This window comes from Drosophila gunungcola (assembly GCF_025200985.1).
Source record: "Drosophila gunungcola strain Sukarami chromosome 2L unlocalized genomic scaffold, Dgunungcola_SK_2 000008F, whole genome shotgun sequence".
NCBI lineage: Eukaryota > Metazoa > Arthropoda > Insecta > Diptera > Drosophilidae > Drosophila > Drosophila gunungcola.
Genome location: NW_026453163.1, coordinates 1,364,985 through 1,425,932, shown reverse-complemented (window position 1 = coordinate 1,425,932; position 60,948 = coordinate 1,364,985). Strand labels below are relative to the sequence as shown.

Below are 60,948 nucleotides of genomic sequence, written 5' to 3'. Positions count from 1 at the left end.
GGTAATATTGTATTAAATTCACGGTCACACTGCCTTTTTAACGTAAAATTTAAATTTATTTGTTTTGTTTATTATACTGTGTTTGTTCCGCTAATTTTAACTTTTGTAAGCGTTTCAGTTGTTACCTTTAAATGGTAAAAATTATTTCGTATACACTTAAGCCTCGTTCAATCAATAAATCTGCAAAATTGTACTTCTTAGATACAATTTTGCTCATTGATGTATCGGCCCCGGTGGTATTTCATCGAATGGTATTTTTAAACCAAAATCCGGTTCATATTTTGTACTATCGGGTTGTCATGCTCGCACTTACGTAAAATCGTATAGTTAAACAAAAAATGAGCAATGAATGAGGCCAACAAAGTAGTGTCATAACCCCATTACTGTTACGGTTCCAACCAATATACACATTATTTATTTCGGTTTTATGCAAAGTTTCTAGAAACTTTGAATTTTTTACATGTACTTATTCACCTACGAGCGCTTAGCAACTTCACATAACAGATTTAATATTATTAACTCATCGACACTTTTTTCACACTAAGTATACACTGGCTAAAAAAATCACATAGTGAAATCAAATATTTTTATAATTGATTTCAAATAATATTTTCGTATTCAAATCAATTATAAAAATTATTGAATCTAAAAGAAAGCATGTTTACTTTTGGGTCGCTGCAGCTTTATCAACGGAGGACTTCCATGATGCTATTCCGAGTATCGGCACAAGGACGGAGTCTAGGTCAAAAATGATTTAGGTAAGTGATTTTAATCAAGTTTCTATTGATTTTTTATCGACAATTCATATATTTGTGTAATAAAATTTTTTTGAAGACCCTCAGAATGAGCTGTTATTGCAAAATAAAAGAAACAGCTATCTAGTTCTTAATAAAACTATGTAACAAAAAATGAATTAAATATATTAATATGGTATTCTTTTGTTGTATTTTTATATTTTTTAATTATTTTCCAAATAAAAACTATAAATTAACAATGTGTCATATTTATATGAAATACGATCTATATTTAAATTAAACATATAGTACTATTTAAAGTGAACAGAAATATGTTAAAGCTAATTATTGGCTTTTGTTTATTTTGAATATGAACTAAATTTGAATTAAATATTTATTCTGATAAATTGAAAGTTTGATATGTTTAAATCAATTATGAAAATAGTTACTATTATTTACTATGAGGCATATTTAAATTTCATATTTTAAACTATTTAAGCATATTTAAATACAATTTTTTTTTTTGGTCGTGGCATTTTCTTTTCCATGATTTGTACTGTGAAAAAAAAAACTATTAAAAGAAAACCATTTTGCAGGATCTGACATTTTAAATGGTTAAGACGACTTAAACATTTTTAAAGAATGTTTCGGTATTGATTCTTCTGGTTGCCTAGGTAAACAATATAAAGCTACTTTTTCCCTTACCTAGGTTAAGATTTTCGTTTAACTTAAGAATATGTTCTAAATCTATCTAGGCCCTGTAGTATTTATACACACCCTTGCAGAGGGTAATTTTATTTCAGTCGGAAGCTTGCAACGCAGTGAAGGAGACGCTTCCGACCCTATAAAGTATATATGTTTTTGATCAGCATCACTAGGAGAGTAAATATACTTCGACACAAAGTAATGGTTAATTATTTCAGAATTAAAGTTTCAGTTTTAATAAACCGGACACTGATATCATATCTTCAGTGCTAAGCTTTAAAGTCTTCTCAAAAGTAGTTTGTTAAAATAAAATTTGTGCTACAGAATAGCTTAAAGTTATTTTTGTTTAAATCAAGGTAATAATATTGGGGTACTTTGACTATATTTCAAACCAAAATTTCTGACATCAAACAAAAACCCCACTTAACGGGATAAAAAAGTCGTGACGATTGATCCTTAAACATAGAAATTTAATGAAATCAAATTTGTGACGAAAAATAAATAAACACTTGACTAAATAAATAAATAAACAAAATGGAACATAAAATGTTATATTAGTTTTTTATTTATTATTGATTTATTTTTAAGCACAAATTGTAATATCAGAAATTTTGCACGTTGAATGCGATCTTCACGACACTTTTACCGCGTTAATTACACTAACAAGTTTTAAACTCAAAAGCGAAAGCATTTTTGAAAAAGCTTTTTTTTACATTACCTAAAGTGTTTTAAAAAAATCATGCAATCGATCATTGAAACTAATTGTCTAGTCGAAGACTCTGTTTGGGATTCAATTTATTGCTGGCATACCCAAACTGTCAGGAACATAAATCCTAGGCAAAAACTTGCAAAGCCCTCTGTTTTACTCTCTAAAAGCCTTAAGCTTGACGCACTAGCAGCAGAATTCGATTCCTGGCAATCATTCATTGCGTCAATAAAGGTGGTAGCCGGCAGCTTCAACCGTTTCGCTTCAACTGCATTCGCATTTCAATTCAAATTAAAACTTTGCTCGAACTTTAAACAGGGCTTACACAGATCTCCATCCTCGATTTTTCGTCCCGGGCCAGCACTTAAACGAGCTCCTGAGCTCAGTTAAAAATCTAACGCTTCGTTGGCCACCGAAGAAGGCGTAAGTAAGTGTGCATTGAACGGGGCAAGTAAGTTGTAGCTCTCTAAAACTCTTCTTCCTTCCCACACGTATTTGGTGCGGATTGAAAACTACAGCTAATGCCCAATAAACTTTATGCATTTCCATATAAAATTTAAATTTACTATGGTCCCCCAACTATCATCCTTTCACTTGCTCGCTTTGATTTCATTAACAAAAAGGCACACATAAACAATTAAGTAGTAGAATTCCAAACACGTTCTATGTGTATCCAAAAAGAAAAAAAGAAAATGCCCTAGTAAACTAGTGGACTGGTTGATTCAACCGGTAATTCCTTTAACTTTGTGTAAGTTCCTGTTTGCGAAATTTGCTAGTCATTGTTAGTCTTCTCGGCAGGCAAGGTTTTTGATAACAAAATCTAAGTCGTAATTTAAATGTAAGCAAACTTCCGTATCTGTTTTCAACCCAAAATTTTGTTATCTTACTTTGGTCGTCATATGCTGCGTATTTGCAATTCTCGTGTATCGTGGCAATTTTAAAGTTTTAAAGAAATTCAAAAAGGTAAATGCTGATTGAGCTAAAATTTAATTCACAGCAATTCAAAACGGAAAAGCGGTAACCAACAAACTATGGACATTTTTGCAGGCAAAACTGAGCAAGAGCAAAGTCATTGCAAATATATTGTATTCGTTTAAAATTATATGTGCCGCAAATGGCTAGATTGACACGGCCATTGATACTGATCAAGAATAAATTTACTTTATAAGAAAGCGTTTCCCTTCAACCTGAAAGAGCTGTTCGCTCTTTGCTTTACAAAACACTATACATAAAAGGAAGCTATCTGTGGCAAGCCGTAGTTTTATTACTCTTGTAGTTATATGGAATATGTATTAGTCAAATTCGCCAGTCTGTGTGTACAGTAATATTGTACAGTAAATTACCATATCTCTAAACAGTTTGGCGATTTGTGGTCCTTATAACCCTGTAGGCATAACATAGATCGGAAAGTTAAATTACTAATTTCTAGCTGATCCTGATCAACAATATATAAAATAACTTTTAAGGTCGAAAATGCCTCTTTCTACCTTTTACATACTTTTCAGCGGCTGCAACATACACTTTTGCTCTACTAGTAACGGGTATACAAATGGACTTAAGCTGCCATAGGGGCTAGTCTAATAATTTTTTTTTTTTTTTACCATTTTTACCTTCAAGTTGCCAAAGCTTACATTCTTAGTCACTTTAATTTTAGTGTCAAATTATTAAACTATTTATTGTTTAAAAAATGAACTTTCAAACTCTTCAGGGTGTTTCTTTTGTTAATGTATATGTGTGCCTTTCTCTGATATGGTCTCATGGCATTAGTATCTTTATTGTCGTCTGTCCTCAGATTTTCTGGTGATTGTCAAGGTCCAAGGTCCAATGCTTTGACCTTTGTAAGACACGGAGGGCCACCAAATCGCGATTGATTTCTAGGAAAATATTTATTTTGAAATTTATTAGCTGAGTAACGGGTATATAATAGTCGGGGAACTCCACTATAGCGTTTGCTCTTTTTTACTTTTATTTTATGCATGCACAGCAAATCCTCAGGCAATATGATTGATTAATAATTAGGCGTATTTTCCTGTCCGCGCTCCGTGCTCCAGTTTAAAAGAATACTGGGCTACGACACTGGGAAGGAGAACTAAAACTCAAATAGAGAACTCAAAGAAGCTTTGTTTGCTTTTGACAGTCATTATGGCAAATCAATCAATTTCGACTGCACGTTGTGCCTTGCATTCCACAAGCACACCATTCACTGTTTCTATTGGTGTTTCTGTTGTAGTTTAAACAATCAATCTTCACTTAGCGACACAACCAATACACATTTCTTTCACCAAAATAAAATAAATACATATAAATACATATTGTGGACAAGTCGACAACCGGCAGTTGGTGCAGGTAAAGATTTTGCATCTTAAAGTAAATCGTGTTAAAAATCTGATTTAAACTAAAACTGTAAAGAACTTTAATCCGTTTTGGTTTTCAGGTATTTCTTGGAAAAATTATGTATGCACTTACACATATGAACTACTACTGGATCTTTCCCAAATTATGTTGATTTTGAAGAAAACATATATTTCTCTACATTCAGTGGGCAGAACAAGTTTAAGTACACTTTGCACCGAAATTTCATAAAGAATGTTCGTAAACTTATTTTGCCCACTTACCACTAATTTTTATTTACCTAATTTTTCATTAACTTTGGTAAAGACAAAAGCCTCTAATTAAAAAGATTTTAAATTGCTAATATATTCATATTTAAAACAAATTGTAAACTGCCTGTAATTAAAAGTATGTGTTGTTTCGTAAAATCTTATTTGCACATTTTCGCACTTAATTATTGGCAAAACGAAAGGAAGTCTTAACCGTAGATGGAGCCCTACTAACGTGCTGGGGAGCTCGATCAATTGACAAGGCGCTGTCACATGTGGTGTACGCGTTTTGTTCGTACAAAACCACTGAAAATGGCGGCTAATATCATTTCATTTATTGAGCCGTCTCCTGTGTGTCCCTGTCCCTTGTGTGAGTGTAAATAGATACAAGCACGTTAATTTCCTCTCTGCTTTTTAGTGCGTTCTTTCCGACGTTTCGACATCTAAATTTACTTAACTATAGACTTGTATGCCAGATAGCTGAAATTTGAGTTGCCAATATCTTTGGACATAAAGGAAACAAAACATAATTGAAAAAAATTATTCAGCGAAGTGTTGTTGCCGTAATTTCTCAAACTGTGCGATGTATTTAGGTTTACTAATAGACAATTTTATGAGCCGCAACATTTTTTTTTATAAAAAACATAAGCACGTCCAGGCCAACATCACAACGAGAACCAGACCTTATAAAAAGATTAAGCGGGTTGGAATTTTTGATGTTGAGATATGAAAAATTGTGTGGAAATATTACAAATTAATCAAAAATAAAACATTTAATTTTGGTAGTATGCTTTATAATTAAATTCTTCTCAATATGTCTGCATAAAATCAAAGCATTCAGTTGTACACCGGTTGGGGCTGTAGAAAAGGTCAAAAATCCATTTCGATTAAAATTTGTTTTTGTTTGGCAAAAACGCAGGTGCAAATTGCAAAGGTTTTAGTTACTTTAAATTGATATTTTTTAGGATTTGACCAGTTTAAAATGTGCGGTTATCCCTGCAATCCTTGCGCCGCTTTGTGTCCTTGCGGCGACTGTGGCCCAAGTGGATTCTATGACCCCTGCTTTGGACCCTTAAACGGGGGACGTTGCTGCTAAAATTGGGTTCGCTGGTGTACAAGAATCTCAACGAAGCCACGCCCACAAATCGTGAAAGTCTATCACGACATTTTCATACATGGTTAGAGCTTAGCTATTGAAAACTGTAGCAGCTAGAGGGAAGCGCTTCCGACCCTATAATATAGAATCAAAAGCCGAGTCGATCTAGCGTACGTCCGTATGAGCGTCTGGACCTCGGAAACTGTAAACGCTAGATCAAAGCGTGAAAGTTTGTCCCATCACTCAAAGACATGTTGGAACACAGCTACACAGTTGTAGAGATTTATTATGTTGATCGAAAGCCAATTCTTTGTTGTATATAAAGAGTAATCTTCGTCCTTGACAGTTTTTATTTTGCCGTTTTAAGCCATTGCAAGAGTCTCGACTGGAAATTCATATTAAGAGTAGGGTTTGTAAAAAATATGACGAGCTTACGTTTGACGGTTCCGATTTTGTGCAAGCAACTAAAGCTGCTAAAACTTCTTTTTGGTCTTCCAACCCACGACAAAAATTAGCAGCAACCACCCCGCCAGAAACCAGGACCGCTTGCCCCACACCAAGAGTTAAATGGACCGTTGTAGGGACCAAAACAAGGATCGTAGAATCCACTTGGTCCACTACCTCCGCAGGGACACAAAGCGGCGCAAGGATAGCAAGGAAAGCTGCACATGGTGATTTGCTTTGTCCTACAAAAATAAATATAAGGACAAAATAGAAACACAAAAAAAGATCAACTCACGGTAATTGCTTAGCACGAAAAAATAAAAATAAAATTTGAATTTTTGTCGTCTCGTAACTGTCCAAAGAGTTTGAATTCCAATGTTCTACTAAGCTAGATATGTTTAGGAAACAGCGTTAAAAAGTACTTTAGCTTGATTCAGATTTCAAGGCATCCCTTTCTGTTGTAAATAAAGGATTATTTTTTAGCAACTTTATTTTTGGCAGCCCTAGTTTTTACAGTTCACGCTAGTTTTTTGTCTTGTACCCCTTGTTAATATTTTAACCATGAATCGTTTAACAAACGAACAAAGGTTGCAAATTATTGAATGAGTGTTCGGCTAAGAAAGTTCATTGGGCCGTATTTCTTCAAAGATGATGCGAGTCGCAATGTTACGGTGAATGGAAAGCGCGTTCGTGCAATGATAGCTCTTTTTTTTGCCCAAAATGGAAAAGCTTGGCCTGCATGACATGTGGTTCCAACAAGGCGGTGCCACATGCCACACAGCACATGAAACAATGGACCAACTGAGAGGTGCGTTTATTTCACGTTTGGGTCTGCTCAATTGGCTGCCTAAATCGTGTGATCTAACGCCTTAGATATTTTTTTTTGCGGGGCCATGTCAAGGCTCATGTCTATAGGGACAAGCCCGCAACAATTGGAGCATTGGAATCATTGTTCCTATCGGAGCTACACCCTAAAGTCGTCCGATCCGGCTCGTTCCGACTTATTTACTACTTGCGGTAGAAAGACAACTTTTGGAAAAGTTTCATGCAGATAGCTTTAAAACGGAGAGACTAGTTTGCGTAGAAACGGACGGACAGACGGATGGACAGACGGACAGAAGGACAGACGGACATGGCTAGATCGACTCTCCTAGTGATGCTGATCAAGAATCTATATACTATATAGGGTCGGAGATGTCTCCTTCACTGCGTTGCAAACTTCTGACTGAAATTATAATACCCTCTGAAAGGGGATAAAAATTGCCATCTTTTGGTTTATTTATTTAATATTTATTAATTTTATAATGATTTATGATGAAGTGTGTGTATTTTAGTTCACATATGAGAAGATATGAGTGCTAGTTCTATTTTATGGGTAATAGTAATTGTTAGGCGTGTCAACATTGCATACTCGCTTGGGATCGGGTCCATAGAGGCAAACATGAACACATGAATAATTCATATGCATATGTACATATATAAACATTGAAGTTTTCGATGGGCACAGATGCTTGTAAATTCAACCATAAAATTCGTCGATGTCGCAGAAATACTATAGATTTCATTCATTAGTGTTGGGTAAACACGCTCACTTTGGTTTACAAGTTCTGTTGCTCACTTTTTATTGAGTGAACCAACTCACTCACTTTCTTCACTCACTTGTTCAGTTGCCACTTGATTAATTGTTAAGTTACTCACTTGCTCAGTTGTTAAGTCGCTCATTTGCTCATTTGTTCAGTTTTTTTATTTTCTCATTTATTTGGTTGTTCAGATGATTAAGTTTGCTTACAAGTTTCACTTGCTAACAATTTTTTTGGTTTAATAGGATTGATAAAAATAATATAGGACAAATAACACGGTCGTACGGTCTTATTAAAGATTATAAAATCAGTACAATGTCAAATGGCGTGCTATTTAATATTATGTACATATTAATTTAAGTAATATTAGGAAACAACTAGTCAGCGCAAATAAAACAATTGACCGAATAAAGATCTTTAAGCAACCTCTTAACCCTCTACCGCATTCATAGCCATATACGTCTTTATTACTTTAATAATTTATTTTTGTGATAAATCGGTTAATACGCTAATTGGAATGTTATCAGTAATTCTCTTTGCACTATTTTTAGTTTGAATTATATTTTTAAAACTTTTTTGTGTTGCCTTATCTCAAATTTCAAACAGTTTGGTTTAACCGTCTCAAGCAGTTGAACAAAAAGTAAATTTAGCTGAATTTGAAATTTAATTGGCTTTGTTAATAAACGCATTTATCGCTAAAAATAATTTTTAATATTATTTTAATCATACGGAATATAAAGTTTTCTTTAAAATAAAATAATTTCTCCATAGGTAAGCATCTCATGCGCATGAGCACCAGATGGTCGAAAGACACATTCCAGACAAAAAGACGAGAAACCGAGAAGACGAGATAACGAGAGTATGAGAAGACGAGGAGCAGCCACAGAGTCGAGAGGACGACACAGTACTTGACGATATCCAATTGAGTAAGGACGTGCTCAATTTAATGATTTCAATATTAGAACCCTTGATTTAAATATTATAATTTAACTCTATACTTTTTTAAATAACTAAATAAAAATAAAAAAAACTACAAAACAAGAAAAACATTCATGCAAGAAACTGCTGAAGCCAAATAAACTATGCCAAACACTCCCTTAAAAAATGTTTAAAGGATTTCGATATATAGCATACAAATATGTATGTATTCTTGCTTAGCATCAAAAGTATATATATAGAGTTGAAAACATCTGACCAAAATTAATGTAGTCTCGGCAGGGGTTAACAATTTCAAAATTAAAATTTTTTCAGAAAATCTAAAATTACACGCCTCAAAAAATTTAAAAACGGCCTAAGTTGTAAAAAAATTAAAATCTTTAAAAATCCCAGCGAGAGCTAAATTGGAATGCATTATGGTCGGCTGACACGCGCGTTTCAGTAAAAGCATACCATGGGTTGTGTATTCCAGACCTTTACCATTTTTTTTACCAAATACTTTGCGAAACAATTAATCTCAATTATTTTATCAGAATTTTGTATGCAGCTCGGGTAAAAAGCTCCCCATTGATGGGTTCTGTTTAAAACGTCCAAGGACTGTCAGCAAATCAGGTACAAAACGTGATGTGCTTTCAGTAAAGTGCACATAAAAAAGATACACAAAGCATGAAGTAAGGTAAGATAGAAAAACTTTTCATGCGCTTAGGTGACGAGCGATACACGAAAGCTGAATGGCAAATGTTTTACGGTAAACAAAATCGAAGCCAAACCACAAGAACGGTGTAGCACTTAAAGTCTACCAACCTTTAAACACCACTAAAAGGACTAGCCAAAAAGCGTGAGAAAATTTTCTAAGCGAAAAAAAGGAGGGCACGTATGGGACTGAGCCTTTTTGATGGTGACCATGGTTTATAAGGAATGGTTGCGGAATTGGGTATTTAGTAAAATCTAGACCAACCCAAAATGCTTGATTTTGAGAAACGTTGTTAGAAAGGTCCTCACTAATTGACCCTATTAATGAAGCGTTTCGGAAAATAAAAAAGGGATCTGAGCTGCCATTAAGTTTTTAACAAGTCACCTTTGATATTGTAGCTATATATTTAAAAAGAAGTCAGCATTTTGTTATTACTTTAATTTGGAACAAGAGAACAACAGCTTTGAAACATAAAAATTGTTTTCTTATTAAATTTTAAGTTACATTATGGCTCTAAATAAAATTGATGGTGCTACAAACATTTCGAAACAACTGAATCGCTGGCGCAACGGTAAGTGAATGTTTCCTGTTAAACTAGAGGAAGGGTTGGGCGAATCGACCGTTGGGGTAAAACCAACCTTCCCCTGTATCCGCTTATGCAGCTGCCGACAGGAAAAGATAAAAGGCGTGCTACCAGCCCCTTTTTTGTGGCGAAAGTCAATGCAGAAGTTCGCTTCTGACCACGGCCTAATGCATGCCCGTATAAACGGGGTCTAGTCCACATCACCGGTGGATAGGGATATCGCTAGTTCGGAACTTGTCAATGTATGTGTTCGTTCCGCGTCCTCTGCCACCGCTCTGAACAATTTGAAGAATTTTTTTATTCTAAGAAATTATATTTCTAGTTTAAGAAACATTGTTTTTTGTTTTAGGAAATAAAGATTTTTGTTTAAAGAAATATAGTTTCTTGATACAATGACTGCTTTTCTTATTTAAAGAAACCACCATTAATTTAAGAATAAATTTTCTTCAAATAAAGGTGATAATAATATATAACCAAACCATGCGTATTCTTTTACTTTCAGTAGTAATTTTTTTGTGCCAGCAATCAAAGAATGCCCACGTTGTACATCGGCCGGTGGCATTGGAGCAAGTGGTCGCAAGCGAAGCAGCCACTAAAATGACGGATAATTTGATCTGGTCGAAAAACTCACCTGTCAGCCAGCTTCTGGAGACCGCTCTAAAGCCGCAGCATAATAGGACACTCGAGTTAAAGAAAGCAGCTGCACAACTAAGCAGGAGCAATGAGTCCCTTAAGGCGCACTACATACAAAAACGGAACGACCGCTCTGCGGAGGATCTGCTGGCAAAGGAGCTCCTGACCAAGGAGCCGCAGACGGTCCAAAAGCTGGCAAATTTGATGTCCCTTAACATTGCAATGGTCGAGACGAAACGGCCGCAGTCTTCCAGCGCGCCAATTAGGGGCATGGAATCGGATCACCTAATCGGCATTATCGATTTCAAGCCTCAAACAAATCATAGTGCTCGTTGGCAATATAAGATGCCTTCCAAGGAGGCGGATTTTAAAAATGCAAAGAAACGTCAAAAGAGCGCTTTGAAAAACGCTCCAACGCTGACTGAGCAGCCAGAGATAGTTGAACATTCACAACAAAAAAATTCTGATGTAAAAATTAAGCAAGGCAAACCCGGTAAAATCGCCAAGACCGTGCACAAAATTAAAAAAGGTAATATTTTGGGCTGTAATTAAACCATGTCTTATGGATAATATTAACAGGTTCCTGTACGAATATTGGCTCGGAAGATATTCAGGATAGGCAAAAGAATCAGCAAAAGCCGTGTGAGATACTTCCAGATCCGATCACAAAAAATGTAAAATACCAGGCTAAATGGAAGTTAGGTAAACATAACGTTTAGTTAATCTACTGATACTATACAGCTACAGTTCACAGGTTCCAGGTCCATCCCTTGTCTAGACATTTAACGTTCTGGATTTTCGATACTCCACAAGTGACATTTGGAAAAGACACTTGGGAGTCCCGTTTATTAGATTTCCAACATAACATGTGTTTTTGAGTATGCTAAAATTCCAAACTTCTAAAATCAATTGTCATTATAATATTAACTAAAACATTTGGCCAAAAGAATTTCAACAAACCAAATCAAAGTCAAGAAAATAAGTGTATATCCAAAATTAAAATACAAAATCGGAGCCTAATATTATTTATATTCACATATGGCAGTGATAATACTACTAATAACTACTAATAACACCCAGAGGGTGTTATATTTTCAGCCCGAAGTGTGCAACGCTGTGAAGGAGACATTTCCGACTCTATAAAGTTTATACATTCTTAAACTAGTCTCTCAGTTTTAAAGCTATCTGCATGAAACTTTCCCAAAATTATTTTTATTGCAGGTAGTATATAAGTCGGAACGAGCCGGATCGGACGATTATAGCATATAGCTCCCAAAGGAACAATCGGAAAAATAAATAAAAAAAAATTATAACTTTGGAGTTTTTAAATTTTTTTTTTAGTTCTTCGAGATATAGTAATGGTTAAATATTTCAGAATTACGGTTTAAATTTTATAAAAATCGGACGACTATAGCATATAGCTCCCATAGGAACAATCGGAAAAATAAATAAAAAAAATTATAACTTTGGTGTTTTTTTAAATTTTTTTTTTAGTTCTTCGAGATATAGTAATGGTTAAGTATTTCAGAATTACGGTTTAAATTTAAACAAAATCGGACGACTATATCATATAGCTCCCATAGGAACAATCGTATAGCTGCCATAGGAACTATCAAAATTAAGCTGCAAATCATAATAGCTTCAATGTTTTTAACGTTTTCAAGAGTATTTAGTTTTTGAAATAGCTGCAAGGGTATATGAACTTCGGCTTGCCGAAGTTTGCTTCCTTTCTTGTTATCTAATGATTTAACCTTATAATTGAAGTCATTTTACTTACAAAATACTTTTATGAAAAAGCACGTGCCTCGACGGAGAATTGTACCCTGACCTTACGCTTTCATTAAGCATGGAGAACAAATGCATTAAAACTTACCCTGATAAACTGGCAACAAGTCAAGAGCAAAAGGGGAGCAGGGAATTTAAGTACCAGATGCCTAGGATTGGGAGACGTCGCTGAAGAAAGGAGAGCTGCTATGGCTCCACTGAGTTGGCCGTTTATTGGCCAAAAGCAAACAAAGACCAACTGTGGAGAGCAAATGCCTAACGAAAACCAGCAAATGAACGTAGTCGAGCAAAAACAAAGAGCTAACTCCAAGCGAATAAATAATATAACACGAGCCAGGGCAAGGCACCAGGTCGGATGACAAGGATGCGGCTTGTTTGTCTTAGACTTGAGCGGCCGAGGAAAGAACGCCATCAAAACAATTAACAATCTCCGTTTGTCGTAATTGACTCAAACGAGCGCAAACAATAAATAAAACAACAACTTTGGCTCAGCAGGAGCAGCAAACAAATATCAATTCGTACAGCTCAAAAAAAAATTTGAACACCTTTTTTTATACTCTTGCAGGTATTATAATTTAAGTCGAATATTTGCCCCGCGGTGAAGGGAACATCTTCGACCTAACATTTATAGAAATTTTTACCCTAAAATCCAGAAAAATCTTCATTGAATTTTCGCCAAGCGAGTCACCTTAATTTAAAGAAAATTCCTGATTCTTTTCTTCAAACAAGAAATACAACTCTTAAACCAAGAAACAAAAATATAATTTTTGGAAAAATGAAAAAAAAATTGTTCTTTAAACAAGAAAATTATTTCTTAAAACAGAAAATACATATATATTTCTTAAAAACAAAATAATTTCTTAGAGCACCAACAGCGTCGTAATTGTATGAAATCGCATTTGGCGACATACACACATTGACGTTGACAAGTTTCGCCGTGCAAATTACTCACACAAACCACTGTGTGTGGTAGACCGCTGGTGTACAACATTCTACACTCCTAAAAAAAATAAACCTAAAATTTATAAATTCAACATAAAACTTTATTTTTTCTAAATACAGTCCTTTGAGCGCTATGCTTATTAAGATGTTGTTCAAAATCTGTGCTTAACAGCCGAAAAAAACTAAAACGTCTAACTTTAAAAATCCATAAGAAATCGAATTTCCAATGAATTTCTGGCATGATTAGCTTGTCCGATTAAGTCGGATACCATCAGTAAGATCGAATTTATATCGATTTTTCAATGGATTTTTTTTGAATTACTCAGTATGACAATATTAAAGATTGATCTATTGGGAGTAAAATTTTGTAAAATGTACCAAGATCGGTTGGCCACAACTTAAAATATAAAAACTGGAAAAGACAGCAAAAACTTAACAAATCTTTAAAAAAATGTTCCAAAGAAAACCTTTTTAGTGGTATACACGTAATCCAGAAGTCGTACTTTACAAGAAATTTGTATTTTTGGCTTAGGGGTATTTCGAATCAAAGTGTAATTAAAAAAATTTCTAACATCGGATTTTCGTGCTCTTGGCTATACCGCGGAACCCTGATGGAACATGAGTTTTTATGGGACTTTTACTCAGGAGCACCAAATTTTCACGGATAAGTACAAATGGTTAACTTTTAAAAATGGGGTCGTTCGAATGACCTACTGTAAGGCCTGTCGGGGCAGCCATATGGACGAAGCCACAAATAAACCGCAAAGTATGATCTATTCAATACAAAAACTATATTTAAACAGTATCCACCCTTTTCTTATAACCATTTTAAAAAGCAGCCGCTAGATGGGACACTTTGTATATGATTCTATAAACAAAAAAAAGGAGTAGAAGGAATAAAAATTAATAATAACTGAGAAAAGTGAAAATGTACCTACTATCTCCTCTTTAAGAATCCATCAGTCACATAGCTATCAAAGGCGAAATTTCCGATTTCTTAACCGCGGGTCTGACGGAAAGACAGACTCAACTACTTGCAGGGGGAGGTCGTCTGCCACTTGATGGCCTGGCCAGGTCCTCCTGCATAAAAGTGTGTTTGCCGCAAATAAATTTGATTTGCGTGTGCAAATGAACGTGGAATTGAATTATCTTATGCATGAAATGTGCGCATAATTGGTCTTGGCACTTGCAGGAGCAGCTGGCACATCTTTTACGCCTGACAAGTGTCCCAGTTTGTGGTAGTGTCCCACCGTTATTGGTTATGTACATATAAATTTGAATACCCGGTTTTAAAAATATTACGGTAGTCTGAGACTGTTTTAATCCAATGTGAACCCAACTGTATTTATATATTTAGTACCAAAATTTCCGTAAAAGAAAAAAGAATAAATATAAATAAACAAGAAAGGAAGCAAACTTCGGTAAGGCGAAGTTCATATACCCTTGCAAATATTGCAAAAATTAAATATTCTTGAAATAATTAAAATTATGATTGACTTGCGTGTAGTTTAAAAAAAATTGAAGCTATGATGAATTGCAGCTCAATTATTTGATAGTTCCTATGGCAGCTTTATGATATCGTTTTCCGATTGTAATACAATTAAAAGCGTATTTCTGAACTGTCACATTACTAATTAGTCAAAAATAATTTTAAAAAAATACAAAATAAAAATGTTAAATTCTTAAAAAAAAAATTTTTTGTATCATTTTGTTGTTCCTATGGGAGCTTTATGTTATAGTGGTCCGATTTTTATGGAATTTAAACGTAATTTTGAAATATTAAACCAATACTATATGTCGAAGAACTAAAAAAAAAATTAAAAAACAGCAAAGTTATAATTTTTTTCATTTGTTTTTTCGATTTTTCTTATGGGAGCTATATGTTATAGTCGTCCGATCCGGTTCGTTCCGACTTATATACTAACTAAAAGACAGATTTAGGCAATTTTGTTGTCTAATTTATTACCTAAAGGCAATTTGTTTTTCTGGGTATACGGAGTAATTGGAAGGGTGTTATAATAAAGTGACTGAACCTACAAATGAGGTTGCAGGGCTAAAGCGAGGGCTACAGTTAAAAAAATGGCCACAAGAGAAGAAAATAATAAAGCAGAGGAGCTAAAAAATTGACACGAATTATGGAGAAGAGCAAAAGACTGCAGTCTGAAATAAATGACTTTTTGAAGGAAGTAATTAATAACATGAAATATTCATAAGCAATGTTAGGTAAAACAAAGATCTAATCATTACAATTACTTAAGAAAATAATGTGCATTTTATAAATACTTTAACTTAAATTAACAATTCTTTAATGGGATCTCTTTTTCCAGATATATATAAATATTTTTCTTTTAATTATAATAATAATTAAATATATACATATATTCACATTGAAGGATTATGGAATGAACTTGCTTTCAATTATATTTAGAATACCTCCAAACAATTCCTCAAAGGGCCAAATCAAAAAATTAATCCAAAATAATTAAAGAGTTAAAAGAATTCATGATTTTGAATTTATATTTGTCATAGATTACGTTATTTTTCAGTTTGTTTTCATCGATATACGCTAAAAGCTTGATACATATCAAGAAAATGTTGTTGGTCAATCTATTTATTTTCTCCAAGATTTTTTAATTTTCAATTGTATAACATTTTTTAAAAATAATTATTATAAAAAAGCTTATTTTTGAAAAAAAAAAAAATGAAACGCAAAAATATTAATTACACTGGCTTAAAAATTTAGTTTAACAAAATCCTTCAAAGATGGATGGTAATTATATGAATAATTTCAATTCATGAAAAAAATATTTAACTTTTAAAAGTTGATTTAACTTTTTCAAAAATTCTTATAAGCTTTTAGTAAGACTGTACTTTCGAACTGTCTGCGGCATTAATGAACATAGACTGCTAAGGGTCGATTTAAATGCAGAGTGTATAAATAATAAAGATAGAATTGAAATATCTTCAAAGTGAAGTGTTAGTATAGTGATTCGAGCCATTAGCTACTTAAAAGCCTTTTATGGGGGCTGTCATTTTAGCGCTCTTGTTTTTCTTGCCTTCGTTTTTAACTTCCGTTCAACCTCCTGGTCAAAAGGCTGACTTGGAGATCATTTGCATTTCTCAAGCGACTAAGTTAAATGTGTGGGTCGAAGAAAACTTCCCATGATTGTTTCTCCTTCCCCCAATAAAAACATATTTGACTGTCTGTTTTCTATTTGCACACAAACTTCCGACGCAGCACTAATGTGATTTTTATTGGATTTTATACTGAAGTGTAAACTTTTGGGGCTGCGAACCGGTGGTGGTTAAATTGCCCTATTTCCATAAAACTAATTTTAAAAATAAAATGAAATAAGCCATATATATGGTTAGATTTATATATCTTACACATATTAATTTTATATTAAACTTTCCTTTTAAAAGTAAGAGTTTAAGAATAAAAAAATACGTGAAACGAACTTTAAAGTTTGTTTTCTATAAAAGATAAGACCTAAGATAATGGACTGAATGCTTGCGCGTGCGACTTTTGCTGACTTAAGAAACACCGAGTTGTTTGCATTTGCCGAGCTCAGAACGAACAACTACTGTAAGCGGAAATCATTAAAAATTTCCGTCAAATTTGGCAGAACTAGTGAAGCTTACACAAAGAAAGTAAAAGAAAAAATAAATAAGTAGTGGAAAAAAATGCAGTAACCACAAAAGCTTTTTGAAGTTGTGTGTCTTAAACTACTTTTGGCGCAAAGTTTTCAGCTAAGAGCCCGCAAACCAAATCGGTTTTAGCTCTTAACCAACTTAGGAAGCATTGGTTTCTGTCGATTGCTTTATCCCTGTTGATGCTGCTCTTTTGCCATTCTTGAATCCATCTTTATTTGTTTCTCTGCGCCTTAATGGTTAGGACCCATTAAAGATGTTTGAGTGTTAATTTGTAACCGATCGGTCAACTTGTTGTGAAGTTATGATGTCAGCAGTTTTCAAAAATGACGTTTCGTTATAAACTTGCTTTAGTTTTAAGTGCAGCGGTACTTCCCTGCAAACGGTCGCTCTTTCAAAAACTATTTTAGACACGACCTTGCCGCTTTCACAGGATGTTTTTGAAATTGTAAACTATTTAAAAGACAATAACACTGGTAAGACCTCTTAAGGAGCTTAAAATTAATATTTACGAAACTTGAAAATAAGTTTTTTTGCTATAAGACTGAGCTTAAAGAATAAAATTACATATTTACAAAATAAACTCATTTAATGGAAAGACAGTAAATAGAGCGCTTTGATTTTTCTTGATTTGTGATTGGGCTGTGCCCTCTCCTGGTGCTTTGCCCTACTGGCAGGAGTTTTACGTTTACCATAAAAAACAAGTTTAGGTGGCGCCATCTATCGAACTGCATAGCCAACACTAGAAGCTAAGAGCGGCACCCGCACCCCGCAGCGGCCGATCGGTGGTTAAGCAGCGTCAGAGGGTCGGCAAAGAACTTCATAAGCCCCATAACTTCTAAAATAATAGCTCAATTTGAAAAATATGTTTTTTTTTAAATTGGGACTGCCGAACATACAGTACATACTGTCACGATTTGTGGGCGTTAGAGTGGATGTGGCTCCGTTTTGAAATAAACTGCTGCGCTTTCTAGGAAAAACTAGAATCTGCATGGCAAATCCCAAATCTCTAGCTTTTTTAGTTTCCGAGATCGCGACGTTCGTATAGACGTTCATACAGACGGACATACAGATGGACATGGCTAGATCGACTCAGCTATTGATCCTGATCAAGAATATACATGTATTCTTTATCGGAAACGCTTCCTTCTACCTGTTACATACTATTTAACGAATACAATATACCCTCTTACTCTACGAGTAACGGAATTTTTATCATTATTTTGACTTTGTGATGTTTTTAACCTGCACCGAGAAAAAAACCGTTCTCAACAGTGCGCCAAGGACGGACTTACCGTAATCTAGAAGACATTTTCTTAGATCAAAACTGCTTTTTTAAGACTGAACATACTCGATTTCAGAATATGTTTTCTCGGCTTCGAGAGTAAATCGTTCTCAAAATCAAAAATGATTTACTCTTGAAAAAGAGAGCGCCTATGCTTGGACTTAAGAACCTATTTGTTCTCAAAACCAAGAAGACCTATTCTCAAAGCAAGAATAATCATAAATCTTAAAAGAGCAGTCTTGATTTAAGAAAATGTCTTTTTGATTTCGGTAAATCCGTTCTTGCCGCACTATTAAGCACGGAAATACTGAAATAGAGATTGTTGAGAACGGTTTTTTTTTCCAGTAAAATGCCAGATCCCAAAAACTGCTCGAATTTTGTGTTTTTTCCTTTTATATATATAGCTAAATATATTTTATTTTCTTATTTTCTTATCAATAACTAAAACATACATATGAAGGGGAGGGAAATCGTCTCTTTTATCTCCTCTGCTGTGATGAATTCAAGGCACTCAAAATTAACTCCGGCCCCTAGAAAAAAAATGATTAAACAGTGTAACAACTTATATATTCGAATTTCAAAACTAAATTGTCTGAAAACACTGGTTAAAAAAATTTTAAGCGTGTTTCTGCTACAACAAAATATAAATTTAAATTTACTAATTAACACGTGTTTAAGTGAAACAAAAGATTTAACACGAGTTGTGATATATAAATCTACCGCAAGTGTCACTGCTAAAGTCTATGTACATATGTGTGTGTTTTTTTTTGTTTCTAATGATTGTAACTCTTTTACGACTGTGACGTCGTGCGAGCATTTACAGATAAATTAATCACACTTGCTTAAACTTAATAAAAATTATTTTATAAAGTATTGTTTCTACATATATGTAAATAATTATAATTATATATTTAATTTTCATTTAATCAAATATTATTTACTTACTGTGCAATTATCGCTGGGCCTAGAGCAACTTAAATTCGACCATTAGGTCGAACAATCGGTCATCTTCTGTGATGTCCATGATGTCCATGGTTCCACTTCTTTACGCTCAATCAAAGACAAAACATTACGACTCGCCGCGGGCCAAAATTTTAAAGGAAAACGACGAGGCCCGAAGCATACCTTCGGTAACTTTCCAAACAATTTGAGTGAGAACTTCTCTCCCAATTTTTATCTCTTTCAATTTTTTTTTAAGTTTTAGACTAATTTCTTCTCGAGTTCAAGATCTTTTCTTCTCGATTAGCGAAATCGGGAACAAAAAGACAAGAACTTTTCTCCTCGATAAAGGGAGAAGCAAAAATACTGAAATAGAGCAGATTTGCTCTTGGTTTTATTCGTTCCCAAATTTTCTCGGTGTGTTTTCAATGCCGTTTTATTTTCACTCTCCAAATTTCAGTTCCTTCTTAAAAATAAAAGCATAAAACTTTATTATTTTATAATAAGACCTTTTTTTTAATTAAAAACTTATTTTTATTGACGAACTCATAAAAAACTCTTGGTAATCTGTCATATGTTCATTGTAACAAAGTAAAAATAAAAAGTAAAATATATGGCGATGCTATCAGAGGCATTGATTTGTCAAACGCTTTAATCCTTTTAACTTTTAGTTAAATCCCAGAAGCTTTGCTTTAATCCTTAAAGATTCCTCATTCAAAAATAAAATAGTTCTGACGGTCAAAGGAACTTTGTCTTTTCATTGATTTATACCTAAAACAAAAAAACTAGCTATTGCAAAGCTCTTTTTATTGCAGGAAAAAAGAACATTTATTGAAATAATTCTAGTATTCTAATACTTCTATAAAATATTTAATTTTGAATTTAGTTTTTATAAATGGGGTGGTTAATTTTTGTGGTAAGGCTTTTAAACGACGGACATCCTTATTTTCCATAATTTTATTATTATTTATAATTTGTAAAATAGCGGCAAAGGTCTAGGTATATATTTCGGCTATCCGGGGGTAGCTTTCTTTCTTGTTCAGCTTAAGACATCTAACTTTTATAATAAACCCTCAAGACTCATCTCTTGCATCTGGCGACTGCCTTAGTGATTGTCAAATACATACTTGACAGAGGAGCACGACAAGACCCCCATCGGCGAAAAAGAATGACTGAATAATTTCAGCACAATGACAAACAATCAAAAAATTTCGAAGCTAAAGGGAAGGGGCGGCCCATATAAGGAACTGATGACCAAAAAGCAGACCAGATTCTATTTCAACTTTAATGATTGTGCGGTGGCGCATAAAGTACAAGACAAAGTACAATATTGAGTGCAATCTCGCCCACTCTCACATGAGAGGAAGGGGCTGAAAACTTTCGACAATTGGATGTAAAACTTCACACGCTCAGTGAATTCCGTCGAGACAAAAAAAACTCTTTTAATTTGTTCTAAATCAAATTTTAGCAAGAAACTTTAACTTTGGTAGTTGATCGGTTTTTAACCCCTCACATACGACCTTAAAGAGTCCATACAAAAGCGATAAAAAAAAAAAATAAATAAATACTTAAAAAGAAAATGTTTGATAAGAAGTCAAAATTAGCAAGGTTGTCAAAATGCTGATTCGGACTTTTTTTGAGTTTTGGAATTAAACGTGCACCATATTGGTTTTTCCAGACAAAATCTGAAACCTGAAAACGTGATTGTTGAATTTAAAGCGATTTCTTTCGATAAGAAGTATTTTTAATAGCAAGAAGTTTTTGTTTTAAACTTAAAATTTTATTACTAAAAATCGCACAGACAAGAACAACATGTTTTTAAACAAAGCTGTACCAAGCAATATTGAACAAATAATTTATAGAAAGGTCTACAAACTTACGGTGGGGCAATTAGCAATTGCAAGAATTGTTTATGTTATTGAAGAGCGGCGTCGTCTGCTCCGGTTGAGTTGAGTGTCTACATTGGTTGAGTTTGGGATCGATAGGACAAGTAAAATAATAAAAATAATAACTACAATTATTATAATTACGTAAAGTGTGGTATTATTTTCTGAAATTAGTTTTAAAACGTCATTATCATCTTTTTCTTAGTTATATTAATAGATGAATACAACCGTGTATTTTCGCTTAAAAAAAACATTTCCAATTTGAGCTCTACATTGTTGTATTCTAATAATAAGTAGTAATTCGTTATTATAGCCTTGCAGAGGGTATTATTATTTCAGTCAGAAGTTTGCAACGCAGTGAAGGAGACGTTTCCGATTCTATAAAGTATATATATTCTTCATCAGCATCACTAGGAGAGTCGAACTAGCCATGTCCGTCTGTCCGTCCGTCTGTCCATCCGTCTGTCCATCCGTCTGTCCATCCGTTTGTCCATCCGTCTGTCCGTTTCTACGCAAACTAGTCTCTCAGTTTTAAAGCTATCTGCATGAAACTTTCCCAAAAGTTGTCTTCCTGTTGCAGATAGTACATAAGTCGGAACGAGACGGATCGAACGACTATATAATATAGCTCCCATAGGAACAATCGGAAAAAAAAAAAGAAAAGTAATTATACTTTTGATGCTTCTTAAATTTTTTGAAAGTTTTTCGATTTTTAGTGATGATCATTTATTTATTTATTTATCATTTTGGAATTACGGTTAAAATTTGATCAAAATCGGACGACTGTATTATATACCTACCATGGAAACAATCGGAATAGAAAATATTTTTTTAATTTTAAATTTTTGTTAAAAATTTTTTTGGAGTAATGGTTCAATAGTTTAAATTTTCGCATTTCATTTTATTTAAATCGGAAAACGACATCATACAGCAGCCATACGAACGATTGAATAATTGAGGTGAAAATCATAATAGCTTCAATGTTTTTAAACATATACGCATATGCTTAAAATGTTTTAGATTTAAATGTTTTAAGAAATATTTAATTTATGCAAACTGCAAGGGTATATAAGCTTCGGCTTGCCGAAGTTTACCTATTTTGTTGTTATAAATTTTCCTCGAAGAGTATTCGGCTTGCCGAGTATATAACCAAACTCAACGATTAGTATTTCCTAGAGCGTGTAAACGAAGCTGAAAATAGCGCCGACACAAAGAGCGACGTTTGATTAAGCAAACGCCTCTGGCAGTCACCAGAACATGACACTTATCTTCCTCATCATCCTTACGCTCTTAGTACCGCTGTTGAATGAAATCAGATTACACTTCGTTTGGCGCTCAGGTTCCCCTGTCTTTATTAAATCTCCCCAGCTAAATTGTTTAAAATAACACAAGGAGAGGTCCAGACACTGGCTGCAGTTTGTTTGACCTCAGGCATCATTTCTTACTTAAACATTGTAAAACTGTCATAAAAAAAGGTTGACGGCTATCCAGCACATCTGTGCATTCATATGTACATGCATATCATTATTTTTATCTGAAAGTCATTACTATGTACACACATACACAACACCAACTTAAAATGCATCTTTAAGGGGGTATTATGGTCTAGAAATTTGGAATCGAGATCCTTAACAGATTTTTCAAAATTCAAATTATTGAGCATGGAACTTGAACACATTTTTTTGCAACTTGGAAAGACTGTGGGCAACCAAAATTAAAGCCTAAAACTTAGCAAAAAAAATTAAAGGATCAATTCAGTTAGCTTACTTTCCCATCCTTTTATACAGATTGGTTTGCTATTTTAAATTTAAAAAAAAGTTGCTAAAATTCTTGATTTGCGACCATAAATAAGTTCATACAAATTACACACACTTAAGCCGAATATAATTTGATCGATTTATTTCGAAGATCGAACGAAGCCAACAAGCTAATAAACTCAATAACTCGGTGGTAAATCGATTCTATACGGATTTTTCTGTCTGCGAAGATAGAGTGTTTTTTACACATAGACCCCTGTTGTCTTTATAAACATCTGCAAATGGCGCGTAACAAATGCTTTACAGGCGCTAAAATCCTAAATCCGGAGATCTAGCATTTGTAAAAGCAAACGAACCTTTATAAAACGTATGGAATAGTAAAAGAACGTTCTGTTTGTAGTAAAAAAAAGCTTTTGATTACCGAAATCGGTGAATCAAGACTGGAGTAAAGAATAAAACTGGCATTATAAGGTGATAAATGTTGTTATCTGAGAATGTTTACAACTTTAGCGCAATAAAATTGACTATTACATTGTTTTTCAAAAAGGACATATTTAAGTCTTTGAAAGGAAAAAAAATTGGAAAACAAGTTTTAATTATTGTTTTAACGACATTTTTACATTTACAAAAGAAAAGAATTTTAAGAAAAAAAAATGTTGTAAAGCGATGAAATTAAATTTATTTGATTAAAGTAAAGATCTTTAAAGCTTAAACATTATTTTATTATTCAAATAAATTAAGTTTTGTCGCCCCAAACAATTTCAAATTTATGTATATATTTTCGTTAAATACAATTTTTGAAGTTGGTATTTTTTTGCTGGTCATATACCATATACCATATACAGCCAGTCTGACTTCTGATCACCAAGGAAACTTGACCAAAACAAACGCCAACCCCTAGCATTGGTTATTATTAAGACAAAACAAACATATTTTGAATAATCGGTCTTGATTTTAGCGCCGAAGAATATCAACTTAATCAAAATGAATTCTAAAAGCGTTGTAAGTAATAACCCACAACTGTTGGAAGCTGGCTCTGAAACAGAAGCTATTCCTCCTCCACCACCAACGGCGGCCGGCAGGCCAAGGCCGCCCACTTCTCAGCTCTTTTCGGTGAGTCCTGGGAATATATGGCCATTTTAGTTCCCTTAGTAATTCCTGTGATTCAGCGCGGCAATCTGGTTAGTAGTCGAGCAGTAGGAGGCGACAAGTCAGGTCTAGCTAGGCCATCAACTGCAGTCCGGGCGGTGGGCTACGCGGCCAATAGCGGATCTGCTGGCCAAAGGTTTGACCAGTTTTTCCTGGAAAAGGCCAAGCAACAAACTCTCTCGTCGACAAACGCTGTTGATGCCGCCAAGGAAGTAAAGTGAGTAAATCCAAAGATTTTTATACCCTTGCAGAGGGTACTATAATTTACGACGTTAGTATGTATATATTCTTGATCACCATCACTAGGAAAGTCTTTCTCAGCATGTCTGTCTGTCCGTCCGTCCGTCCATCCGTTTCTACGCAATCTAGTCTCTCAGTTGTAAAGCTATCTGCGTAAAACTTTCAAAAAAGTTTTCTTCCTGTTACAGGTAGTATATAGGTCGGAACGACCGGGATCAAACGACTATATCATATAGCTCCCATAGGAACTGCTGTTTTTATACCATAATTTCAGTAAGAAGCTTGCAACGCAGTGAAGGAAACATCTCCGACCAGGAGTGTCAATCTAGCCATGTACGTCTGTCCGTCCGTCTGTCCGTCCGTCTGTCCGTCCGTCCGTTTCTAAGCAAACTAGTCTCTCAGTTTTAAAGATATCTGCAAGAAACTTCCCAAAAGTTGTCTTCATGTTGCAGGTAGTACATAAGTCGAATCGCCGGATCGGACGACTATTGCATATAGCTCCCATAAAAACAATTGAGAAAATAAATGAAAAAAAAATGTGATAACTTTGCTGCTTTTCACCTTTTTTTAGTTCTTCGAGATGTAGTAATGGTTAAATATTTCAGTATTACGATATAAATTTCATTAAAATCGGAGGAATTTATCATATAGCTCATATAAAAACAATCGGAATGTTAATAAAAATAATATATAATATTAATTATATAAATAATAAATAGTTTTGAAATTAGTAATAATTTATAGTTCTGACTTACGGTTTAAGCTGTATACGAACGATCGAATGTTTGAGCTGTAAATCATCAAAGCATCAAAGTTTTTAAACAAATCAAAATAAATCGAAATTTTAATGTTTTCATGAATAAGTTTGCAATCGGAGCAAGCGTATATACACTTCGGCTTTCCGAAGTTTTCTTACTTTCTTGTTTTTTTTTATAATTTTTTTGAGCTATGGTAATAGTGTATTATTTCAGAACAACGTTTTTAATTTCATTAATATCCCATGAAAACAATCGAAATATTAAAAATATATGAAACAAAATTCATCTTTTATAGTTTTGAATTTTTTGTAATTCTTTTGGACATAGTAATGGAATAATAATTCAGAATTACGCTTCAAATGTAATAAAATCGGAAAACAATGACATAGGAACGATCGAATAATTGAGCTGAAAATCATTATAGCTTGAATGATTTTAAAAATATACGCATATATAATTAGAAATTTTGATGTTTTAAAGAATATTTAATTTATGCAATAGCTACAAGGGTATATAAACTTTGGATTGCCGAGGTGTGCTTCCTTTCTTAATTTAAAAACATCTTGGAAAATATCTAATGATTCGCTTAATGATTATAGTCCACAAATCAAGTACAAGAATCTGGAGAGCAAGATCGTGAAGCTCTTAGAATCATCAATTGTATTGGCTTGGCAAAGCACTTCTGCTCGATCGAGTGGTAATGCAGCCTCGGAGGTGAAGTCGGCATTGGCTGAGGCGTTGAATAAGGCAAAGGAAGCATTCTCATTGGATCGAACCTTGCACCGATTCCGGGACCAGCAGGGCGAGAATGTTTATCACAACTTCGACTTGACGTATGCGGTGAGAAACTATAGTAATAGCTAAAAACAAATATAAAATGTTTTGGTTACAGGTGTTCTTTAATCTCGCCGAGCAGTACGAACGTAATGATTTGCATATCGAGGCCCTCAACACTTACAGCATTATGACCAAGAACAAGATGTTTCCAAACGTCAACCAGCTAAAAATTAACATGGGCAACATCTACTACAACATGGGAATCTACCAGAAAGCCGTAAAAATGTATCGCATGGCCCTCGATTCGGTCCCGAAGAATTTGAGCCAGCTGCGGCTTAAGATCCGTGAAAACATTGGAGTCCTCTTCGTTCGCATGGGCTCCTACTCGGAGGCCGCCTCCAGCTTTGAGTTCATTATGTCGGAGCGGGCTGACATTAAGAGTGGCATCCACCTCATACTGTGCTACTACGCAGTGGGCGACGTGGAGAAGATTAAATTGGCCTTTCGTAGTCTTTGCGATGTCCAGGCCGGGGAAACGGAAACGGATCTAGGTAGCGAGAGCAATATCATCAAACTGCAGCAGCAGGCGGACCAGGTTGGACAATCTGACGATCCGGACATGCACAAGTCCTCACATCGCGAAGACAACGGTGGCGTGGAAGTGGCGGTGATCGATGCAGAGGGTGGAAACTCGTACGAAAAAGTACAGGAGTCCGTGAAGTTTTCCGCAAAGGCAAAACAGCGTTATGTTCTCAGAGCCCTCAAGAAAGACGAGCTTGCCGTGTACACCAATCAACGCCGTAATGCGGAGAAGCGATCCATTACAATGATTGTGGATCTGATCTCACCATTAATCGAAGAAAACTATAATGATGGTGAGCTTTTATGGGCAGTATCGATTTATCTATTTAATTTAGTTTTTCGAGCTTTTTGATTCCTTACGAAATACAATACTTTCGAAGTATTAATACTTATTTAACATTCTTTTCAGGATATAATTGGTGCATTGAGATCATTAAGACCTCAAATCTGGCCTGGTTGGCCAACGAACTTGAACTTAATAAGGCTCTAGTTTACCTTAGGCAAAATGACGTAAATCAAGCGATTGAAACGCTTCAAATGTATGACCGTAAAAGTGAAGGATCCTTGACAGCCAGCGCCCTGACCAACCTCAGTTTCATCTACATAAGTGTGAGTTTTGGATGCACGAAAAACATTTAAGTTGTAAAAAAAAAGTAGGACAAATATCATTAGCAAAGTTATTACTATTATTATTACTTAATTACTTGAAATTTCAATCGAAATGATCCCAGTACAGTAAAAAAATATATATTGAAAGCGAAAATGTTTTAACAAAATTTGTATACCTTAAAAAGTACAATTTAGCTTATTGTTGGAGTTGCCTATAAAATTATTTGAATATCGAGACTAATTTAATGCTTTTTCCAAACTTTTTTTAATCTTTTTGAATTAAGGGGTTATATACAGTTAGAATTTAAAAAATCTCATATATTTTTTTTTTAGTTTATTTATGTACATCTATATAAAAAAAAACTGTCAATGAAATTATTGCAGGCGGTCAATTCTTTTAAAAGCATATACAAAATTAAAACACTGCTGAGTTCGAAGCCAGAAAATGTAATAATGTTTATGAAATATTTTTTAGCATTTAAAAGTAAAATCTGCGAGCCTTCAAACTTTAGAATTAGCGGGATGAATTCATTTGAATTAAACCTTTAAAAGTCATGGTATTCGGTTGGTTAAAATTGTTTTATTTATTTTAAAAAAATTCACTCGAGTAAGATGGTAAGTTAAGGCCCAGTAGAGAAAATAGTTTCAAGTTATTATGCACAGAATCTATCCAGTCTATATATACACCCTATTGGGACTCCAAACTGGAGAACAAGACTCCAGGATTGGGCGTCCTTGTGATATAAATAAAGTATTTTTGAACACCTTTATTCCACTTATACGAAAGACGTGAGTTCCAAGAGGTTTGTCGTCGGAAACCTACGTCATATAAATCCGTGTTGGCACGGGGATATAATCGACCTGCAAAGTTGTTGCAAGGGGGGAATAACGTTTTCAAACAGCTTGATGATAGTGACAACTTGAAGATACTTCTATTATTGCTTTTATTTGATTTATTTCCCTTTTCATGCAAATAGGTAGGAATTCCGAAATTTTTTAGGATAGGGTAATCAATCCGCACAGGGTCTCTGGGTAGTATCTAAAAACTTTATGAAGTCCTTTTACTGACATTATAATAAAGTCTGCAATGGTATGATGAAATAAAAGAAAATCTGTCAAGGAACTACCGATAATTTCATGATATAAAAAAAACGATGAATTTAGCTGTAATACCTTTTTTGTTAACAACAAAATTATTTTTTAGCTAGGCAACCTGGAGATGGCCACGCACTGTCTTAACCAGCTTCAGGAAATCGGAGCGCTGGAAAACAACGCATTAGCTTTGATCAATGCCAGTATAGTAGACATGCGGAAGCAGAACCTCATTTCAGCACGCGAACGTTTGGAGCGAGCTCTGCAACTTCAGCCGACAAACTTTGAGGCCAACTACAACCTCGGCCTTGTGGCCTTGGCGCAGCAGGATTTCGATCTGGCCGAGGAGCGTTTCGAGCTTCTAAAGACCCAATTGATGATGCCCCATTCTGTGCAGCACAGCCATGTGTTCTATCAGCTGGCCAAGTTGCAAGAGCGCCGCCTTGGAGGCGGATTTATGTCCACCGCTACACCGGGAGCGGCACTACAGGCGTATCTCCAGGTGCTTGGCATCTCTGCTGCCGACATCGATTCGCGGCTGTTTGAGAAAGTCGGGTCCCTATACGAACAGATTCAGGACCATCAGGAGGCCAACCAGTACTACAATGAGGCGTACCGCATAAACATGAGCGACATCAGCATCGCCAGCTCCATCGGCTCCTACTACATAAAGCTCCAGGCCACGGAAAAGGCCCTGTACTACTACGAACGGGCTGTCCTAGCCGATCCCAACGATCCAAACCTTATGTTGCGCATTGCCAGTTGCTTCCGCAACTCGTACCTGCCGCCCAAGCAGTACCTGGGCATGTTCCAAAAGATCTACGCCCGTTTTCCGGACAACTTCACCTGCGTAAGAGCTTTGATGCAAGTTACCAAGTCGTTGGGCTTGGGTGATTTGCATGATAGGTACGCAGTGGACTACGCACGCCTGCAAAAGCAGCAGCAGGAACGGCAGAACGAGCAGCGATACCAGCATCATCGACTCTCTTCGGCGTCCTCGTCCAGCAGCCGCTTGCGAAGTAATTACAAAATAATAATACTTACTATGTGGTCGTTAGAGTGGGCGTGGCCACGTTTTCAAATAAACTTGCGATGCGTAAGAATAATTGGAATCTGCATGTCAAATTTCAAAAGTCTTTTATAGATCCGAGACCTCGACGCTCATACGGACGGCCAGACAGACTACATGTTAGTGTTTTTGCAATAACATATTTTCTTTAATAATCCTGCAGCTATCAGGCAATCTAATGAGGAACGGTTGCAAGAGAACAGCGACATCTCCAAAAGTATGACCTATACTCAGAGTACCGCCACTTATTCCGGTAAGATTTTGACAGCTCCTTAGGAAACCCTTGTATAGTGTTATATTTTTTGTTATTGCAGTCCAGCAGTTTGATCCTTTGGGACCTCCAACAGAACGTCCTCGCACTGGCATATATCGAGCACATCAGAGCAAAGACGATTCAGATGATGATACAGAAATGAATGCCGAAAGCTTGTTGCCCCTTTAAATACATTTTTTTGTCTACAATATATCGTGTTGTCAGTTGTTGCGGCGTATTACCCTTGCGTTTACTTATTATTGTTGTTGTCATGTTTAGTATACTTTTGGTTTACGAAGTAAATTCCTAAAATTAAAATCTTTCCCAAGAATATCTTTTAAAGTTACAACACTTCGGGGTTTGCTAATCACGTTTATGGGAAATAAAAGAATTTCAAAACATAATTAAAATTCATCAAAACCTCATTCTTTAAATTAATTGGTTAGGTAGTTAAATATTAAAAAAAAGTGGCTTCTTTAGCGACCTAAGACAACAACGACCAGGGGCCAATCTATTTATAAAACGTCTTTCCCATCCTCTTAAACCAATTATATTGAGTTTTATTTTAAATATAATCTTTATTGCGCTTTTCAGGCCAGTAAAACATACATATTGACGTTCCGATATAATGTTTGAATATTTTAAGCGTTGACCGTTTGGAAAGAAAACTTGACCGTTGGTATCGTCAAATATGCGAATAGTACGTTTTAATCATAATTATTAAAGACAGAGCCCAGGCCATCGCTCCGTTTCACCTCATTTGAATGACACGTTAGTTACATTTGATTGGTTTATTGAATAAAATGTGTGCTTCTATTAATTGCAAGTGTAAAATTTGGTTGATCTTCTTAAGAAAATTGTGTCGTTGAAAAACACGAATGAGTGAGCTGTTTTAAATTTACAGTACAAATTTTGACAGTTACAGACACATAAACAGCGTTTTAGATCATACTTCTTGATATTCTTCAACCATTATTCCGATTCCAGATTCTTTAATTCTCGCCTTCTCTCACTCTCGCGAATTTTATGTCGTCTTGGACAAAACAAACCACTTCAACTTCAACAAACCAAAAGATACAAAACAATTCGGATCGTTTCCCATACTCACAGACAGCTTCCAATTATTAAATTCAATCTTAATTTTCTCTCTAACGATTTGCTTTTCTCCTCAAACTCCATTCCAAACCTGCCCTAAAGAAGCAAATGTTCTTTTCTTTTAGAAGCTCATGTACCCGCGGGATGTAGAGCGACGCCTTGCACACAGATACGATATGAGAACTACCAATATCAGCGCGGCTAATGCGATCCCAACGGCTATGGGCACCACGTCCGACGTTTCGGAGCTGTCACAATCATGTACGTCAGAGAACCCTGTGGCGTTTGAGGTCCGGAACGCCTCCACCTGGACATGACTGACGCTTATCCATCCGATCAACTGCTTAGCATCCAGGGTCTCGGTCAAATTCATCTTCTGAACTCGAGTACAGTGGTATGACATCTTTTCGGGCGTCTTGAACTCTCCATCGCCCCTGTGAATCAGTTGAATCGTTTGGTTTTCTGCAATAACCAAATAAGTGAAACATTCATAAGCAAAAAATATTCTATGCCTGCATACCCTTGGCATCGGGAAAGTCTTCGGTCAGCACATTCAGATGGATTTGAATGGATGAGAGCACGGTGGTGTCGTTCTTTTTCTCGAAATACATCAAAAACGATTGCTTGGAAGTATCAGGACCCCAATTCAGATGAATAACTTGGAATGTCTGACTTGCACACTCCACGTCTTCAACCGATGCGTTGCTGGGGATGTTATACAGGCCGTGGGTGAAGTTTCCATCTAATGGAAAAGAACGGAAATCGTCAAACAGATATTAATACTCATAAATAATAAATGCCTTCCTTCTGGTTAACTCGGTCGGAATAATAATTAATATAATTAAACCATATATCCATAACAGTTGGACTTCTTGATTCAGAAAATGACAATCAAAAATTTGTTTATGGCACCATTTTTTTAAGTGTAAATAACTTTTGTTCACCACTTAAATGAAAAAAGGTTTTCATTGATAGGAAACATAACGGTCTTTAACTTTTTTAACTTTGAGGATAAGTTTTATAATATAGATGCTAGACCTCCACAAAGTTTGTAAAATTAGTTTTGACTCAACTTTTTTCATTTCTTTAAAAATACACACCCTAAAACCGAACATATTTTTTATATACCTTCAACAGGAAGACAACTTTTGGGGAAGATTTATGCAAATAGCTTTATAACTAAGAGACAAGTTTGCGTAAAATCCGACAGACGGCTTGATCGACTCTCCTAGTGATGCTGATAAAGAATATATATACTTTTTAAGTTTGAGGATGTCTCCCTTCACTTCTGACTGCAATTATAACACAAGGGATTAAAAAATGTTAAATGTTTTTTTTGTGTTGGTTTTGCATCATGGAGAGTCTATTTCCGCTCGGTTTTATATACCAAAAACTAAGCTTTTAGATTTTGTTCTAGATATTTTCAATACCGTTACATGAAATCCTCGAGAACCGGTTAAGGTGATAGACAATTAAATAAACTTTCGCCACACTCTTCCCTAAATTGCAAGCCAATCGCATAATTTGGTTTTACGGTTAGTACTTTAAAGTTTCATTAAAACCAATCTATAATACGAAGTTAGTTTTCTTACCCTTAGCCTCATAGGTAAAGTTAAGTTGAGCTGCCATTTGGAGCATAATGCAGGAGGCATTCCAAGTGCCCACAGAGGGAGCCGGATAGGGTTGAGGGGCATGGGTCGTGGTAGGCACTGGTCCTGGTGTGGTCGTCGTCTTTGGTGACTCAGTAGAGGTTGTGGAGGTTTTTGGCGGCGTGATCGTTGAGGTGGATGTGGTTGGCTTCTTTGTAGTTGTCGAAGTCGTTGAGGTTGATGTGGATGTGCTGCTGGTCAGTTCCAAAGTCGTATCTGGAATCTTAAATTCGGCACCCGGCAAACTTTTAAGTTTTTGAGAGAGCACTGAAATAAAAAGGTGGTTTTGAAATTAAGAAAATTATTGTATATAATTTTGATTATTAAAATTGGTACTTTAGGCATACTTTTGTTTGTACAGCCTTGTTTTAGGGATAGAGAACCAAACTGTCATACAAATCGATTCCAGTGAAATTTTTTTAACTGCAGTCCAAATGTTGCGGTTTCACATATGTGTTAGTGAGCGTAAACTGTAGATATCGATTGTGGAAAGTGCAAAGGAAATTGCCATTTTCTATTTTCAGAAAGCGTCAATTTATGGACATTTGTTCCAAGCAAAATGAGGCAATTTTAGTTAAACAAGAAAGGAAGCAAACTTCGCAAACTGAAGTTTATATACCCTTGCAGATATTGCAGAAATTCAATATTTTTAAAACATATAAAATCGATTAATATACATTAATATACCTATAGGTCGGAAATGTCTTCTTCCCTGCGTTGCAAATTTCTGAGTTAAATTATGATGCTCTCTGCAAGGGCATAAAAAGTAAAAGCATTTGCTACAATATATTAGAGAAATGGGTAAAGTTCAAAAGAAACTTGAAACTATTCATGCGAAGACATTCGTATTGGCTAAGCTCGCAATCATATAATATAAATTACTTTGTCCTATATGGGAATTCCAAAAAAAAAACCCAGTGTTTTTTTCTTTTGTATTGATTTATTGAACAAATTAATTAACATCATATTTTTTTTGTTTTGAAATATTTAAACAGACAGTCGAAACATTGTTTTTTTACCTTCTTGGCAGCATTAAGTGCTGGCATTTTTCTGAACTTTTTTATGTAAGAGTATTTCCAGGATCAAGATCGCTGAATTGACAAAAAATTATAATTAAAAAAAATTTTTTTTATGAACGCATTTTATAGGCACAAATTTACTTATACAAATACGAGCTTTGTGGACTTGTGATCGCGTTATTAAAAGAAAGAATGCACCGCGAACGCGACAAATAATGAAAATATATGCCAATACTGTTAAACCATAGTAAAATATTGTAGCTTTTAGTTTTTTAACTTTGTTAATAATTCAATTATTTTTATTTTATTTATTTTACAAGATTTAATATTTTTGAATATGCTGTTTAGGCTACTGATATTCGAAAATGCTAAACGCGCGTAACATGACTTGGATAACTAAACGACTTTTTCCATTTTGTTTAAGCTTGATGAAATCTCAATTTACCCTTTCTCAACATACATAATACGAATTCCTAGAAAAAAGTTGTTTGCTCATTCGAAAGCTAATACATTGTAAAGCAGAAATTTTTGGGTTATTTGCCAAACTTTTTTCTTTAATAAAGTTCCAACCTCATTGACAGCACCCTTGTCATGCTCGCCAACTCTTTTAATTTTATTTAGCGGGCCTTATTGTCAGTCTTGTCAATGATTTGTTTTAAACGCAGAAATGCCAAGACGGACGGACAGACGGACTCTCCTAGTGATGCTGATCAAGAATTTATATACTTTATGAATCGGTAACGTATCTGCGTTGCAAACTTCTGACTAATATAATAATACCCTCTGCAGGGTACAAAAAAAGGCGGAGCTAGGCCAGTCGAGCAAATGAAGTGGCAATATACATACAGTTTAGCTGCGATTGCATTTTCTTTGTTCCCTTTTCGCGAAGCTCTTTTATCAAGAATATGAGTCACTTGGCACTCGATGAATAATTAATTTGCCTAATAACGGGAAAATCAAATTGACTGTATGGGACAAAGAGTTATAGATATATACACATGTTGATAAAATTAAAGCACTTATACGAGTGAAAATTTAAAGGTTAAGTCATTTCGTATTGAGGTTGTTCGGCCTAGTCTTCTACGCATTCTAGTCTATCTCTCCCAAAAGTTGTCTTCCTGTTTCAGGTATTATATAAGTCAAAACTAGTCGGATTTAATAGGAACAATCGGGAAATAAAAGGAAATTAATCGGAAACAAACCGATCGAATAATTGATGTATATGTTTTAAAGAATATTTAATTTCTGCAACAGCTGCATGGGTATATGTACATACATATACATTTCGGCTTGCCGAAGTTTGCTATTTTTCTTGATATTTATATTATTATTTATTAAGATGGCGGCACATTAAACTCTGCACACAATGTGTAGTCATATCTTCGCCCGTTCTAGTTCAATGCCGCTTGGTAATGCAGTCTAGAGTGATAACCTTTAAATGCAAGTTAAGTAAGGAAACGGATTGTGGGTAAGTTGAAAGCAGACAAGAGGCGTTTCTCGCCTTAGACATGTAATACATTTTCCAGGTGAAGAAGAAAAATGTTGGAAAAATAAATCACATGTGGTAATAAGATTCGCCACAACCATGCAGGAAAAGTGTAAGAAAACAATGACTAAATGGCAATGTATTGTATTGCCAGTAAAAACATCTTAGCCAAACAGAGCTTAATCGTTAGATTGTAGTGGCAACTGTTAACAATTGGCAGCATTAATAATACGATTACCAAGATATAAAATTACTATTTGTAACAAATCGTAAAATCGATAATTTTCTATTCCCCATTTCTGCCTAATCTGCTTATTCTTTTTGTTGTTTGGTACAATATGTTATTCAATTGTTATTATCAGCGAGACTATCGCATAAACTAATGTGTGACATATTCGGAATGGTAGTAGTTGTAAAACCAAATGCGAATACCTCCAGCCATATGGAAACTAGCAGCGGAAAATTATCAGGCGAGCCTCAGACCACAAGAAATCGGAGACTGCAAATGACATTAACTAAAAGCGGAGTAGAGCGAGATCCATAGGGGAATGACCGTTCACAAAAGACGCCCCCATCGGCGAAGGCAGTAGGCAGAGAACAATTGCTTTCCGCGTTGGGCAAATAAATAATTAAAAAGACTGTGCTGACAATATAGTGTAATTACATACATCTGATGAAGAGAGGCGACGGCAAAGATGATAAATTAAATATGCCTGCATGGTCTGCATTGCTGCGATTCTCTGGACGCAGGTTGTCTGTGCCAGCTGTATTCGATGCCAGAGGGTGGGTGGGGAGGTGTCTGGGGGCTGCAACTGTAAGGGCCACCATTTTGTTGGAACGAAGAGTAACGGACGACCAAAAACTTCGATAAAACTGAACAACTGCAGCGCTGACAGATTATTGTTGCTCTTTGTTCGCAATGCCAGAGCCCCTAACACAAACTCTTTTAATCGCTCGTACTTTTGTGACTATTTTCTGTACTTTTTTCGCAGATAAAACACTACAAACTGTCCCAGCTGGTTACGTGAGCGCGAGCGAGACGGCGAGTGAAGAGCGGCAGATAAACGCAAATATAAATAATTTGCGATGAATAAGCACATTAAACAAAGGCCTCCAGAACGACGCAGTTTCTTTTTTTTTTTTTTGCTGTAAGCAAAGGGTTTGCTAGGTTTGTCATTTGCTCACTCACCTGCGCCACTTAGCATTAGCAATGCTGAGCAGGTCAACAATTTGCTTGCGAACATACTGGATGCCTATCTGTGTAAGTCTTGCTGCGATTTTTCGGTCCGTTCACTCCACTGGCAATTGACACTGCTGCAATTATTGCTGTGATTTTTTCACCCGTTCACTCAGGGAGACTATAATATGTGCGCTTGTCAGTGTTACCAGATGGGGTAACTGGTTTCCCACCATTTCTGTCGAACAACCATGAAATATCACTAAATAATCCCTCCAAATTCAAACGCGAGCTAAGAATTTCATAACTACGTTGTATAAATAGTAGAAATAACGGGTACAGGCACTCGCTGATGCAAAACAGCTGATCGGCCTTCTAGAAGTAAACAGAGCTAGAAAGAAGAAGAGGACACAAAATTCAAAGTTCCCGCCAACAAAATGGATATAAACGCCAAATTAAATACAATTTTAACACTCGCAAGTGGAAAGTTGTTCCTCTGCTAATGATATATCCACTCATGTTGACCTATGGTGGCCTACGGGAGCACCCGATCCATTCATTTCTGATGAATTTCCCCATATATGTACATATATAAGTGGTTTTCCGCGCTAATTGTAGGTCCTTCAGATAGAAATCAATATTTCATATATCGAATGGCATTTGATCATTCGCAGACTTGGCTAAAATGCATCTCCATCTCCGAAAAATTCCAAAAATTGCCAAGTAAAAACATCTAAATACTTAAAAATACTGAATCACAACAGTTGTAGCGAGTTGTAGCGACTTTTTCCGTCTCTTTCTAGCGCATATACCTCTTATGGAAGAAAAAGACGCTAAAGCGGAATTTGGTCGCTGGAGCAGAAAAGGCGCCTGTCTGAATAGGGTATATACATATTTTTGAAACATATGATTTGCGATCCGTCATCGGAATCGTTGCAACTGTCACATCTGTTATATCGTCTGCACACAGATTTCACAAAAAGCAAAACAAAATCAGCTGATCGTCAAAAGTACCTCACATGTCCCACCAGTTTTACAACAGAAAAATCGAAATCACACAAACAAAAATTTACTATCACTGACAAATAAATAAAAAACAACATAAGCTTTATTAAATAAATAAAACCAAAAATTGTATTTGTTTGTATAAAGTAGCTGTTTGTGGCTGCTGCAGGCGGTGGCTGCTGCAATTGTGATTGTTTCAGATTTGCTGCTCCGTGTGGACTCAGCTAAGTCATCTAAGCCTGCACCTGCCACGTCAGCAATCCGCAGCAGGCAGCAGCACTAGCAGCAATAAGCAGCAACAAGCAGCAGTCTTGCGCACTTTGGCAGCAGCATCTTCAGACTTAAGCCAGCAGCATATACAGACGTTGGCAGCCAAACCTACAGACATCGGCAGTTGCATCAGCAGACTTCGGCAGCAGAATCAGCATCACCAGCAGTTGCATCAGCAACAGCAGCAGTTAATGACGACCACGACCAGCGGAAACCCAAGGATCAGAAGCCAGATTCGTTGATACTTTCGGCCCGTTCTGGGACCAAATACCCGTGCCGAGCAACTAGCTCATCCCTGCGGCCACACACTTATTGCCCCTTGTTTCCGGGCCCCTTCAGGTTTTCGACGAATTGCAGCTGGGCCACTTCAGGTTTTCATTCCTTGCCCGACTTCCCTGGCCTGGACTCACCACCTTTATGCAGTGTGCAGCTAATTCGTGCATTCCACGCGTCCAACCACATTTTAATTGGGTCGCGAAATCTAACGAATGATGGGATTTGTTTAGTTGTACTTTCCTTTCCTGCACGTCTTTCCTTTTCTCTTACAGCTCCTCAGGATAGCTTCGACATCCGATATCGGTGCCGTAACGAAAGCCCTGACCGCTTTTGTCGAGCAATTATTTGTTTTTGGGTACTCAAAACATTTCCGCTTTGACCACCTTTACAAATAGGCGGTGGTATTTAGTTGGTATTAAAGGGTTCTAAAGAAAGGATTAGCTCATTAAAATGTTAAATCTGGATGTGCATTTGTAGTTTACTTTACCAAAATTAAATGTAAACAAACAGCCGAGATGTTTGTGTAAGTTGCTTTGGGCGGGGACATGATGGATTAGACTTCGGTGGTGGGTGATGCCCCTAAAAGTAACCGTTGAGGCACCCAACGGAAGGATGCGTTGTGGCGCCAAGTTTCCGATTTAAAAATTGTAAATATTTGCGTTTTTGTTTTAATTTTTTTTTGGTTAGCGATGGTAATTCTACAGTAAGTGTCCTGATATACAGTGACGAACTTAATTATTGGCACAGTTGGCATGTCTGACTTTAACATTGCTTTTCTCCACTAAAAACTAAGATATAAATTTAAAACAAATTTTATTCTTATATATCGATAAATTTACAACAAAGCAAACTTTACTTCATTCTTGTATCACATTTCTAGTGATTATAAAAATTAAAATTATAAAAAAACGCCTGATTTTCGTTGAACAAAATTATTGGCACACTTAGGTAATAGTGAACTATTTTGTCGAAATTTCATCGATCTGGCTAGATTTTTCTTCAAAAGTCCCGTTATCTTTATTTTCGGAATTGCGTGGCTATATATTTTCAAGCTAAAAACCACGCAGTGCCTTATTTTTAAACAAAATTGATCAAATTTTATTAAAATGAGTGGCAACCAAAAGGAAACCACTGAATCTCAACGGAAAATAATTTTATATTTGCATAATCAAGGCAAATCATATGCTGAGATTGGGGAAATGATGGATAGAAGCCGTTTTACCATTCGAAGCATTGTCCAGCGTTTTAAAGGAGCCTCATCGTTGAAGAGTGCTAAGCATACTGGTCGACCCAAAGCTTTGACTGACCGGGAGCAGGCCAGGATCATCAGGAAGGTGAAGGTGAACCCAAAAATCTCTTCAACAAAGATTGCAGCTGAAGTTAAAAATGAATTTGGAAAAGATATTCACCCTATTATGGTTCGGAGGAAACTGCACGAAGCTAACTACAAAAGCCGCGTTGCAAGAAGAAAACCACTTATTTCAAAAGTCAACCAGCAGAAGCGTTTGGCCTTTGCAAAATAACATTTGAGTAAGCCAACAGACTTTTGGACCAATGTCATCTTCTCCGATGAAAGTAAATTCAACATTTTTCAATCTGATGGCCGCCAAACTGTTTGGAGAAAGCCCAATACGGAACTCCGTAATGAAAACCTTGCTATGTCTGTGAAACATGGTGGTGGAGGCGTCATGGTGTGGGGCTGCATGTCCGCCGCTGGTGTCGGCGAACTGGAATTTATTGAAGGAATCATGAACAAAATGTATTATTTAGATATCCTTAACAAAAATCTAAAAAAAAGTGCCAAAAAGTTGAACTTACCAGCCACATTCACTTTTCAACACGACAATGACCCGAAGCATACGGCTCATGATGCCCGTATGTGGCTCGCACATCATGTAAAACATACTTTGCCGCATCCGCCCCAGTCTCCAGATCTAAACCCTATCGAACATTTGTGGGAAGAATTGGATCGACGGGTAAAAAAAACGAGCTATATCCACGAAGGCCCAGCTGAAGGTGGCACTGGTAGAGGAGTGGCACAATATTGGTTCAGAAACTACCCAAAACTTAGTTTCTTCGATGCCCAGGCGCTTGGAATCAGTCATTAAGCATAAGGGCTTAGCCACAAAATACTAATTTTAATTTTAAAACGATTTTTTATGTTTATTTTTATCATTTTGGCTAAGTGTGCCAATAATTTTGTTCAACGAAAATCAGGCGTTTTTTTATAATTTTAATTTTTATAATCACTAGAAATGTGATACAAGAATGAAGTAAAGTTTGCTTTGTTGTAAATTTATCGATATATAAGAATAAAATTTGTTTTAAATTTATATCTTAGTTTTTAGTGGAGAAAAGTAATGTTAAAGTCAGACATGTCAACTGTGCCAATAATTAAGTTCGTCACTGTAGGTGGAGAAATTTCGATGTCGACATCAATATGTTTTCAAAACATCGGTAGCATCGATGTTTTCCATCTCTAACTGTGCATCGAACAAGGAAAACGTGTAATGCCCTCTTTCCACACAGTCCATCCGTTGGAAAAAAAATTGGTGCCTGCCGATTTCGCCGATTTCATGGGTTGCGCTTACCTTCAAACTAAGAAAAACAGCTAATGACGCCGCAATAAAAGCGGCCTCCTATCTCCCCACCTAATTGGAGAAATTCTCTCACTCAGGAAAAGTCTGACAATTCGGCCTGTTACCCCGATTCTAACCCTGCCAGGCCCCCGATCCTCCCCAGCGAGATCTAGATGGCGCCACCGATGTGTGGCGTTGCATCTAGATGGCGTTGGACCTCTGCAGCTGCACCAAGCGCTACATTTTATTAAATTAATATATAGGATTCAAAAACTTTGCTTAGTTATTTTTAGAGTGGTTTTAACAGTTTTTTTGATTTTTTATAACATTTGAGTGGATTGTGTTTGTTCCACACAACTTTGATCCCTATAAAAATCACACTATATCCAAGCCGAAAAAAAAATTTAACCTTTATTTTGTTCAACAAATTGTTTTCTTTGTTTAATAAATAAAGAATTCTTAAACTTTGCTAAGATGTTTTCCGAATGTGTTTTTAATGACGTTTAAATGTTCAATATAGTTCGTGCTTGTCCCATACAACCGTGCCCCTTGTAAAAATACCACCAAGTACATACCGAAATATAAAATAGAATGTGATCTGTTTTAATATATTTGTTGATCTATTAAATAAATAAATTATTTTAGAGTGATTCTAAAAGATTTTTAATATTTTAATGACGTTTGAATGTTTATTATAGTTCGTGCTTGGCACCACTAACCATACAACATATAGACTGGTCATTTCACACAACTAATTTGACACAGCAGCCTTCTTCAAAATGCTCCTTTTTGCGACTGAACGACTGATCTCGCGCATTGAGTGCTCGAGCATAAAAATGAGAAAAAGAATGAGAGAGAAAAAAACCCGAATGCACACGAAACGCCGGGGCCTGCTGCTGAGAGCCAGGAGGGCCTGCCGCTTTCAAATTTTTGTGTCCAAATTCGTTGTATGAAATGATCTGTCTATATGTTGTATGGTTAGTGCTCAGACTTAACGAGCATTAATGCGCTCGCTTGATCAGTTAAACAAATTTACAAACAAACCTAAGATATGTCTTTACACAGCTTATCCCTCAGACAACATCAATCCAAATAGAATCTACAACAGAACAATTTACATCCGGACCCCATAATAATATAACAACCTTCAACAACAAAAACACCGCAGATGGTGAATGGGAAGGCTCTGATAAACTTGGATTCACTAATGCGGATGAACTTCTCAATATCCTCAAATACAAAAATAACAAAAGAGGTCTCTCTAAAATGTTTCAACAAACCACTACTTAAACACCTCAGTATTATCTTCAACCACTGCCTTAAGTGCTTAACTTTCCCCAACATTGGAAACACTGCAAAATCATCCCAATATTAAAACCAAATACCAACCCTAATCACTTGCGCAGCTATAGACCCCATTGCTATTCTCTCCGCAATCAGCATGCTATTTGAAAAAGTTATTCTAAAACAAATCAATAGACAAAACATTGTACGTAGACGCGCTTTCGATACAGTCTGGACACAGCGCCTAATATACAAAATGAAAAACATCCATAGATTTGATATCAACACCTCAAAAATCAGTTACCTCACAAATAGAACTTTTAGCGTTTACAACCCAGAACACACCGAAAACTCTATGACCAGGACTATAGCGGCTGGAGTTCCCCAAGGCTCTATTCTAGCTCCCATATTATGTAATACTTACTTAGCAGATATGCCAAAATATAAGCCCTCTGATCCGAACACATCAACTCAGATACGGAAACTTATTTACGCTGATGACATTTTACTACTAGGTTCTGGTGGATCCGTACACAGAACCGAATCAGAAATGAATAAATTTTTAGACACACTTTGTAGATATTTTACAAAGTGGCATCTTAAATTAAATAGTAACAAATGCGTGAGCAGCATTTACAAAGGGCCAAGAACATGTAACCTCTACAAGAGTGCCAAAAAATGTAACCCTAAACTATATATTTACTATAACACCCCTATACAAAACAAAAAACACTTAAAGTACCTAGGGATTAAATATATTAAGAAAAACTTAACTTCAAGGAACACATCGACTACGCCATACAAAAAGCAACGGTAAGACTAAAAGAAATACATAATATTTTTAAACCAATATACAATGATAATATAATCAACTTACGAACATTAACATTTAAAAAACTTATTCAACCTATTTTACTATACGGACTTGTAGCCTGGATGAGCCCGAGCTCCGCTCAAATGGAAAAAATACGAGTCTTCGAAAGACAGATACTACGTAAATCAATAGGCTATCAAAGAGACCCTAATAACATTAAAAACAGTCCCAATAAAAAATTATAATTTGAAGCCAAGACAACAAAAATAGACGAAATGGCAATTAAAATACTGGAAAAATTCATCACTCATAACAACATAGAACAACGAGAAATACCATATGGGCACTCCCCAGAACTAATCTCAGTTAACTTTATCAGACATATAGAAACGGCAGGAATCCTTTACAACAATAACAAAGACACTATATTACACAATAAAAAATTTCAATCACTCAACCCCGACGACGGTTTAGTTTGTACCTAGTATACTTAACTGAAGACACTGTAATATATAATAAATAATATGTAATCCTATATATTAAACTACCTTTCCCCTGTAAATATACCCCTTAATATTAATGTAAATAGCCCCCTTAGTTTTAAGATAGAAACAACACAAAACAATATGATCTCAGGTTTTTATTCCAAGAATCTTTTCCTGAAAATACAAAACATATAAACATGAAAAGCAACACATAAATTAAGTACAAAAGTACAAATACACTTATAAGAAAAACTAATGCCCTGATAAGCGAAAAGCGCAGGGCTCAAACAAATGTAATATATAAGAAACAGTAAACATGAATTTTGTCAACCTTGTTTACTTTAGGATAGATTTAATTGTATATATCTTAACCACCAAACTTGACAACAAACAAATTAAAAATTAAAATTCTACTATCATTCGTTTTCTGTGTGTTAAGTCTAAAAGGTGGAAAAGTGAAGGGAAAGGCAAAAGTCCCGCTCCAACCGTGCCGGTCTTCAGTTTCCAGTGTGCCGTATTCACCGTCTGCTCCGCAATGGCAACTATGCCGAGCATGTTGGTGCCGACGCTTAGAGCTGGGACATCAATGGTGGCCCCATTCGATATTTTCGACGTTTAGGGAGCGGAAATTCGATACTATCGATAGTATCGTTTTTTTGTGCGGTTCTTTATACAAACTAAAATTATAATACGGCTATTCATTGACGAATTCATTGAAGCTCAGAGATAGAGACAACTATATGGATACTGCTTGAGATTTTTGTGGTTATTAAATCACGGTCACACTGCCTTTTTAACGTAAAATTCAAACTTTATTGTTTTGTTTATTATATTGTGTTTATCCCGCTAATTTTAACTTCTAAAGGTTTTCAGTTGTTACCTTTTAATGGTAAAAATATTTCGTATACATTTTAGCCTTGCTTTTTCATTTCGTTTTGTCGTCAACTCCAATAAATTAGCAAAATTGTGTTTTTTAAACACAATTTTGCTCATTAATGTATCCGCCCCGGTGGTATTTCATTTTTTTTATTTTGCAATAGTACTTAAACCTACAACAACCTCCATCTCCAATGTAAGTTAATCTAGAATGCAATTTTATTAGAAAAGTTAAATATATAATTTTTTTGCGTTTTTCCTACCCAAAATTTTGCAACCAAGCCTTGTGTTTTTGCTAAAGCCTAGAACTTAGATCGACGAAAACCGTTTACCGAACGTGCCATTTTGGACGTCGGTACTCAGATCGACGGAAAAATACTAGAAATGTGCAGATCGTTGAAAAACATCTAGGATGAACTCTCGATGAATGTTTGTCCGGCCCTGGCGAAAAGAATAAAAAATTTGTAATCTTTGGTGTTGTTGGATTTGAACTTGCAAGAAAAATGAAGGGAAAACGACAAAAGCACGAAAAAGCCGCGTATTCTGCCACCATTCCAATACCAAATTTAACTCTGGTGTCGTTTATATTCAACATCTTCGATTTTGCTTTCTCAAATTAATTTGATTGTCAACAAGCCCAGCTGATTGACAGCATGATCGAAGCAGACGAACTCGGATAGTGATGGTAATCGTCAAGTTAGTGACGTTAGACGTCCGATGAGTCGGAATCGATTGTTCGATACTCCCCCCTGGGACGTTGTGGCTAGCCAATACCGATGTTTAACGATATTTTGTTCGTGCCACACCACAACAGCTGTTTTCTACATGCAAGGTCGACGCAATTTTTGATTTCTTTCTGTATGTTGTATGGTTAGTACTATTGGTCAGCATTATTATATTAAATTTAAAGATGTTACCAGCAGCACAATTTGTCAATTAAAAAAATATTAAATTTGTATATCTTAATTGCTTTATAAGCTTAATAGACTATAATTTAAATGTTTTTGAATTGAAAGCTTCTTTCTCTTGTTAACGAACGTTGTAGCCCTGAAAAGGGCTTGTTTAAACTTATTTCAGATTTGAAAATCTAAAATTGCGATTCGGAGCGCGGACAGGTACATATACTGTACTTTTCCAGTTTACTTCTTAGCAGCCGTAGTCTTTGCTTTCGGCTTCTTAGCGGTAGCAGGAGCAGCTGCTTTCTTTATCGCCTTTTTGGGCTTAGCTGACGCCGCTGGTTTGGCCTTGGATGCTTTGGCCACCTTCGGTTTCGCTGCGGTAGTTTTGGCCTTTGTTGCTGCTGGTATTTGCCTTCACGGTTCCAGTTTTCTTGGCATCCTTGGCTTTTGCCTTCTCGGTTTTCTTTTTCTCGGCGGTCTTTTTATGGCCACGGCCTTCTTAGCTTTGGGCTTCTTGTCAGCAGCTCCGGCAGCTTTCTTGGCGGTGACACCGGTCTTCTTAACGGTTAACTTCTTGCTTTTGACCTTTTTATCAACAGACGCAACTTTTGGCTTGGGATCCTTCTTGGCCGAGGCCGACAGTTTAAATGAACCAGACGCACCCTTTCCCTTTGTTTGGATCAGCTTTCCATTGACCACGGCCGATTTCAAGTACTTCTTGATGAATGGAGCCAGTTTTTGGGCATCGCATTTGTATGTGGCAGCGATATATTTCTTGATTGCCAGAAGCGATGAGCCGCCACGTTCCTTCAAGTTCTTGATTGAAGCGTCCACCATTTGCTGAGTTGGCGGGTGCGATGGTGGGTGCAGTCGGCTTCTTTGCCTTGTGGCAGCAGATCCAGTTGCCTTTTTGGCAGCCACCTTTTTCTCAACTGGCGCTGGTGGGGCAGCCACTGGGGACGCGGACGTTGCAACTGCAGAATCAGACATTTTTGTTCACATCGAAAACAGTTTTTTTGTTTAGAAAATGGCGCGCGCGCTTGCCGCCGACCTCCTTCATTCGGATGAGAATCGAGGAGGAGAGCACTTTAACTATGGGTCTGACACCAGTCATTTGCTGTGCTGATGTTTACTTGAAGTGTAAACTTATTTCCTGTATATAGCGTTAAAAACTTTATTAAAAACAAAGTATTTATTTTTTCACATTCTTAAATAATCCATAAAGTTCTTAGCATTTTTAAAATTTTAATATTTGGTTTTGGCAACCTTTTATAGCTGAATGAACTGACCATTGACATTTGTAACATGAGCATTTTTTTTAAAACCTATTTTAAAATAAGAAATTGTTAAATTACTTGTACAATTCTCAATTAAAAATGAAATTTAAACTTTTTTCTTAAGAAACACTGAAATAACTTACTTACTTACTTACTTACAAGGAAAACGTGTAATGCCCTCTTTCCACACAGTCCATCCGTTGGAAAAAATTTGGTGCCTGCCTTCGCCGATTTCACGGGTTGCGTTTACCTTCAAACTAAGAAAAACTGCTAATGACGCCGCAATAAAACCTATCCTCCACCTAATTGGAAAATTCTCTCACTCAGGAAAAGTCTGACAATTCGGCCTGTTACCCACCCGATTCTAACCCTGCCAGGCCCCGATCCTCCCCAGCGAGATCTAGATGGCGCCACCGATGTGTGGCGTTGCATCTAGATGGCGTTGGACCTCTGCAGCTGCACCAAGCGCTACATTTTATAAATTAATATATAGGATTCAAAAACTTTGCTTAGTTATTTTTAGAGTGGTTTTAACAGTTTTTTTGATTTTTTATAACATTTGAGTGGATTGTTTGTTCCACACAACTTTGATCCCTATAAAAATCACACTATATCCAAGCCGAAAAAAAAATTTAACCTTTATTTTGTTCAACAAATTGTTTTCTTTTGTTAATAAATAAAGAATTCTTAAACTTTGCTAAGATGTTTTCCGAATGTGTTTTAATGACGTTTAAATGTTCAATATAGTTCGTGCTTGTCCCATACAACCGTGCCCCTTGAAAAATACCACCAAGTACATACCGAAATATAAAATAGAATGTGATCTGTTTTTAATATATTTGTTGATCTATTAAATAAATAAATTATTTTAGAGTGATTCTAAAAGATTTTAATATTTTAATGACGTTTGAATGTTTATTATAGTTCGTGCTTGGCACCATAAACCATACAAATATAGACTGGTCATTTCACACAACTAATTTGACACAGCAGCCTTCTTCAAATGCTCCTTTTGCGACTGAACGACGATCTCGCGCATGAGTGCTCGAGCATAAAAATGAGAAAAAGAATGAGAGAGAAAAAAACCCGAATGCACACGAAACGCCGGGGCCTGCTGCTGAGAGCCAGGAGGGCCTGCCGCTTTCAAATTTTTGTGTCCAAATTCGTTGTATGAAATGATCTGCTATATGTTGTATGGTTAGTGCTCAGACTTACGAGCATTAATGCGCTCGCTTGATCAGTTAAACAAATTTACAAACAAACCTAAGATATGTCTTTACACAGCTTATCCCTCAGACAACATCAATCCAAAATAGAATCTACAACAGAACAATTTACATCCGGACCCCATAATAATATAACAACCTTCAACAACAAAAACACCGCAGATGGTGAATGGGAAGGCTCTGATAAACTTGGATTCACTAATGCGGATGAACTTCTCTAATACCTCAAATACAAAATAACAAAAAGCTCGGTCACGATAACACCAGCATTTTACTCTAAAATGTTTCAACAAACCACTACTTAAAACCCCAGTATTATCTTCAACTACTGCCTTATCTGCTTAACTTTCCCCAACATTGGAAACACTGCAAAATCATCCCAATATTAAAACCAAATACCAACCCTAATCACTTGCGCAGCTATAGACCCACTGCTATTCTCCCGCATCAGCATCTATTTGAAAAAGTTATTCTAAAACAAATCAATAGACAAACATTGTACGTAGACGCGCTTTCGATACAGTCTGGACACAGCGCCTAATATACAAAATGAAAAACATCCATAGATTTGATATCAACCCTCAAAAATCAGTTACCTCACAAATAGAACTTTTAGCGTTTACAACCCAGAACCACCGAAAACTCTATGACCAGGACTATAGCGGCTGGAGTTCCCCAAGGCTCTATTCTAGCTCCCATATTATGTAATACTTACTTAGCAGATATGCCAAAATATAGCCCTCTGATCCGAACACATCAACTCAGATACGGAAACTTATTTACGCTGATGACATTTTACTACTAGGTTCTGGTGGATCCGTACACAGAACCGAATCAGAAAATAAATTTTAGACACACTTTGTAGATATTTTACAAAGTGGCATCTTAAATTAAATAGTAACAAATGCGTGAGCAGCATTTACAAAGGGCCAAGAACATGTAACCTCTACAAGAGTGCCAAAAAATTAACCCTAAACTATATATTTACTATAACACCCCTATACAAAACAAACACTTAAAGTACCTAGGGATTAAATATATTAAGAAAAACTTAACTTCAAGGAACACATCGTACGCCCATACAAAAAGCAACGGTAAGACTAAAAGAAATACATAATATTTTTAAACCAATATACAATGATAATATAATCAACTTACGAACATTAAATTTAAAAAACTTATTCAACCTATTTTACTATACGGACTTGTAGCCTGGATGAGCCCGAGCTCCGCTCAAATGGAAAAATACGAGTCTTCGAAAGACAGATACTACGTAAATCATAGGCTATCAAAGAGACCCTAATAACATTAAAAACAGTCCCAATAAAAAATTATACTTTGAAAGCCAAGACACAAAAATAGACGAAATGGCATTAAAATACTGGAAAAATTCATCACTCATAACAACATAGAACAACGAGAAATACCATATGGGCACTCCCCAGAACTAATCTCAGTTAACTTTATCAGACATATAGAAACGGCAGGAATCCTTTACAACAATAACAAAGACCTATATTACACAATAAAAAATTTCAATCACTCAACCCCGACGACGGTTTAGTTTGTACCTAGTATACTTAACTGAAGACACTGTAATATATAATAAATAATATGTAATCCTATATATTAAACTACCTTTCCCCTGTAATATACCCCTTAATATTAATGTAAATAGCCCCCTTAGTTTTAAGATAGAAACACACAAAACAATATGATCTCAGGTTTTTTATTCCAAGAATCTTTTTCCTGAAAATACAAAACATATAAACTGAAAACAACACATAAAAGTACAAAAGTACAAATACACTTATAAGAAAAACTAATGCCCTGATAAGCGAAAAGCGCAGGGCTCAACAAATGTAATATATAAGAAACAGTAACATGAATTTTGTCAACCTTGTTTACTTTAGGATAGATTTAATTGTATATATCTTAACCACCAAACTTGACAACAAACAAATTAAAATTAAAATTCTACTATCATTCGTTTTCTGTGTGTTAAGTCTAAAAGGTGGAAAAGTGAAGGGAAAGGCAAGTCCCGCTCCAACCGTGCCGGTCCTTCAGTTTCCAGTGTGCCGTATTCACCGTCTGCTTCCGCAATGGCAACTATGCCGAGCATGTTGGTGCCGACGCTTAGAGCTGGGACATCAATGGTGGCCCTATTCGATATTTTCGATGTTAGGGAGCGGAAATTCGATACTATCGATAGTATCGTTTTTTTGTGCGGTTCTGTTATACAAACTAAAAATTATAATACGGCTATTCATTGACGAATTCATTGAAGCTCAGAGATGAGATAACTATATGGATACTGCTTGAGATTTTGTGGTTATTAAATCACGGTCACACTGCCTTTTAACGTAAAATTCAAACTTTATTGTTTTGTTTATTATATTGTGTTTATCCCGCTAATTTTAACTTCTAAAGGTTTTCAGTTGTTACCTTTTAATGGTAAAAAATATTTCGTATACATTTTAGCCTTGCTTTTTTCATTTCGTTTTGTCGTCAACATCCAATAAATTAGCAAAATGTGTTTTTTAAACACAATTTTGCTCATTAATGTATCCGCCCCGGTGGTATTTCATTTTTTTTTATTTTGCATAGTACTTAAAACTACAACAACCTCCATCTCCAATTTAAGTTAATCTAGAAAGCAATTTATTAGAAAAGTTAAATATATAATTTTTTTGCGTTTTTCCTACCCAAAATTTTGCAACTAAGCCTTGTGTTTTTACTAAAGCCTAGAACTTAGATCGACGAAAACCGTTTACCGAACGTGCCATTTTGGACGTCGGATACTCAGATCGACGGAAAAATACTAGAAATGTGCAGATCGTTGAAAAACATCTAGGATGAACTCTCGATGAATGTTGTCCGGCCCTGGCGAAAAGAATAAAAATTTGTAATCTTTGGTGTTGTTGGATTTGAACTTGCAAGAAAAATGAAGGAAAAAAACGACAAAAGCACGAAAAAGCCGCGTATCTGCCACCAGTCCAATACCAAATTTAACTCTGGTGTCGTTTATATTCAACATCTTCGATTTTGCTTTCTCAAATTAATTTGATTGTCAACAAGCCCAGCTGATTGACAGCATGATCGAAGCGACGAACTCGGATAGTGATGGTAATCGTCAAGTTAGTGACGTGAGACGTCCGATGAGTCGGAATCGATTGTTCGAGTTACTCCCCCCTGGGACGTTGTGGCTAGCCAATACCGATGTTTAACGATATTTTGTTCGTGCCACACTACAACAGCTGTTTTCTACATGCAAGGTCGACGCAATTTTTGATTTCCTTTCATGTATGTTGTATGGTTAGTACTATTGGTCAGCATTATTATATTAAATTTAAAGATGTTACCAGCAGCCAATTTGTCAATTAAAAAAATATTAAATTGTATATCTTAATTGCTTTAAGCTTAATATGACTATAATTTAAATGTTTTGAATTGAAAGTTTCTTTCTCTTGTTAACGAACGTTGTAGCCCTGAAAAGGGCTTGTTTAAACTTATTTCAGATTTGAAAAATCTAAAATTGGCGATTCGAGCGCGGACAGGTACATATACTGTACTTTTCCAGTTTACTTCTTAGCAGCCGTAGTCTTGCTTTCGGCTTCTTAGCGGTAGCAGGAGCAGCTGCTTTCTTTAATCGCCTTTTTGGGCTTAGCTGACGCCGCTGGTTTGGCCTTGGATGCTTTGGCCACCTTCGTTTCGCTGCGGTAGTTTGGCCTTTGTTGCTGCTGGTTTTGCTTCACGGTTCCAGTTTCTGGCATCCTTGGCTTTTGCCTTCTCGGTTTTCTTTTTCTCGGCGGTCTTTTTGGTGGCCACGGCCTTCTTAGCTTTGGGGCTTCTTATCAGCAGCTCCGGCAGCTTTCTTGGCGGTGACACCGGTCTTCTTAACGGTTACCTTCTTGCTTTTGGACCTTTTTATCAACAGACGCAACTTTTGGCTTGGGATCCTTCTTGGCCGAGGCCGACAGTTTAAATGAACCAGACGCACCCTTTCCCTTTGTTTGGATCAGCTTTCCATTGACCACGGCCGATTTCACGTACTTCTTGATGAATGGAGCCAGTTTTTGGGCATCGCATTTGTATGTGGCAGTGATATATTTCTTGATTGCCAGAAGCGATGAGCCGCCACGTTCCTTCAAGTTCTTGATTGAAGCGTCCACCATTTGCTGAGTTGGCGGGGTGCGATGGTGGTGCAGTCGGCTTCTTGCCTTTGTGGCAGCAGATCCATTTGCCTTTTTGGCAGCCACCTTTTTCTCAACTGGCGCTGGTGGGGCAGCCACTGGGGACGCGGACGTTGCAACTGCAGAATCAGACATTTTGTTCACGTCGAAAACACTTTTTTGTTTAGAAAATGGCGCGCGCGCCTTGCCGCCGACCTCCTTCATTCGGATGAGAATCGAGGAGGAGAGCACTTTAACTATGGTCTGACACCAGTCATTTGCTGTGCTGATGTTTACATTGAAGTATAAACTTATTTTCCTGTATTTAGCGTTTAAAAACTTTATTAAAAACAAAGTATTATTTTTTCACATTCTTAAATAATCCATAAAGTTCTTAGCATTTTTAAAATTTTAATATTTGGTTTTGGCAACCTTTTATAGCTGAATGAACTTGACCATTGACATTTGTCATGAGCATTTTTTTTAAAACCTATTTTAAATAATTTAACCATTTCTTATTTTAAAATAGGTTTTAAAAAAAAATGCTCATGTTACAAATGTCAATGGTCAAGTTCATTCAGCTATAAAAGGTTGCCAAAACCAAATATTAAAATTTTAAAAATGCTAAGAACTTTATGGATTATTTAAGAATGTGAAAAAATAAATACTTTGTTTTTAATAAAGTTTTTAAACGCTAAATACAGGAAATAAGTTTATACTTCAAGTAAACATCAGCACAGCAAATGACTGGTGTCAGACCCATAGTTAAAGTGCTCTCCTCCTCGATTCTCATCCGAATGAAGGAGGTCGGCGGCAAGCGCGCGCGCCATTTTCTAAACAAAAAGTGTTTTCGAGTGAACAAAAATGTCTGATTCTGCAGTTGCAACGTCCGCGTCCCCAGTGGCTGCCCCACCAGCGCCAGTTGAGAAAAAGGTGGCTGCCAAAAAGGCAACTGGATCTGCTGCCACAAAGGCAAAGAAGCCGACTGCACCACCATCGCACCCGCCAACTCAGCAAATGGTGGACGCTTCAATCAAGAACTTGAAGGAACGTGGCGGCTCATCGCTTCTGGCAATCAAGAAATATATCACTGCCACATACAAATGCGATGCCCAAAAACTGGCTCCATTCATCAAGAAGTACTTGAAATCGGCCGTGGTCAATGGAAAGCTGATCCAAACAAAGGGAAAGGGTGCGTCTGGTTCATTTAAACTGTCGGCCTCGGCCAAGAAGGATCCCAAGCCAAAAGTTGCGTCTGTTGATAAAAGGTCAAAAGCAAGAAGGTAACCGTTAAGAAGACCGGTGTCACCGCCAAGAAAGCTGCCGGAGCTGCTGATAAGAAGCCCAAAGCTAAGAAGGCCGTGGCCACCAAAAAGACCGCCGAGAAAAAGAAAACCGAGAAGGCAAAAGCCAAGGATGCCAAGAAAACTGGAACCGTGAAGGCAAAACCAGCAGCAACAAAGGCCAAAACTACCGCAGCGAAACCGAAGGTGGCCAAAGCATCCAAGGCCAAACCAGCGGCGTCAGCTAAGCCCAAAAAGGCGATAAAGAAAGCAGCTGCTCCTGCTACCGCTAAGAAGCCGAAAGCAAAGACTACGGCTGCTAAGAAGTAAACTGGAAAAGTACAGTATATGTACCTGTCCGCGCTCCGAATCGCAATTTTAGATTTTCAAATCTGAAATAAGTTTAAACAAGCCCTTTTCAGGGCTACAACGTTCGTTAACAAGAGAAAGAAACTTTCAATTCAAAAACATTTAAATTATAGTCTATTAAGCTTATAAAGCAATTAAGATATACAAATTTAATATTTTTTTAATTGACAAATTGTGCTGCTGGTAACATCTTTAAATTTAATATAATAATGCTGACCAATAGTACTAACCATACAACATACAGAAAGAAATCAAAAATTGCGTCGACCTTGCATGTAGAAAACAGCTGTTGTAGTGTGGCACGAACAAAATATCGTTAAACATCGGTATTGGCTAGCCACAACGTCCCAGGGGGGAGTATCGAACAATCGATTCCGACTCATCGGACGTCTCACGTCACTAACTTGACGATTACCATCACTATCCGAGTTCGTCTGCTTCGATCATGCTGTCAATCAGCTGGGCTTGTTGACAATCAAATTAATTTGAGAAAGCAAAATCGAAGATGTTGAATATAAACGACACCAGAGTTAAATTTGGTATTGGAATGGTGGCAGATACGCGGCTTTTTCGTGCTTTTGTCGTTTTTTCCTTCATTTTTCTTGCAAGTTCAAATCCAACAACACCAAAGATTACAAATTTTTATTCTTTTCGCCAGGGCCGGACAAACATTCATCGAGAGTTCATCCTAGATGTTTTTCAACGATCTGCACATTTCTAGTATTTTTCCGTCGATCTGAGTACCGACGTCCAAAATGGCACGTTCGGTAAACGGTTTTCGTCGATCTAAGTTCTAGGCTTTAGTAAAAAACACAAGGCTTAGTTGCAAAATTTTGGGTAGGAAAAACGCAAAAAAATTATATATTTAACTTTTCTAATAAAATTGCTTTCTAGATTAACTTAAATTGGAGATGGAGGTTGTTGTAGTTTTAAGTACTATTGCAAAATAAAAAAAAATGAAATACCACCGGGGCGGATACATTAATGAGCAAAATTGTGTTTAAAAAACACAATTTTGCTAATTTATTGGAGTTGACGACAAAACGAAATGAAAAAGCAAGGCTAAAATGTATACGAAATATTTTTTACCATTAAAAGGTAACAACTGAAAACCTTTAGAAGTTAAAATTAGCGGGATAAACACAATATAATAAACAAAACAATAAAGTTTGAATTTTACGTTAAAAAGGCAGTGTGACCGTGATTTAATAACCACAAAAATCTCAAGCAGTATCCATATAGTTATCTCTATCTCTGAGCTTCAATGAATTCGTCAATGAATAGCCGTATTATAATTTTAGTTTGTATAAAGAACCGCACAAAAAAACGATACTATCGATAGTATCGAATTTCCGCTCCCTAAACATCGAAAATATCGAATAGGGCCACCATTGATGTCCCAGCTCTAAGCGTCGGCACCAACATGCTCGGCATAGTTGCCATTGCGGAGCAGACGGTGAATACGGCACACTGGAAACTGAAGACCGGCACGGTTGGAGCGGGACTTTGCCTTTCCCTTCACTTTTCCACCTTTTAGACTTAACACACAGAAAACGAATGATAGTAGAATTTTAATTTTTAATTTGTTTGTTGTCAAGTTTGGTGGTTAAGATATATACAATTAAATCTATCCTAAAAGTAAACAAGGTTGACAAAATTCATGTTTACTGTTTCTTATATATTACATTTGTTTGAGCCCTGCGCTTTTCGCTTATCAGGGCATTAGTTTTTCTTATAAGTGTATTTGTACTTTTGTACTTAATTTATGTGTTGTTTTTCATGTTTATATGTTTTGTATTTTCAGGAAAAAGATTCTTGGAATAAAAACCTGAGATCATATTGTTTTGTGTTGTTTCTATCTTAAAACTAAGGGGGCTATTTACATTAATATTAAGGGGTATATTTACAGGGGAAAGGTAGTTTAATATATAGGATTACATATTATTTATTATATATTACAGTGTCTTCAGTTAAGTATACTAGGTACAAACTAAACCGTCGTCGGGGTTGAGTGATTGAAATTTTTTATTGTGTAATATAGTGTCTTTGTTATTGTTGTAAAGGATTCCTGCCGTTTCTATATGTCTGATAAAGTTAACTGAGATTAGTTCTGGGGAGTGCCCATATGGTATTTCTCGTTGTTCTATGTTGTTATGAGTGATGAATTTTTCCAGTATTTTAATTGCCATTTCGTCTATTTTTGTTGTCTTGGCTTCAAAGTATAATTTTTTATTGGGACTGTTTTTAATGTTATTAGGGTCTCTTTGATAGCCTATTGATTTACGTAGTATCTGTCTTTCGAAGACTCGTATTTTTTCCATTTGAGCGGAGCTCGGGCTCATCCAGGCTACAAGTCCGTATAGTAAAATAGGTTGAATAAGTTTTTTAAATTTTAATGTTCGTAAGTTGATTATATTATCATTGTATATTGGTTTAAAAATATTATGTATTTCTTTTAGTCTTACCGTTGCTTTTTGTATGGCGTAGTCGATGTGTTCCTTGAAGTTAAGTTTTTCTTAATATATTTAATCCCTAGGTACTTTAAGTGTTTTTTGTTTTGTATAGGGGTGTTATAGTAAATATATAGTTTAGGGTTAAATTTTTTGGCACTCTTGTAGAGGTTACATGTTCTTGGCCCTTTGTAAATGCTGCTCACGCATTTGTTACTATTTAATTTAAGATGCCACTTTGTAAAATATCTACAAAGTGTGTCTAAAAATTTATTCATTTCTGATTCGGTTCTGTGTACGGATCCACCAGAACCTAGTAGTAAAATGTCATCAGCGTAAATAAGTTTCCGTATCTGAGTTGATGTGTTCGGATCAGAGGGCTCATATTTTGGCATATCTGCTAAGTAAGTATTACATAATATGGGAGCTAGAATAGAGCCTTGGGGAACTCCAGCCGCTATAGTCCTGGTCATAGAGTTTTCGGTGTGTTCTGGGTTGTAAACGCTAAAAGTTCTATTTGTGAGGTAACTGATTTTTGAGGTGTTGATATCAAATCTATGGATGTTTTTCATTTTGTATATTAGGCGCTGTGTCCAGACTGTATCGAAAGCGCGTCTACGTACAATGTCTTGTCTATTGATTTGTTTTAGAATAACTTTTTCAAATAGCATGCTGATTGCGGGGAGAATAGCAGTGAGTCTATAGCTGCGCAAGTGATTAGGGTTGGTATTTGGTTTTAATATTGGGATGATTTTGCAGTGTTTCCAATGTTGGGGAAAGTTAAGCAGTTAAGGCAGTAGTTGAAGATAATACTGAGGTGTTTAAGTAGTGGTTTGTTGAAACATTTTAGAGTAAAATTGCTGGTGTTATCGTGACCGAGACCTCTTTTGTTATTTTTGTATTTGAGGATATTGAGAAGTTCATCCGCATTAGTGAATCCAAGTTTATCAGAGCCTTCCCATTCACCATCTGCGGTGTTTTTGTTGTTGAAGGTTGTTATATTATTATGGGGTCCGGATATAAATTGTTCTGTTGTAGATTCTATTTTGGATTGATGTTGTCTGAGGGATAAGCTGTGTAAAGACATATCTTAGGTTTGTTTGTAAATTTGTTTAACTGATCAAGCGAGCGCATTAATGCTCGTTAAGTCTGAGCACTAACCATACAACATATAGACAGATCATTTCATACAACGAATTTGGACACAAAAATTTGAAAGCGGCAGGCCCTCCTGGCTCTCAGCAGCAGGCCCCGGCGTTTCGTGTGCATTCGGGTTTTTTTCTCTCTCATTCTTTTTCTCATTTTTATGCTCGAGCACTCAATGCGCGAGATCAGTCGTTCAGTCGCAAAAAGGAGCATTTTGAAGAAGGCTGCTGTGTCAAATTAGTTGTGTGAAATGACCAGTCTATATTTTGTATGGTTAGTGGTGCCAAGCACGAACTATAATAAACATTCAAACGTCATTAAAATATTAAAAATCTTTTAGAATCACTCTAAAATAATTTATTTATTTAATAGATCAACAAATATATTAAAACAGATCACATTATATTTTATATTTCGGTATGTACTTGGTGGTATTTTTACAAGGGGCACGGTTGTATGGGACAAGCACGAACTATATTGAACATTTAAACGTCATTAAAAACACATTCGGAAAACATCTTAGCAAAGTTTAAGAATTCTTTATTTATTAAACAAAGAAAACAATTTGTTGAACAAAATAAAGGTTAAATTTTTTTTCGGCTTGGATATAGTGTGATTTTTATAGGGATCAAAGTTGTGTGGAACAAACACAATCCACTCAAATGTTATAAAAAATCAAAAAAACTGTTAAAACCACTCTAAAAATAACTAAGCAAAGTTTTTGAATCCTATATATTAATTTAATAAAATGTAGCGCTTGGTGCAGCTGCAGAGGTCCAACGCCATCTAGATGCAACGCCACACATCGGTGGCGCCATCTAGATCTCGCTGGGGAGGATCGGGGGCCTGGCAGGGTTAGAATCGGGGTAACAGGCCGAATTGTCAGACTTTTCCTGAGTGAGAGAATTTTTCCAATTAGGTGGAGAGATAGGTGGCTTTTATTGCGGCGTCATTAGCAGTTTTTCTTAGTTTGAAGGTAAACGCAACCCGTGAAATCGGCGAAGGCAGGCACCAAATTTTTTTCCAACGGATGGACTGTGTGGAAAGAGGGCATTACACGTTTTCCTTGTAAGTAAGTAAGTAAGTAAGTATATTTTCAGTGTTTCTTAAAGAAAAAAGTTTAAATTTCATTTTTAATTGAGAATTGTACAAGTAATTTAACAATTTCTTATTTTAAAATAGGTTTAAAAAAAAATGCTCATGTTACAAATGTCAATGGTCAAGTTCATTCAGCTATAAAAGGTTGCCAAAACCAAATATTAAAATTTTAAAAATGCTAAGAACTTTATGGATTATTTAAGAATGTGAAAAAATAAATACTTTGTTTTTAATAAAGTTTTTAAACGCTATATACAGGAAAATAAGTTTACACTTCAAGTAAACATCAGCACAGCAAATGACTGGTGTCAGACCCATAGTTAAAGTGCTCTCCTCCTCGATTCTCATCCGAATGAAGGAGGTCGGCGGCAAGCGCGCGCGCCATTTTCTAAACAAAAAACTGTTTTCGAGTGAACAAAAATGTCTGATTCTGCAGTTGCAACGTCCGCGTCCCCAGTGGCTGCCCCACCAGCGCCAGTTGAGAAAAAGGTGGCTGCCAAAAAGGCAACTGGATCTGCTGCCACAAAGGCAAAGAAGCCGACTGCACCACCATCGCACCCGCCAACTCAGCAAATGGTGGACGCTTCAATCAAGAACTTGAAGGAACGTGGCGGCTCATCGCTTCTGGCAATCAAGAAATATATCGCTGCCACATACAAATGCGATGCCCAAAAACTGGCTCCATTCATCAAGAAGTACTTGAAATCGGCCGTGGTCAATGGAAAGCTGATCCAAACAAAGGGAAAGGGTGCGTCTGGTTCATTTAAACTGTCGGCCTCGGCCAAGAAGGATCCCAAGCCAAAAGTTGCGTCTGTTGATAAAAAGGTCAAAAGCAAGAAGTTAACCGTTAAGAAGACCGGTGTCACCGCCAAGAAAGCTGCCGGAGCTGCTGACAAGAAGCCCAAAGCTAAGAAGGCCGTGGCCATAAAAAAGACCGCCGAGAAAAAGAAAACCGAGAAGGCAAAAGCCAAGGATGCCAAGAAAACTGGAACCGTGAAGGCAAAACCAGCAGCAACAAAGGCCAAAACTACCGCAGCGAAACCGAAGGTGGCCAAAGCATCCAAGGCCAAACCAGCGGCGTCAGCTAAGCCCAAAAAGGCGATAAAGAAAGCAGCTGCTCCTGCTACCGCTAAGAAGCCGAAAGCAAAGACTACGGCTGCTAAGAAGTAAACTGGAAAAGTACAGTATATGTACCTGTCCGCGCTCCGAATCGCAATTTTAGATTTTCAAATCTGAAATAAGTTTAAACAAGCCCTTTTCAGGGCTACAACGTTCGTTAACAAGAGAAAGAAGCTTTCAATTCAAAAACATTTAAATTATAGTCTATTAAGCTTATAAAGCAATTAAGATATACAAATTTAATATTTTTTTAATTGACAAATTGTGCTGCTGGTAACATCTTTAAATTTAATATAATAATGCTGACCAATAGTACTAACCATACAACATACAGAAAGAAATCAAAAATTGCGTCGACCTTGCATGTAGAAAACAGCTGTTGTGGTGTGGCACGAACAAAATATCGTTAAACATCGGTATTGGCTAGCCACAACGTCCCAGGGGGGAGTATCGAACAATCGATTCCGACTCATCGGACGTCTAACGTCACTAACTTGACGATTACCATCACTATCCGAGTTCGTCTGCTTCGATCATGCTGTCAATCAGCTGGGCTTGTTGACAATCAAATTAATTTGAGAAAGCAAAATCGAAGATGTTGAATATAAACGACACCAGAGTTAAATTTGGTATTGGAATGGTGGCAGATACGCGGCTTTTTCGTGCTTTTGTCGTTTTTCCCTTCATTTTTCTTGCAAGTTCAAATCCAACAACACCAAAGATTACAAATTTTTTATTCTTTTCGCCAGGGCCGGACAAACATTCATCGAGAGTTCATCCTAGATGTTTTTCAACGATCTGCACATTTCTAGTATTTTTCCGTCGATCTGAGTACCGACGTCCAAAATGGCACGTTCGGTAAACGGTTTTCGTCGATCTAAGTTCTAGGCTTTAGCAAAAAACACAAGGCTTGGTTGCAAAATTTTGGGTAGGAAAAACGCAAAAAAATTATATATTTAACTTTTCTAATAAAATTGCATTCTAGATTAACTTAAATTGGAGATGGAGGTTGTTGTAGGTTTAAGTACTATTGCAAAATAAAAAAAAATGAAATACCACCGGGGCGGATACATTAATGAGCAAAATTGTGTTTAAAAAACACAATTTTGCTAATTTATTGGAGTTGACGACAAAACGAAATGAAAAAGCAAGGCTAAAATGTATACGAAATATTTTTTACCATTAAAAGGTAACAACTGAAAACCTTTAGAAGTTAAAATTAGCGGGATAAACACAATATAATAAACAAAACAATAAAGTTTGAATTTTACGTTAAAAAGGCAGTGTGACCGTGATTTAATAACCACAAAAATCTCAAGCAGTATCCATATAGTTGTCTCTATCTCTGAGCTTCAATGAATTCGTCAATGAATAGCCGTATTATAATTTTAGTTTGTATAAAGAACCGCACAAAAAAACGATACTATCGATAGTATCGAATTTCCGCTCCCTAAACGTCGAAAATATCGAATGGGGCCACCATTGATGTCCCAGCTCTAAGCGTCGGCACCAACATGCTCGGCATAGTTGCCATTGCGGAGCAGACGGTGAATACGGCACACTGGAAACTGAAGACCGGCACGGTTGGAGCGGGACTTTGCCTTTCCCTTCACTTTTCCACCTTTTAGACTTAACACACAGAAAACGAATGATAGTAGAATTTTAATTTTTAATTTGTTTGTTGTCAAGTTTGGTGGTTAAGATATATACAATTAAATCTATCCTAAAAGTAAACAAGGTTGACAAAATTCATGTTTACTGTTTCTTATATATTACATTTGTTTGAGCCCTGCGCTTTTCGCTTATCAGGGCATTAGTTTTTCTTATAAGTGTATTTGTACTTTTGTACTTAATTTATGTGTTGCTTTTTCATGTTTATATGTTTTGTATTTTCAGGAAAAAGATTCTTGGAATAAAAACCTGAGATCATATTGTTTTGTGTTGTTTCTATCTTAAAACTAAGGGGGCTATTTACATTAATATTAAGGGGTATATTTACAGGGGAAAGGTAGTTTAATATATAGGATTACATATTATTTATTATATATTACAGTGTCTTCAGTTAAGTATACTAGGTACAAACTAAACCGTCGTCGGGGTTGAGTGATTGAAATTTTTTATTGTGTAATATAGTGTCTTTGTTATTGTTGTAAAGGATTCCTGCCGTTTCTATATGTCTGATAAAGTTAACTGAGATTAGTTCTGGGGAGTGCCCATATGGTATTTCTCGTTGTTCTATGTTGTTATGAGTGATGAATTTTTCCAGTATTTTAATTGCCATTTCGTCTATTTTTGTTGTCTTGGCTTCAAAGTATAATTTTTTATTGGGACTGTTTTTAATGTTATTAGGGTCTCTTTGATAGCCTATTGATTTACGTAGTATCTGTCTTTCGAAGACTCGTATTTTTT

The 60,948-nt window shown here is 36.1% G+C and overlaps 5 protein-coding genes, 1 long non-coding RNA gene and 3 pseudogenes across 8 annotated transcripts; 5 read left to right on the top strand and 4 right to left on the bottom strand.

Annotated features, from left to right (window-relative positions):
- Positions 1-6,107: 6,107 nt before the first annotated feature.
- On the bottom strand, positions 6,108-6,737 carry LOC128253427 (uncharacterized). The gene is made up of 3 exons (XM_052981807.1): positions 6,581-6,737; positions 6,277-6,527; positions 6,108-6,226 (listed from the first exon to the last, which is right to left on the bottom strand). The coding sequence occupies exon 2, from the start codon at positions 6,509-6,511 to the stop codon at positions 6,353-6,355; it is 159 nt and encodes a 52-aa protein (XP_052837767.1). The 5' UTR covers positions 6,512-6,527; positions 6,581-6,737; the 3' UTR covers positions 6,108-6,226; positions 6,277-6,352.
- A 3,147-nt stretch (positions 6,738-9,884) lies between these two features.
- LOC128253425 (uncharacterized) lies at positions 9,885-11,731 on the top strand. 2 transcript variants are annotated; one of them, XM_052981805.1, is made up of 4 exons: positions 9,885-10,066; positions 10,584-11,240; positions 11,291-11,413; positions 11,466-11,731. In XM_052981805.1, exons 1-4 carry the CDS (start codon positions 10,003-10,005, stop codon positions 11,495-11,497), a joined length of 876 nt encoding a protein of 291 aa, XP_052837765.1. In that variant the 5' UTR covers positions 9,885-10,002; the 3' UTR covers positions 11,498-11,731. The 2 variants fall into 2 exon arrangements, with proteins under 2 accessions (XP_052837765.1, XP_052837763.1); XM_052981803.1 differs by having other exon boundaries at positions 9,886-10,066; positions 10,581-11,240.
- Positions 11,732-23,850: 12,119 nt separating this feature from the next.
- On the top strand, positions 23,851-30,033 carry LOC128253420 (intraflagellar transport protein 88 homolog). The gene is made up of 8 exons (XM_052981795.1): positions 23,851-24,069; positions 24,126-24,322; positions 25,703-25,943; positions 25,996-26,755; positions 26,872-27,071; positions 28,276-29,182; positions 29,396-29,485; positions 29,547-30,033. Exons 1-8 carry the CDS (start codon positions 23,941-23,943, stop codon positions 29,672-29,674), a joined length of 2,652 nt encoding a protein of 883 aa, XP_052837755.1. The 5' UTR covers positions 23,851-23,940; the 3' UTR covers positions 29,675-30,033.
- Positions 30,034-30,043: 10 nt separating this feature from the next.
- Positions 30,044-36,136, bottom strand: LOC128253424 (lysosome-associated membrane glycoprotein 1). Of its 2 annotated transcripts, none has more exons than XM_052981802.1 (4): positions 35,924-36,136; positions 32,173-32,496; positions 31,101-31,322; positions 30,044-31,042 (listed from the first exon to the last, which is right to left on the bottom strand). In XM_052981802.1, the coding sequence occupies exons 1-4, from the start codon at positions 35,976-35,978 to the stop codon at positions 30,702-30,704; spliced, it is 942 nt and encodes a 313-aa protein (XP_052837762.1). In that variant the 5' UTR covers positions 35,979-36,136; the 3' UTR covers positions 30,044-30,701. The 2 variants fall into 2 exon arrangements, with proteins under 2 accessions (XP_052837762.1, XP_052837761.1); XM_052981801.1 differs by lacking the exon at positions 35,924-36,136 and adding an exon at positions 35,403-35,577.
- Positions 36,137-44,530: 8,394 nt separating this feature from the next.
- LOC128253372 (histone H1-like) lies at positions 44,531-45,393 on the bottom strand (annotated as a pseudogene).
- A 5,090-nt stretch (positions 45,394-50,483) lies between these two features.
- LOC128253388 (histone H1-like) lies at positions 50,484-51,230 on the bottom strand (annotated as a pseudogene).
- Positions 51,231-51,919: 689 nt separating this feature from the next.
- Positions 51,920-52,951, top strand: LOC128253344 (histone H1-like; annotated as a pseudogene).
- Positions 52,952-57,433: 4,482 nt separating this feature from the next.
- LOC128253362 (histone H1-like) lies at positions 57,434-58,694 on the top strand. The gene has a single exon (XM_052981706.1). It carries the CDS (start codon positions 57,841-57,843, stop codon positions 58,588-58,590), a length of 750 nt encoding a protein of 249 aa, XP_052837666.1. The 5' UTR covers positions 57,434-57,840; the 3' UTR covers positions 58,591-58,694.
- A 295-nt stretch (positions 58,695-58,989) lies between these two features.
- On the top strand, positions 58,990-59,631 carry LOC128253410 (uncharacterized). Its single transcript, XR_008267445.1, has 3 exons — positions 58,990-59,168; positions 59,289-59,467; positions 59,525-59,631. It is a non-coding gene; the product is annotated as an uncharacterized LOC128253410 (long non-coding RNA).
- The last annotated feature ends 1,317 nt before the right edge of the window (positions 59,632-60,948 follow it).

Bases quoted from the DNA above. Each gene is read 5' to 3' on its own strand.
- LOC128253362 (XM_052981706.1), top strand. From the start codon at position 57,841: ATGTCTGATTCTGCAGTTGCAACGTCCGCGTCCCCAGTGGCTGCCCCA.
- LOC128253424 (XM_052981801.1), bottom strand. From the start codon at position 35,562: ATGGTGGCCCTTACAGTTGCAGCCCCCAGACACCTCCCCACCCACCCT. The intron at 32,497-35,402 runs GTATGTAATTAC...TTTTTATTTCAG, and splicing joins GTCGCCTCTCTTCATCAGAT to TGCTCTCTCAAAAACTTAAA. The intron at 31,043-31,100 runs GTATGCAGGCAT...TGGTTATTGCAG, and splicing joins AGACTTTCCCGATGCCAAGG to AAAACCAAACGATTCAACTG.
- LOC128253420 (XM_052981795.1), top strand. From the start codon at position 23,941: ATGAATTCTAAAAGCGTTGTAAGTAATAACCCACAACTGTTGGAAGCT. The intron at 25,944-25,995 runs GTGAGAAACTAT...TTTTGGTTACAG, and splicing joins ACTTCGACTTGACGTATGCG to GTGTTCTTTAATCTCGCCGA. The intron at 29,183-29,395 runs GTAATTACAAAA...ATAATCCTGCAG, and splicing joins GTCCAGCAGCCGCTTGCGAA to CTATCAGGCAATCTAATGAG.
- LOC128253427 (XM_052981807.1), bottom strand. From the start codon at position 6,511: ATGTGCAGCTTTCCTTGCTATCCTTGCGCCGCTTTGTGTCCCTGCGGA.
- LOC128253425 (XM_052981803.1), top strand. From the start codon at position 10,003: ATGGCTCTAAATAAAATTGATGGTGCTACAAACATTTCGAAACAACTG. The intron at 11,241-11,290 runs GTAATATTTTGG...TAATATTAACAG, and splicing joins CGTGCACAAAATTAAAAAAG to GTTCCTGTACGAATATTGGC. The intron at 11,414-11,465 runs GTAAACATAACG...TACAGTTCACAG, and splicing joins CCAGGCTAAATGGAAGTTAG to GTTCCAGGTCCATCCCTTGT.